The 72089-nt window shown below is 36.0% G+C and overlaps 1 non-coding gene and 1 pseudogene across 1 annotated transcript; one reads left to right on the top strand and one right to left on the bottom strand.

Moving 5' to 3' along the window:
- The first annotated feature begins 37036 nt into the window (after window positions 1–37036).
- Window positions 37037–37435, top strand: LOC113913225 (annotated as a pseudogene).
- A 30018-nt stretch (window positions 37436–67453) lies between these two features.
- On the bottom strand, window positions 67454–67597 carry LOC113913441. The gene has a single exon (XR_003517214.1). It is a non-coding gene; the product is annotated as a U4 spliceosomal RNA (small nuclear RNA).
- Window positions 67598–72089: the final 4492 nt, after the last annotated feature.

Raw genomic sequence — 72089 nt, 5'->3', positions numbered from 1 at the left:
TATTTCAGCCTGTCTAGTTTTTAGGTCCTTTATCTCTGCAATAAGGGATTCCCTGGTACCTTCTATGCTTTTCCCAAGACCAGCTAGTATCCTTATCATTGTTGCTTTAAATTCTGGATCAAGCATATTACTTTTATCTGTTTTGATTAGATCCCTGGCTGTGACCTTTTCTTGTTCTTTCTTTTGGGATAAATTCCTCCATCCTGGCATCTTGTCTGAGCTGCTGTCTTCTTCTGTGTATTAGGAAAGCCTGTTATGGTTCCTACTCCTGAGAGTAATGGCTTTATGAAGAAAAGGTCATATACTGTCCAGGACTTGGTGCTTCAGAAGTGTCTCTGGTATATGCTCTGTGCACTCTGCTGCTGTGTTTTGGCTGCTCTTTCCTTCAGGTCAGTCCTCTGCAGAATTTCTCCTTGCCTGCAGTGGGGAGTGTTTGGACCTTGTCCAGAGTATGGCAAATTTTAACTTGGTGTGTTCTGGTCTGCTTGTTAAAAGACACCTGCTACTATTTCCACTAGAACTGAAGCTGTGTAGAACTCTATGGTCAGTAGACATTGTATGCATAGGGGGTTTGTACTGGTCTTCTGGGGGAGGTGCCTGCTGCTCTGGTTCTCAGGCATGCTTGCCCTAGAAGAGCAGCACCTGCAGAGCACAGAGGGGTGGGGCTTGGTGTAAGTGGTTTAGGCTGCCACTGTTGGTGCTGTGCTGCTCACTGAAACCAGCTTATGCCAAGGAGCAGGGGAGAAAAATGATGCCAGCCCCTTCACACATCCCACAGTGGGAGTTTGCACCCACTGCTGTCTGGGAAACCCTCCCAGAAGAGTGAACAGTCTCCCCTCATGTGTTCCAGGCATCCCTCAGATTGGTGCCCTCATGCTATGTCTGGGCTGTCTGCCTGCCCAGCAGCACAGTACCCCTGTGTTCTATCCCAGGCAGGCCAGTTGAGTTTAAAAACTCCAAATCTTAGGGACCTGGCATGGTGAAGACCCATATTGGTCCTCTGACAGAGGGTCTCACTGCAGGGGGACTGATGCAGGTTTGTCCCAGAAGGGCAGTCATACCAAAGCACAAGGGGGTGGATTTTGGAGTAAAGTGCAGCAAAGAGCTGGTATCCAGTTAGCCACCCTCAGCAGGTGTCTCTGCATCTGTGTTGAGGGAAAGGGATGGGGTAATAGTGTCTGCTGGCTCTTTTGTCCCAGGAGAGGCAATGCCACCTCTTCCTGAGGCACTCCAGTAAGGGAGACCAACTTTCCCAGTGTGTCCCAAGGATGCTTAGATTGCACCTCCTCTACCAGGCTATCTGCCCTCCTTCTCCACAGGAGCACTATAGCACTGACCAAGCTCCACACAGGTCATGCCACCAACCTCTAAAACTTCAGTCTTTGAGCCCTGTTGGTTATAAAAACTCATGAAAATCAGCCCCTTCCTTTTCCCAGTCAATGTCTTCAGGAAAGTGTTTTCCTTGTGTGGTCCCCCATGTGTTTCTCACTCCTCTCTCTGTGACCAGGGCTTCCTCCCCTCTGCAGCACCCAGGATTCTTTTCTCCCCCAAATCATGTCTCCACACCTCCTGTCTTCCATGATATGGCTTCTTCTCTCCCTCTAGTTCTGCATTTTGTTCTGTCAATCCTCAGATTGATTTCTTGGGTATTCAGAATGATTTGATATTTATCCAGCTGTGTTGGAGAGACAAGGCAAGCCCAGGGTCCTCCTACTACACTGCCACCTTACCTCCCAACTTATATCTCTTTTGCTGCTACTTTTAAGATTATCTATGTTTAACTGTTGACACTTTGAGTATAATGTGTTTTAGTGTGGGTCTCTTTGGGGTCATCTTGTTGGGGACTCTCTCTACTCCCTAATCTTGGATGTCTGTTTCTTTCACCAAGTTAGGGAGGTTTTCAGCCATTATTACTTCAGATAGGTTTTCTATCCCTTTCTCTCTTTCTTCTCCTTCTGCAAACCTTATTATATGAATGTTAATATGTTTGAATTTGTCCGGAGTTCCCTAAAACTATCTTCATTTTTTAAAAATTCATTTTTCTTTTTATTGTTCCAACTGGGTAATTTCTATTACCCTGTCTTCCAGATCACTTATCTGTTTTTCTGCATAATCTAGTCCGCTGTTGATTCCCTGTAGTTCATTTTCATTTTAGTTATTTTTTTCATCTCTAATTGGTTAAGTGTTTTGTTGTTGAAGTTTTCACTGTGTTCATCCATTGTTCTCCCAAGTTTTGTGAGCCTTTTTATCACCATTACTTTGAACTCTTTATCAGGTAGATTGCTTATCTCATTTCATTTATTTATTTTTCTGAGGTATTGTCTTATTCTTTCATTTGGAACATACTCCTCTGTTTCCTCATTTTACCTAACTCTCTGTATTTGATGCTACATATTAGGAGGATCAGTTACATCTCTTGGTCTTAAAGTAGGAGCTCTAGGCAGAAAATGTCTGTGGGGTCTTCAGCTCAACGGGCCTTTGAATAACTTGGAATCACTGGGAATCTGTTTTTTGTTTTGGTTTGGTTTGGTTTTGGTTTATTTAATTTTTTATTTATTGTTTTTTCTTTCTACAGCTAATGTAGGCACTCTTCTTTTTCTAGGTTTGCTCTCCATAGAGTTAGGTAATGTCAACAATTCCTAACCTGTATCAAACAGCTTCCAATGATTAGGAAAGTCAGGGTTTAAAAACCTATCAGGGTGGATTCCATTACTGTGCTGATAGTAAGTATCAGACTAACAGCTTGACTCTGTATACCAGATCTTTTCTTCCTGTAGCTGATGGGTTTTATTACACTTGTGCTTCATTGCAATAAATACTGTTTTCTACAGTATTTAATTAGATCTTGATTTTATTTGGCTTGTGGATAGACAACTTATTTCAATCAACTTGTAAACTATTTTACATCTGTTAATAGACATCCACCTAGCTTGGTATTATTTTGTTTTGAGGCAGTACCTGTTGTTATATGCCTTTTTAGTGTACCAAGTAATTTTAAGGCTTCAAGTAAATACACTGATATTAAGAAAAACTACTTCAAGTGAAGTCTATTGCCCTTAGGGACATTTAGAGAGTCAAAATTGTAATTCCTTTTGGTAGTCATATTTGTTGTTTTTTCCTGAGATGGCAGCTATGATAATATTTAGCGTCAAGGACCAACTTGGATTTTGTTATAGGCATTTTTTCTAAATAAAATATTGAAAGAAGATTTAGGGAAAAATATGATTATAAAATAACTGATAACCAAATAACTTCCTTATTTATTATGTTACTTTTGTGTTTCTTAATCTACATTTCTTCTTTCATTCAGTGCTTCAGATTTTGTGTAGATATAAACATGTAGGTGATTAGAAATGTCACTTTTCTCAAAAAAGTGATGCAAGCTTACGATAGGCTTCGTTTTGTGGATATGGCTAGGATGGAAAAAATATTAGACAAAGTACAGAAAGTTTCTGAACAGACTCGTAAGTACTCAGATGGGACATATTATAAAAACTTTGTACCATCTATACATTCCAAATAATTTCCTTTTTCTAGGCTCTTGGAAAAGGAAGAACTTGGTTTTGCTCCTCTGCAAAGACCTTTCCCATTAGAGCAGTCAATAAAAGGCTCTCCAATGTGTCTCTTTATTATCTCAAGCAATGTGTGAGGATCTTTGAGTCTGTGTCTTTTTATTAAGTAGACTTTTGAGTGTCTCAGTCGGTTAAGTGTCTGCTTTCAGCTCAGGTCATGATCTCATGGTCCTGGGATGGCTCCTTCCTCAGTGGGGAGTCTGCTTCTCCCTCTGCCCCTCCCCCTGCTCATGCTCTCTCTCTTTCTCACGTGCTCTCTCTCTCTCTCTCTCAAATAAATAAAATGTCTTTTAAAAAGTAGGCTTTTTGATAATATATGGTAACAGGACATCCTTAGAAATAAAATGCATACAATGATAAAAATCTTGAATAGATTTTCAAGAAAGAAAAATACATGCGTCTGTGTTTGTAAATTTCCAAAATGAATACATCATGAGGACAGATTATTAGAAGTAATTGATTTTAAGATCAAAGAAATTGTGCTTTATTTTTAAGCAGTTTATTTTGAAAGGATAATTGCTTTTGTGCATTAAGGAATACGGTTTCAATTAATTGTTTAACAAAATGGATACATGTGAAAGAGACAATGGACTGTTTTCTCCCCTTGTTCTTTAGGACATGTTTGCTGCAAATGCTCTGAGATTTTACACTAAACATGGAAAAATCTTTTTAAATTATTTAAAAATTCTTGGGTGTGATGTTTTCAAATAGTAATAGCTTATAGTTATATAAGCTTATATTTATATTACTCAAAGGTTTCCAAACCTTTTTTTTCCACTTATTATATTTTACCATATTTGTATAAGGTGGGCAGACAAGAATTTGTATCATTTTACTTAAGAAAAATAAGCCTCAGAGAGATTAAGTAGGTAGTGGGACAACATCGAGAATTGTTCTTCTGAGTTTCTGTGCATGGGTTTGTCTCCTCTTCACAAAGTCATGTATCCTGGATTTCTAGGATAGCATTTGCACTACTTGCTGGTGGTTAAAGCATAGTGAAACCAACTGTAAATAACTTCAATTAAGTCAAGAGATCATTCTCAAATCTAGACCAGGCCTTGCCATCAAGACTATTTCATACTCTATTCTGTCATTTTGTTCTTCAAGAGACTTCTAATAAAGTAAAAAACTTTTGGAGTTAAGATAGTCCTTCAAATCAGTTAAATCTTCTTACATACTATAGAAAATAAGCTGGGGAAGTATTCTTGTAGAAATTGTCTTTAAAATAAAACAGAGTTTCTAGTTTCTAATAGAATAGATGGAGTAACTATACACGCACCTCACTTTGCCTTGTAGATTTTAGACCCAGGAGAAAATTGGGTCTCTGTTCCCTTTAAATTGTGAATGAGAGTGACCTCCAGTTTCTCAAATATTTCCCTTAATTGCTTGAGACAGAACCACATATTCTCAGTCTTTCCATCCATATATTAATACTTATATTTGGAATCCTATACCCTGGATAATCCATGTGTCTTGCAACACTGCAAGTACTTTGCTATGGGGGCCAGGTCCAGTTTGTTGACCACTGTATTGTCTGAACTTATCACTGAGCCTTAAATCCTTTGCTATGGTCTAAATGTTTGTGTCCCCCTAAAATTCACTTGTTCAAGTCCTAACACCCAATGTGATAGTGTCAAAGGTGGGACATTTGGAAAATGATTAGGTCATAAAAATGAAGTCTTTCTGCATGGGATTGTGCTCTTATAAAAGAGACCTCACTGAGCTCCCTAGCTCCTTCATCCGTGAGGCTACAACTCAAAGTTGGCAACTTTAGGAAGAGTGCCTTCACTTGCTCATGTTGGCACCCTCATCTCAGACTTCCACCCTCCAGAACTGTGAAAAAAGTATTTCTATTGTTTATAAGTCATTCAGTCTATGGCATTTTGTTACAGCACACTGAAAGGGCTAAGGCACTTGTATTGAGTGTATGACCCTCAACTAGGAGTCAGTGGGCTATTATATTTATTTCCTCCACATCCAGAAAGTTTGGTTTAGTTAAGATATGAATACAAGTTGTACTGAAACTTCTCATTAGCCAAGAGAGAAGATTGTCTATGAGTGTTTTCTAGATAGCTCCACAATAGTAAATTGTAAGATCACTGACATTTTTTAGAATCCACCCTCTCTGATTTATTGAAGTAGAGATAGATAACCTAGTTGTTCTTTCTAACTCCCTTAATTATTTCTAGGTACTACAGAATGGTACAAAAATAAACATTATCAAAGAGTTTTACAGCCCTAGGGCTGCTATTACTGTATTATAGTTAGCTGTAATCATTCTAATGGTCTAAGATGTTGCAACTAATTTACCCAAGGCCTGAGCACCAGAAGTACGGAAATTGTCTGAGAGTTTTATTCTGCATCCCACCATTACCATGAGAAGGATGTATTCTCATTTCTTTACAAGTGTCAGTGCAAATCCAACCATCAAACAAAAGTTGGACCTAAAAGCTTTTAGATTACAGTGATTATTACAGATTTTACATGAGATAAAAATGTAATTGCTCTATTTCTTTCATTCTTTTCATTCTCCTCCCCCCCGCCCCACACACACACTGCATATTTTAGAACTTTTTGTTTGACTGCCAGGTCAGATCCAGTGCACAAAAACACTGGTCATAAGACATTGGAGCTGGAGTCTCCTTTTCATAAGAAATGAAATGCTTGGAATTTCTCTTCTAAATATATCACAAAATTTCCATTGTCATTTCCATTTTAAACTCTTATGTCTATGTAAATTCATGCATTGCCTATGGAGGAATAATATTTCTGGCCATTTGAATAGTTACAGAGAATGGGCTGAAGACAGCAATCCTTCACAGGCAAAGTGGTGCACATGTACTTTTTTCACCTTGCTTCCTTTTCCCTCTTCCATCTCATTCACTCTTAAATTCTTTGAATCTCTCTTTTTTTTTGTCACTCCCTTTTTTTCTCCTACTTTACCTATCTTTGTCCTCACTAATTCTCTTTCTTCCTCCTCTCCAGAGTTGGATATTTTATTCATCTTTCCATCATTTTCTTTTACACAGATTCTCTCCCCTATTTCTGGGATGCTCATATTCTAAATTTAACTCTCTGCTTCACAGGACATGGTTATAAACTACCTGACTGAGGGGGAATATTGCCTCAGTTAGCAAGGATATCCTATTGGGAATATTAGTCTTTTATTCTTCCTCATGCTTGGAGAAGCAGAACTGTAGGGATTATGCCCTCAGTCCCTAGAATGTGGCAGACCCACATGTTAAACTCTTTTTTGCCCTTTGCTAAGTTTATGGTTTTGAACTAGATTTTAAACTTTTTCTTTAGTCCCTGGTTTATAAAGGGAGAATGGTTTTTAAGTTTTAGGATTATTGTGAAATAATATGTACAAAATATTTTGTACAGGGTTTGGCTGCATAATGAATACTTAATAAATGTTGATCTTTGTTATTCCTATGTAACGATATATGACAGAAATTAATTTCCTCTTAACATCTATTTTCTCCTGAATTTACCTAAGCACATTTTCCAGCTTACCTCGCAAAAATGTGGCCACATAACTGCATTTGTTTAATGAAAAGAAAATGGATAGGTTTTGTATAGATTCTGGGAAATTCCTTAAATAGAGGAAGAACACTGCGCTTTACCCCCTCCTCCATCTAGCTTCCTAAAATGCTTGTATGATGACTGAAGCCCCAGCAGTCATTTATGTCCATTAAGACAAGGGTTTTCTCCTAGGGAAGTTGAGATGAAATAAGCTGATAACTATCGATTTCCTTAGTAGTCCTGAATTGCCCTGTATTTGGTGAATGATACATTTTTTAATCATTTTTAAGCTACTTAAAAAAATATTGTATTATTTTTTTCTACGAAGTTTAATCTAATTCTAACTGATGAATTTAGCATATTCTAATTCCTGCATCCACCCCAGTTGCCCTGCCGCCTAATCTAAGTTTCTGGTTTTATTCATTTTGTTGATCAATTTCTATGTCCCTATTTCCTGCGGTATTTATTTTGGCTCTTGCCAATAGGAAAGCTTTTAGTGTTGGGATGTTACTGTTTCTTTCTGTTGGCCATCTTTTTCTTACCCAATTTATCCTGACTTCCCAGATTAACAATTTCAACATTTTTACTTATTGTACCTGGTTTTGATCCATGTCCTTTTCTCCCTGTAAAGTATGTCATAAAGTAATACACGTACCTTTGGCCCTTGGGTCCTGCTGGTTTATTTGAACACTCCACTGATATTTCTTATATGCAACTTCTAGCACTTAGTTTCTCATTTTTTTTTTTTTAGTTTAGTGTTGCCTCTCCCACATTTATATTTTCCTTTTTAAAATTTATCACTTCTTTCTCTCATCTCCTCTCTTGCCCTTCTTTTGCTATTAACATTTCTTTTCCTGTCACTGTGTCCTGTGCTGTACTCCTTGTTACATATTCAAAATAAAATGCTGAACATTTTCATTTACATCTATCATACAATATAACTTACATCTGACAGTTTCACCTTCCTCAATATTTCTGGTGCATGCCCTTTAGAATTAGAAAATTTCCACCTAATTATAGTACTTTACATTTGCAAATGTTATTAGACTTAATAATCATGTTTCCCTAGAAATAATGAACACCCACATGTATTTTAAGTAAATCATAAGTCTTGTTGATTAAGTTACTGTCCTGAGTCATTTACTGTAAAGCAATTATTGTCATTAGACTTCTAAGTGGCAGCTTAGCGTATTTCTAAAGCAGATATTACTGTGTTTAAAATGTGGGCATGGATCATCAGGTAGAGATCAATTCAGGGACACTTAAAGATAATAATCACTAATCAGATGCTCTTTGAATTCTTGGCATTTGTCTCTTTGGCCTAAATTTCACACTTCAATACTATGAACTCATTTACATGGAAAATAATTGTTAATATTAAAAAGGAATAAGAAAAGTGTAATACCTTCCATGTATAGGCTTGGGTTTGGAAGTAAGCAAAATAACTAAAGTAAGGGAAGACTTTAGTATATTACTTGTCTTGATGAAACAACTTGGCTTTCCATGCTCTCTACAGGAAAAGAAAGCCAGTCATATTAAACAGGGCAGTGGCAGTTAGGAGGAATGTCACACTAAAGGAAATCTAATAAATAAGAGAACAATGAGAGTTGAGTTCTCCAAGAAAAATTTCAGAAGTGGACTATTCAGTGTGAATTGAGACTCATTAATGATACATCATATTTATAGTGTATATTAGAGTTGAAATAATACATTCCACAGGTTCTCTCAATATAATCTATGCAAAAACCTAGGGAAAGATATAGCACATATACACTTACCTCCATTATACAGATTTGGAGCCTGAGGCTCAGAGAGACAGGTAATTTGACAACTGAGACCAGAGAATTGAACCCAGGTTTTCAGACTGAATCATAGTGCTACACCACCCCTTCACAGAGTAGTGAACTAAAGGAGTGAGTACGCCTGGGCAGAGGGCTATCATTTGAAGGGTTGATGGGAGTCAATTCATTCTGTATTGCTCTGGAAAGCAGGACAAGGATTATTGGGTGAAAATTATAGGGAGGTTGATTTTGCTCAATTTGAGGGAGAACTTTCCAACAATTAAAGCTATCTAACCAAGGAGCAATCTACCTTGTCAAATAAATGAGCAGCCTATCGCTAAAGGCATTTAAGCTGAAAGCTGAAGACCACTTCTCAGGAATGTTGGAGTAAAGATCACTGCATGGGTAGCATGAATAACATCCAAGACTTTTTCCAACTTAGATTCTGTGATGAGGCAGGATGACGTTGGGGAAGATGATCCACATCCTTGGATGTCATAGTCTTCAAGGTCAAATCTGAGCAACGCTGATGTGCTATGGAACCATGCAATTATAGTTCAAGCCTGGTATTCTTGCAGAAGTTCCTTTTTAAGAGATTTTCAGTCCAATTGGCACATAAGAGTGGTGCAACATGATGGCCTGGAGCTCTGCCTTCTAAAATGTTTAAGATCTACCACTGATGCTCCTAAAAATACTATCACTTCTGGAACCATTAGATGTGGATATTTCCTGTACAGAAATAGCACCTCAAATTGTCCTTTTTCATTTATTTTAGAGGCTTAAGATTTCTCATTATATATACTCAAATAACTAATAATAGAGGTGGGGGAAATGAGAATTGGGCAATTTCTTTAATCTGAAGTAAAATCAAATTTAAGTATTTTAGCATGGAATTATACATGGCTGAAGGGGAATCCAGATCTCTATATGCCCACACATCCATTTCTCACCTTTCTTTTCTACCACAGTGAAAGACAAAAATTCCCTTATTCATCTTGTGCATTTCCAAGAGAATGATTTTTACCCCCCCCCCCCCCCCCCCCCCCCGCCGCCGGGAGAATTTTACACTCTGAAATAAATTGTATTCCATGTGTAAGAGTCCAGAACTTTAAAGCTTTTCATAGAAGACCCCCTGGTGGTGTTTAAGGAACTTGTAGTCATCTAAAGTGCCAGTAGATTTTATCCTGAACCTCAAAAAGGTCAAGGTCATAAAATACCCAGAGACTCAAGTCAACAAAAACAACTTTAGATCATTCCCAGGGACTCATTCTCTACCTCATTCCCCCTGTTTGAGGAAAGGGGGAATTACAGTTACATCTGACTTTTGGCTGAGTATAAAGATATTATATAATAATGGCTAAATAACAATAGTTTTCACATACTGTTTCTAATCCCCTGAAGCATCTTTTAAAGTAGGTGTGGCAATCCTCATTTCATTAAGTAACTCTAAGTTTCCATTAATTACAAAAGATCAGGTCCAAACTTGTAGTAATAAGAATTTTTCTATTATTTTAAGTGGTAGGAACTTCACTTGGTACAACTTTTTAAAAAAGAGACCTAAAATATGGGAAAGGCTGCAGCTAAGCATCAGTTCAGGAGCTAGGGACTTAACTGCTGCCTGTGTGTCTCATTCCCTCTTCATCTCTCATCTCATCATCTGTTTATTCAAAACAGCCAAACTGCGTCTCTTACCGCCCCCTTTATTTTTTAAGATTTTATTCGACAGAGACCATGGAGAGTGGGGGAGGGGCAAGGGGAGAGGGAGAAGCAGGCTCCTTGCTGAGGCCGGAGCCTGATGCAGGGCTCAATGCAGGCTCCTTCCCAGGACCTGGAGGTCAAGACCTGAGCCAAAAGCAGACACTTAAACCATCTGAGCCACCCAGGTGCCCCAGGCTCTTATCCTCTTGCTAGACAATATGACTTTTAACTCCAAATACCAGCCTTTGGTCATGTTTCCATATACTTAAACAGGAATTTGTTATTATATTTTTCATTGGAAAATATTAAGTAGAATGTTCTTAATTCAAGGGCTGTGTGTGTAAGGGCTGTGTGTGTCTGTGTGTGTGTTGTAGCATGTCTACTATTTTTATTTGGCTAGAAAATAATTTATATTACTCTTTATTTCCCAAAGTAGTTTCTGCTGAATATGAAATTTTAGGTTGGCTTTTTATTCTAATTATTTCTTTTAATGTTTTGCTGTTTCCTGTATAGATAAGGTGCTTGGCTTTCTTTATTCCCGATAAATTATCTGATGCTGTTGGAATTAGAATGATCTTTATTTTATTTTCCAATTGTATGCTCTTAGTATATAAAACTACAATTGATACTGTGTATACAATTGATATACAAAGGTATATTGACCTTTTATGATGCAGCTAATAACAATACTTTTAGTGGATCTTTTGTATGCTATTTGGGATTTTCTACATTGACAATCATGCAAATAGGAACAATTTTACTTCTCAGTCTTTAAGTCTTTTACTTTCTTGATTTGTTACTCTGAGACTTACTGAGTTTACTGAATTTTATTAAGTGTTTTTTCTCAGTCTACTGAGATCATCTCATAAATTTTGATTCTGTAAATATGATAAAATACATAGATTTTTTAAAAAAATTATTGAAGTATAGTTGGTATACAATGTTATATTACTTTTAGATGTACAGCATGGTAATCAACAATTCTATACTCAATGCTCACCACAGTAAGTGTAGTTATTATCTGTCACTATACAACATAACTACAATATTATTGACTATATTCCCTACACCATACTTTTCATCTCTGTGACATAACTGGATGTTTGAACACCTTAATACCCTTCACCTATTTTGCCCATCCCTCCACACTCCTCCCCTCTGGCAACCACCAATTCTCTGTATTTATGGGTCTGTTACTTGGGGTTTTTTGTTCATTTGTTTTGTTTTCTAGATTCAACATAAATTATATGTTATGTGTCTTTCTCTGACTTATTTCACTTAACATAATACCCTTTAGGTTCATCCAGGTTGTCATGAATGGCAAGATCTCATTCTATTTTATGGCTGAGTAATAATCTTATTCTATAATATTCTATATTATATGTATGTGTGTGTATATATATATATATATGTATATATACATATGTATGCATGCACACACAGCCCCTACATCTTTGTCCACTTATCTATTGATACACACAGGTTGCTTTCATATCTTGGCTATTGTAAATAGTTCTGCAGTAAACATAGGGGTGCGTATATCTTTTCAAATTATTGTTTTCATTTTCTTTGGGTAAATCCTCCAGTAGTGAAATTACTGGATCATATAGTATTTCTATTTTTAATTTCTTGAGGAACCTCTGTAATGTTTTCAACAGTGGCTGTACAATTTACATTCCCAACAGCACATGAAGGTTCCCTTTTCTCCACATTCCTGCCAAAATTTGTTCTGTTTTTGACACTAGCCATTCTGACTCGTGTGAGAGGATACCTCATCATTTTGATTTGCATTTTCTTAATGATTAGTAATGTTGAACATATGTTCATGTGTCTTTTGGCCATCTGTATGTACTCTTTGGAAAATTATCTATTCAGGTCCTCTACCCATTTTTTAATTGGATATTTTTGGTGTTGAGTTGTAGGAGTTCTTTATGTATTTTAGATATTAACCCTTTAGTGGATATATCAATAACAAATATTTTCTTCCAATCAATGGGTGCATTTTTTATTGTTGTCATTGATGGTTTCCTCTGCTGTGCAAAAGCTTTTTATTTTGATGTAGTACCAATAGTTTACTTTGGCTTTTGTTACCCTTGCCCAAGGAGACATATCCATAAATGTGTTGCTAAGGCCAATGTTGAAGAAATTATTACCTATGTTTTCTATTAGGAGTTTTATGATTTCAGGTCTCACATTTAGGTCTTTAATCCATTTTGGGTATATTTTTGTGTATGTTGTAAGAAAGTGGTTCTGTTTCATTCTTTAGCATGTAGCTGTCCAGTTTTCCTGGCACCATTTATTGAAAAGACCATCTTTTTCTCATTTTGTATTCCTGTCTCTTTTGTCATAGACTAATTGACCATATAAGTATAAGCTCATTTCTGGGCCCTCTGTCCTATTCTATTGATCTATTTTTGTGTCTGTTTCATACTGTTTTGATTACTATAGCTTTGTAGTATATCTTGACATCTGGGATTGGGATACCACTAGCTTCATTCTTCTTTCTCAAAAATGTCTTGGGCTATATGGGGTCTTTCGTGGTTCTATACAAATTTTAGGATTATTTGTTCTGTGAAAAAAATGCTGGTGTATTGATAGAGATTGCATAAAATTTGCAGATTGCTTTGGGTAGTATGGACGTTTTAACAATATCAATTTATCCATTCCATGAGCATGGAATATATTTCCTTTTATGTCATCTTCAATTTCTTTCATCAATGTCTTATAGTTCTTAGAGTATAGGTCTTTTACCACATTGGTTAAGTGGTACCATTAAAGCTAGGTAGCTTTTTCTTTTTGGTGCTGTTTCCTATTGATTTTTATACAGATGATCTATCCATTGTGGAGTATTAAAGTCCCCTACTAATATTGTATTGCTGTCAATTTCTCTCTTTATCTGTTAATATTTGTTTTATATATTTATGTGGTCTTATGTCACATACATAAACACTTACAAATGTAATATTCTTTTCTTGAATTGATCCTTTATCATTATGTAATGACTTTCTTACAATCTTTGTTTTAAAGTCTGTTTTGTCTGATATAAACATTAGCATGGAATATCTTTTTCCATCCCTTCACTTTTTTTTTCTGCCTATGCCTTTAAATCTTATGTGAGTCTCTTCCAGGCAGTATACGGAAGGGTTTTTTTTTTTTTTTAATCCATTAGCTACGCTAGGTCTTTTGATTGGAAAAGTCTATTTACATTTAGATGAATTACTGATAGGTATGTACTTACTGCCAATTGTTTTCTGGTTATTTTTGTCTTCTCTGTTCCTTTCTTTTCTAGCTCTCTCCTCTTGTAGTTTGATGATTTTCTTTAGTGTTATATTTAGATTCCTTTCTCTCACTCTACTAAATGTATCTATATAGGTTTTTTGGTTTGTGGCTACCATGATGTTCATTATTATCATAATATTGTAATAATCTGTATTTTAAGTTGATAGTCATTTATGTTTTTGGTATCATTTTACCTCTTTTTATTTTGTGTATCCCCTTACCTAATTATCGTAATTGATTTTACTACTTTTTGTCTTCTAACCTTCATATTAGCATTATAAGTGATCTACTATCTTTACTATACATTTGGTGGTACTCAAGGTGTGCCTCCTGTATGGGCTGAGCAGGCCCATTGACTATTGTGGGATGGTGCAGTGGGGTAGGGCTGCTTACTGGTTGCCCCAGGCTATTCTGTGAGGATGGAGAGTGGGGGCACAAGGAAAGTTTTAAAGGGTAATAAATGGAAAGAAATAATAAATAAATAAATAAATAAATAAATAAATAAATAAATAAATAAGAGCTTCATAAGTTAAATTCATTGTTTTCAGAGAACACTGTAATATTACAGTCTCTTAAAATTGAGAGAGTTGTTCTATAGCCCAGCATATCATTTTTCAGTTGTTACATAAGCTCTTAAAAAGAATATATAATCTGTACCTGCAGGTTGTTCTGTTCTATAAGTATCAATTTTGTCAGAGGAGTTGCTTGTGTTATTCAGATTGTCTTAATCTGATTTTTTTTGTCTAGGTTTTATATAAATAGCTCTGAGAGCCATATTAAAGTCTTCAGCTATGATTATGGATTTGTCTATTCTCTTTTATATTTGTCTGTTTTACTTTACGTATTTTGAATCTCTGTTATTAGACACATACCTATTTATAATCATTATGGATTTTTGGTTGGTTGATTTTTTTTAAATTTTATTTAATTCCAGTATAATTAACATACAGTATTATATTAGTTTCAGGTGTACAATACAGTGATTCAACAATTGTATATATTACTCAGTGCTCATCATGATAAGTATACTCTTAAATCCCTTCACCTATTTCACCCACCTCCTCTCTGGTAACCAACAGTGTATTCTCTATATTTGAATGAAATAATATACTTGTCTTTATCTGACTGATTTATTTCGTTAGGATTATACCCTCTAGATCCATTGATTGATTGATTCTAACATTAAGAAATACTTTTCATCTTCGTTCATACACTTGCTTATATTTTCTGTTAGAAATATAGACACTCCACTTAGGTTTTTATTTGCATAGCATATAATTTGCCTACTTTTAAAAGTAATCTCTACACCTGACATGGGTCTCAAACTTACAACCTCAAGTTCAAGAGTCACATGCTCTAGTGACTGAGCCAGCCGGCAACCCTTAATTTGTCTGTTTTAATTTCTTGTTTGGCCTTTGTCCATATTATTTTGCTTTCTGTATACTTTACTATACCTGTAACCTATTTCTTGAAGTGTAATATGCATATAGAAATAATTATAATTCTCCAAATTGAACAAACTCCTAATAACTAACTCCCAGATCAACAAAGTATTACCAGTACCCTACAACCTCCTTGAGCTTGTTTCAAGTTATTATCTTAGTGTAACCATTATCCTGACTTCTTATACCACAAGTTAGTTCTTTTTATTTGTTGTATTTCATGTAAAATGAATCATACCATACATACCATTTATGGTTCGAGTCCTTCGTTAAACATGTTTGTGAGATTCATTTATGTAGTTCTTTGCATTTGTACATATTTATTTATTCTAGGATATTATTACATTGTGTAAATATGCCAAAATAGACATATCCATTTTGCTGCTGAAGGGCATTTGGTAATTTATAGTTTTTGTTGTTGTTATACACAGCACTGCTATGAACATTATTTTACATATCTTTTGTTGAACAAATGTTCATTTTTCTTTTAAACATATACCTGGAAGTTAAATTGTAGCATCACAGAAAATGTGTGTATTTAGATGCTATCAATGAGTTTTCTAAGGTGGTTGTACCAATTTACCCTCCCACTAGCAGTGCATGAGATTTCTGGTGCTCCTTCTCTTCAGCAATACTGAGAATTGCCTTTTTCACTTCAATTATTCTGTGCATGTATAGGGGTATTTCATTGTACTTTTGATTTGCATTTTCCTGAAGACTAATGGAATTCAGCAACTTTTAATTTGTTGTTGGACAATTAAATGTTCTCTTTTGTGGAGAATCTGTTTAAGAAATTTTCCCCATTAGTTTATTTGGTTATCTTTTTTCTTATTGATAAGTAGAATCTCTATGTACTCTAAATCCAAATCCTTTGTTGAATATACATTTGAGTATTTTCTCCCACTCTGTAGCTTCTTCTGTTGCAATCATGTATTTTAATAAGTAAAAGTTTAAAATTTTGATATAGCACATTTTTTATTTTTCATTATTGAGAGCATATCATGTGTTCAGGGAAAACTTCTTAATCTAACATTAAAATGTTTTCCTATGCTTTCTTCTAAAAACCTCTTGATTTAACTCATAATTTAAAATTGAACTACAAGAAATTTTTAGGTATAGGTAGAGATCAAGTTATAGTTTTCTCCCTATACTCAATGAAACCAACATTGTTTGTTAGAAGACCAATACTACTTTGTTGGTTGGTATAGTTTTATAATAGATCTTGCTATGTATTGGTATTTAATTCATCCAGTTTTGTTTTTAAAGATTGCTTCCTCATTGTGTATAGTGTTAGAGAATGGTCAAGTTTCATTCTTCTGTATATAACTGTCCAATTTTCCCAGCACCATTTATTGAAGAGATGGTCTTTTTTCCATTATATATTTTTTCCTGCTTTGTTGAAGATTATTTGACCATAGAGTTGAGGGTCCATTGGTCTATATGTCTGTTTTTGTGCCAGTACCATGCTGTCTTGGTGATCACGGCTTTGTAATATAGCTTGAAATCAGGCAGCATGATGCCCCCAGCTTTTTCTTTTTCAACATTTCCTTGGCTATTTGTGGTCTTTTCTGATTCCATAAAAATTTTAGGATTGTTTGTTCCAGCACTTTGAAAAATGTCATTGGAATTTTGATCGGGATGGCATTGAAGGTATAGATTGCTCTGGGCAGCATAGACATTTTAACAATGTTTATTCTTCCAATCCATGAGCATGGAATGTTTTTCCATCTTTTTGTGTCTTCTTCAATTTCTTTCATGAGTATTCTGTAGTTCCTAGAGTATAGATATTTTACCTCTTTGGTTAGGTTTATTCCGAGGTATCTTATGGTTTTTGGTGCTATTGTAAATGGAATCAATTCTCTAATTTCTCTTTCTACAGTTGCATTGTTAGTGTATGAGAAAGCAACTGATTTCTGTGCATTGATTTTGTATCCTGCCACATTACTGAATTGCTGTATGAGTTCTAGTAATTTGGGGGTGGAGTCTTTTGGATTTTCCACATAAAGTATCATGTCATCTGTGAAGAGAGTTTGACTTCTTCTTTGCCAATTTGAATACTTTTATTTCTTTTTGTTGTCTGATTGCTGTTGCTGGGACTTCTAGTACTATGTTGAACAATAGTGGCAAGAGTGGGCATCATTGTGTTCCCGATCTTAAGGGAAAGGCTCTCAGCTTTTCCCCATTGAAGATGATATTCACTGTGGGTTTTTCATAAATGGATTTTATGAAATTGAGGAATTTTCCCTCTATCCCTATACTCGGAAGAGTTTTAATCAGGAAAGGATGCTGTATTTTGTCAAATGCTTTAGCCCGGTGATGGGTATTAAGAAGGGCACATATTGCATAGAGCACTGGGTGTTATATGAAAACAGTGAATCATGGAACACTACATCCAAAACTAACGATGTACTGTATGGTGACTAACATAACAATAAAATTAAATTAAAAAAATAAAGATTGCTTCATCACATATTTGCCTTTGCATTTCCATATGAATTTTTAAAGCACATTGTTAATGTCCCTCCAAGTTTTCTCTCTCTTTCTCTGTATATTGAGATTGTGCTAAAACTATAGATAAATTGGCTGAGACTGACAACTTTACCATACTGAGTCTCTGATAAGTGAACATAGTATTCATCTAAGTCTTCTTTGATTTACTTATTAATATTATAGCCTTCAGAATAGGAATGTTGATTTTTCTGTGATTATAAATTGTATCATTTTTATTTAATTTGGTTTTCTTTTGTTACTAATATAGAAAAATACAATTCTTTGAATTTATCAAGGTTGCTAGATACAATAATCAATTCTAATAGTATTTTGTAGATTCTTGAATATTTTACATATGCAATTACCTTGTCCAAATTGTTGACTTTTTTCTTTCCAATCATTATGACTTTCATTTGTTTTTATCACTCTGTTAGAAAGTCTTAAAATATTGAGAAGGGATGATTTGCATTCATATCTTATTTCCAATCTCAGGAGGAAAGCTATTAATATTTTATCATTAAATATGTCTACCATAAATTTTTGTATTCTTCACCAGTTAATTAAATTCCCTCTCTTTTTAGTTTGGTAAAGTTTTTAAAATCATGAAGAGGTATTTTAACTAAACATCTTATTTATGAGTCTACAGAGATAATCCTAATTATTCTCTATTTTTATATTAATGTCTGAATTACTTTAATTTTGAATTCTACAATACCCTTGCATTTTTTGAATAAAGCTTAATTGATGTTTAATATAGTTCTGAATTTGTTTTGTTTATATTATTTTTAGAGTGTTTGAATCTATGATGATAGGAGACTGTTCTGTAATTTTCCTTTCTTTTGGTGTTTCTGTCTGGGTTTGATATCAAGGCTATGTTTGTGTCATAAAAATTAATGATGTAGTCCTCTACACTCTGGAAGAATCTATGAGTGTTAGTTTTTCTTAAAATGTTTAGAATTCATTATTAAAAAAAAGTTATCTGAGCCTGGGATTTTTTTTTTTTTGGAAGTTTTAAATAAGGGTTTTGACCTTTGATGGATATTGGGCTATTCAGATTTTCTATTTTTTTTCCTCTATGATCATTAAGTGGCTATTTAACTGAGAAATTTATTGATTTCATCCAAATTATCAAATTTATTGGCATAAGGCTGTTCATCATAACCTCTTATTTAAGGTGTGTAGAATCAGTGGTTTGTTTTTTTTTCTGATCAGTCCTAACAGTTTTTCAATTTTATCATTTCAAAAAGCCAATATTTGACTCTTGATTCTCTGTATTATACATCTGATTTCTATTTCATTGATTTATTGATTCAATTCCTTTCTATTTTTCTTCCTTCTAATATCTTTTTTTTTAATTTGCTGCTACTTCACATTGATATTCAGCCTTCTTTCTCTTCTCTTATTTCCCAGCATTTGCATTTAAAACAGCGTTTCTCAACCCTGGCACTATTACTATTTTGGCATAAATAATTTTTGATGGAGGGAGCTGTCCTGTACATTGTAGTATGTTTAACAGCACCCCTATTCTCAACCCATACATGCTAGTATTACCCTCCAGTTGAGCCAACTAAAAATCACTCCTAGTTGAGAATCACTGAATTAAGGCAACACATTTTGTTCTAAACATAAGTGTTGATATATCTTCATGAATTTTGCAATTAATGTTTTATAATTTCTAGTTTGATATTTTTGCCTTCATTCTATGTATTATTTAGACATGTATGCCATTCATTTTCAAGTTGCTGGGAAATTTCTTTTTGTCATTCATTTTCAACTTGATTGAAATCTTTTGAAATTTCTGAGGCTTTCTTCATGGTACAGCATGTAGTTGAGTTTGGTAAAAATTTCATGTGTGCGAAAAAGAATATAGACTCTTTTTGTTATGTGCAGTATTTTAACATGACAGTGAGATCAAATTTATTGTGCTTTTCAAGTCTTGTATTTTTTTGGTATATGCAACTCTGAGTCCCTTTTAATGTGTTCCTATAGATTTGAAATTGTCATATCTTCCTACACTGATCTCTAGAATTAAGACATGTCCCTCTATTTCTAACACTCTTGCATTAAAAAGTTCACTTTGTCTGATATTGTAAATATTTAATGTCCCATTTTTCTCAACATTTCACCAACTTTTCTGTCAATGTATTTAAAGTCTAATTTTTATAGTCTTTAATCAGTATTTAATTGGAATATTCAGTTGATTTATAGAGTTACTGATAAAAATGGTTATATCTACCATTTAACATGTGTTTTAAATTTAACTTTTCCTTCTCCCTGGGATTTTTTTGTTTGTTGGGATTATTCAGAGTTTTATTCCCTTGCAACCTATCAATTATACATTTTCCTCTTATGTTGATTAACCCCAAAATTAAGACATGTACTTATAACTTTTTATGCCTAGTAATTATTTTACTGTTTAAGTAATGCTAAAATTTATGAAAGTTTTAATCTCACATACTCAAATTTATTTGAATTTAGTTTTATGCAGTTAATATTTTTACCTATGTATTTAATTTTGTGTTTTCCATTTTGCTCATCCATGTTTCTGCCTGGTATCCTTTGCCTTCTGTTTGATAAACCCATTTTAGTATTACCTTTATTTCTGGTCTACTATTAAAATTTTTCATTTGTTTATCTTTATTATTTTTAAGTATATTTTTCCTAAATATAGAAGTATAAGTTAGCAGGTTTTATTCCCCCCCACCCTTTTAAAGACGCTAATCCATGGTCGTCTGCTTTCAATGATTCTTTTAGTAAGGTAACTCTCTTATTGCAGCTTAACAGTTTTATTGCAGTTCCATGAAGGTTAGTGTTTTTTTTCTCTAGATGCTTTTGTGATTCTTTTTGTTTGGGTTTCATCAGTTTTACTAAGGAGTGTGTATGTGTGTACACCCATGCTTATTTATATTCTGTTTGCGGGGGTGGGATTTCAACAAGACTTAAAAAAATATGAGGGGGGCGGAGCAAGATGGCGGAGGAGTAGGAGACCTAGATTTTGTCTGGTCTCAGGAATTCAGCTGAATAGGGATCAAACCATTCTGAACACCTACGAACTCAACAGGAGATCGAACAGGAGAGTAGCAACAACTCTCTGAACAGAGAAGCGACCACTTACTGGAAGGTAGGGCGTGCGGAGAAATGAATCCGAGGCGATATTCGGGAGGATAGATGGTGGGGGAGGGGCCTCCGCCGGCCGCTTCTGGCAAGTGCTAGAGCCGCGGAGCACAAAATCGGACCTTTTAGAAGTTGGCTCGGTGGAGGGACGTCACTGCAGTGGCTAAGCGGGGGGTGGAATCCTCCCGGGACAGTGTGGTCTCAGGACCCTTGGGGTCACAGAGAGACCGGGGGTGCCTGAGTGCGCCAGAGCTCCCAGGTATCAGAGCAGGGAAGCCGGCTGCAGAGACGGAGCAGAGTCGCGGGCTCTCAGCTCTGGGTTGCCATAAACTGTGATCTGCGGCCCAGTCGGGGCACGGCTCCCCCAGCAGGGACCCAACAAGCAGCAGATCCGGGGAGACTCCCCTTCCTTCCCGGGGAGGAGCAGTGCGGGAACGCACTGCAGGGATCTGCTGGGTTTGGAGACTCCGAGCGGGGTCGGGTGCCAGAGATAGCAATGCTCGATCACAGGCCGGGTGAGCACGGAGTGCGGCCGGAGACCGGGGACACGGAAGTGACTGCTTTTCTCTGGGGCCACACTGAGGAGCGGGGCCCCGAGTTCTCAGCTCCTCCGAGTGGAGATTGGGAGGCCACCATTTCTGCCCTGGTCCTCCAAAGCTGTACCGAGATCTTGCAGGGAACAAAAGCTCCTGAGAGCAAACCGGAGCAGCTTCCTTAGCCCGGACCGACAAGGGCGGGGCAATTCCGCCTCCGGCAAAGATATTTGGAAACCACAGCAACAGGCCCCTCCCCCAGAAGATCAGCACAAACAGCCAGCAAGCCAAGACCAAGTTGATCGATCAAGGAGAATAGGAGAACTCCAGCGCTAGGGGAATACTGCACATAGATTCATGGCTTTTTTTTTTTTTTTTTTACCATGATTCATTATTTCATCCAAGTTAATTTTTGTTGACTTTTTTTTATTTTTCTTTTTCCCTTTTTCAACCAACATCTTATAAATCCCTTTTTGTTAAAAAAAAAAACATTTTTTATTTTTTTTTTCATTTTTAGAGTCATATTTTATCCCTTCATAGTAGTTACCCTTGTTTTTAGCATATATATATAAGTTGTTCTCTCTTTAAAATTTTGAGGTACAGTTTCTTCTAACAGATCAAAATATACCCTAAATCACTAGTGTATGGCTTTGTCCTAGTCTCCTGCCTGATCACATTCTCTCCCTTTTTCCTTTTTTTTTCCTTAAATCTTCTTTCTTTTTTCAAACAACTTATCTTACCAAGTCCTTTTATAAAATCTTTTATAATTTTCATCTTTACAGTCATCTTCCATCCCTTCATAGTATCAACCCTTATTTTGTACATATATGTCTTTCTTCCTTTAAAATTTTAGGAGGCACTTTTTTCTAACAGACCAAAATACGCCCAAAATCTAGTGTGTGGCACTGATCTATGCACTAGCCTGATCATATTTGATCATATTCTGCCTTTTTTGAATTGTTTTGTTTTTGTTTTTATCTTTTTTTCTTTTTTTTTTTCTTTTTCTCTTTCTTTTTTCTTTCTTTCCCTTTCTTTTCCCCTGGTTTCAGGTCTTTTCTGATTTGTATACAGTATATTTGCTGGGGACGTTGTAAACCTGTTAGCCTTTTGTTCTCTCATTCATCTATTCTCCTCTGGACAAAATGACAAGACGAAAGAAATCACCTCAGCAAAAACAACAAGAGGTAGTACCGTCAGCCAGGGACCTACTCAATATGGACATTAGTACGATGTTGGACCTAGAGTTCAGAATCATGACTTTAAAGATACTAGCTGGGCTTGAAAAAACCGTGGAAGTTATTAGAGAAACCCTTTCTGGAGAAATAAAAGAACTAAAATCTAACCAAATCGAAATCAAAAAGGCTATTGATGAGGTGCAATAAAAAATGGGGGCACTAAATGCTAGGATAAATGAGGCAGAAGAGAGAATCAGCGATATAGAAGACCAAATGATGGAAAATAAAGAGGCTGAGAAAAAGAGAGAGAAACAACTACAGGATCACGAGGGCAGAATTCGAGAGATAAGTGATACGATAAGACAAAACAACATTAGAATAATTGGGATCCCAGAAGAAGAAGAGAGAGAGAGAGGGGCAGAAGGTATATTGGAGCAAATTATAGCAGAGAACTTCCCTAATGTGAGGAAGGAAACAGGCATTAAAATCCAGGAGGCACAGAGAACCCCTCTCAAAATCAATAAAAATAGGTCAACACCCCAACATCTAATAGTAAAACTTACGAGTCTCAGAGACAAAGAGAAAATCCTGAAAGCAGCTCGGAAGAAGAGATATGTAACCTACAATGGTAGAAACATTAGATTGGCAACAGACCTATCCACAGAGACCTGGCAGGCCAGAAAGGACTGGCAAGATATCTTCAGAGCACTAAACGAGAAAAATATGCAGCCAAGAATACTATATCCAGCTAGGCTATCATTGAAAATAGAAGGAGAGATCAAAAGCTTCCAGAACAAACAAAAACTAAAGGAATTTGCAAACACGAAACCAGCCCTCCAAGAAATATTGAGAGGGGTCCTCTAAGCAAAGAGAGAACCTAAAAGCAGCAAAGAGCAGAAACGAACACAGACAACAGACAGTTAACAGTCACCTTACAGGTAATACAATGGCACTAAATTCATACCTTTCAATAGTTACCCTGAATGTAAATGGGCTAAATGCCCCAATCAAAAGACACAGGCTATCAGATTGGATTAAAAAACAAGACCCATCAATATGCTGTCTGCAAGAGACTCATTTTACACCCAAAGACACCCCCAGATTGAAAGTGAGGGGGTGGAAAACCATTTACCATGCTAATGGACACCAAAAGAAAGCTGGGGTGGCAATCCTTATATCAGACAAACTAGATTTTAAAACAAAGACTGTAATAAGAGATGAGGAAGGACACTATATCCTACTGAAAGGGTCTATCCAACAAAAAGATCTAACAATTGTAAATATCTATGCCCCTAACATGGGAGCAGCCAATTATATAAGGCAATTAATAACAAAAGCAAAGAAACACATTGACAACAATACAATAATAGTGGGGGACTTTAACACCCCCCTGACTGAAATGGACAGATCATCTAAGCAAAAGATCAACAAGGAAATAAAGACTTTAAATGACAAACTGGACCAAATGGACTTCACAGACATATTCAGAACATTCCATCCCAAAGCAACGGAATACACATTCTTCTCTAGTGCCCATGGAACATTCTCCAGAATTGATCACATCCTAGGTCACAAATCAGGTCTCAATCGGTACCAAAAGATTGGGATCATTCCCTGCATATTTTCAGACTACAATGCTTTGAAACTAGAACTCAACCACAAGAGGAAAGTCGGAAAGAACTCAAATACATGGAGGCTAAAGAGCATCCTACTAAAGAATGCATGGGTCAACCAGGAAATTAAAGAAGAATTAAAAAAATTCATGGAAACCAATGAAAATGAAAACACAACTGTTCAAAATCTTTGGGATACAGCAAAGGCAGTCCTGAGAGGAAAGTATATAGCAATACAAGCCTTTCTCAAGAAACAAGAAAGGTCTCAAATACACAACCTAACCCTACACCTAAAGGAGCTGGAGAAAGAACAGCAAATAAAGCCTAAACCCAGCAGGAGAAGAGAAATCATAAAGATCAGAGCAGAAATCAATGAACTAGAAACCAAAAGAACAGTAGAACAGAACAACGGAACTAGGAGCTGGTTCTTTGAAAGAATTAACAAGATTGATAAACCCCTGGCCAGACTGATCAAAAAGAAAAGAGAAATGACCCAAATCAACAAAATCATGAATGAAAGAGGAGAGATCACAAGCAACACCAAAGAAATACAAACAATTATAAGAACATATTATGAGCAACTCTATGCCAGCAAATTAGATAACCTGGAAGAAATGGGTGCATTCCTAGAGATGTATCAACTACCAAAATTGAACCAGGAAGAAACAGAAAACCTCAACAGACCTATAACCACTAAGGAAATTGAAACAGTCATCAAAAATCTCCCAAGAAACAAAAGCCCAGGGCCAGATGGCTTCCCAGGGGAATTCTATCAGACATTTCAAGAAGAATTAATACCTATTCTCCTGAAACTGTTCCAAAAAATAGAAATGGAAGGGAAACTTCCAAACTCATTTTATGAGGCCAGCATTACCTTGATCCCAAAACCAGACAAAGACCCCATCAAAAAAGAGAATTACAGACCAATATCCTTGATGAACATGGATGCAAAAATTCTCACCAAAATACTAGCCAATAGGATCCAACAGTCCATTAAAAGGATTATTCACCACGACCAAGTGGGATTTATTCCTGGGCTGCAAGGCTGGTTCAACATCCGCAAATCAATCAACGTGATACAATACATTAACAAAAGAAAGAACAAGAATCATATGATCCTCTCAATAGATGCAGAAAAAGCATTTGACAAAGTACAACATCCTTTCTTGATCAAAACTCTTCAGAGTATAGGGATAGAGGGTACATACCTCAATATCATAAAAGCCATCTATGAAAAACCTACAGCGAATATCATTCTCAATGGGGAAAGGCTGAGAGCTTTTCCCCTAAGGTCAGGAACGCGGCAGGGATGTCCACTCTCACCACTGCTATTCAACATAATATTAGAAGTCCTAGCCACAGCAATCAGACAACAAAAAGAAATCAAAGGCATCCAAATCGGCAAAGAGGAAGTCATACTCTCACTCTTTGCAGATGATATGATACTGTATGTGGAAAACCCAAAAGACTCCACCCCAAAACTGCTAGAACTCATACAGGAATTCAGTAAAGTAGCAGGATATAAAATCAATGCACAGAAATCCGTGGCATTCCTATACACCAACAACAAGACAGAAGAGAGACAAATCAAGGAGTCGATCCCATTTACAATTGCACCCAAAACCATTAGATACCTAGGAATAAATCTAACCAAAGAGGCAAAGGATCTGTACTCAGAAAACTATAAAATACTCATGAAAGCAATTGAAGAAGACACAAAGAAATGGAAAAACGTTCCATACGCATGGATTGGGAGAATCAACATTGTGAAGATGTCAATGCTACCTAGAGCAATCTACACATTCAATGCAATCCCCATCAAAATACCATCCACTTTTTTCAAAGAAATGGAACAAATAATCCTAAAATTTGTATGGAACCAGAAAAGACCCAGAATAGCCAGAGGAATACTGAAAAAGAAAAGCAAAGCTGGTGGCATCACAATTCCGGACTTCCAGCTCTATTACAAAGCTGTCATCATCAAGACAGTATGGTACTGGCACAAAAACAGACACATAGATCAATGGAACAGAATCAAGAGCCCAGAAATGGACCCTCAACTCTATGGTCAACTTATTTTTGACAAAGCAGGAAAGAATGTCCAATGGCAAAAAGACAGTCTCTTCAACAAATGGTGTTGGGAAAATTGGACAGCCACATGCAGAAGAATGAAACTGGACCATTTCCTTACACCACACACAAAAATAGACTCCAAATGGTTGAAAGACCTAAACGTGAGACAGGAGTCCATCCAAATCCTAAAGGAGAACACAGGTAGCAACCTTTTCGACCTTAGCCGCAGCAACTTCTTCCTAGAAACATCGCCAAAGGCACGGGAAGCCAGGGCAAAAATGAACTATTGGGATTTCATCAAGATAAAAAGCTTCTGCATAGCAAAAGAAACAGTCCACAAAACCAAAAGACAACCGACAGAATGGGAGAAAATATTTGCAAATGACATATCAGATAAAGGGCTAGTATCCAAAATCTATAAAGAACTTATCAAACTCAACACCCAAAGAACAAATAATCCAATCAAGAAATGGGCAGAAGACATGAACAGACATTTCTCCAAAGAAGACATCCAAATGGCCAACAGGCACACGAAAAAGTGCTCAACATCGCTTGGCATCAGGGAAATCCAAATCAAAACCTCAATGAGATACCACCTCACACCCGTCAGAATGGCTAAAATTAACAAGTCAGGGAACGACAGATGTTGGCGGGGATGTGGAGAAAGGGGAACCCTCCTACACTGTTGGTGGGAATGCAAGCTGATGCAACCACTCTGGAAAACAGTATGGAGGTTCCTCAAACAGTTGAAATTAGAGCTACCGTTCGATCCAGCAATTGCACTACTGGGTATTTACCACAAAGATACAAATGTAGGGACCCGAAGGGGTACGTGTACCCCAATGTTTATAGCAGCAATGTCCACCATAGCCAAACTGTGGAAAGAGCCAAGATGCCCATCGACAGATGAATGGATAAAGAAGAGGTGGTATATATACACAATGGAATATTATGCAGCCATCAAAAGGAATGAGATCTTGCCATTTGCAACGATGTGGATGGAACTGGAGGGTGTTATGCTGAGTGAAATAAGTCAATCAGAGAAAGATATGTATCACATGACCTCACTGATATGAGGAATTCTTAATCTCAGGAAAGAAACTGAGTGTTACTGGAGTGGTTGGGGGTGGGAGGGATGGGGTGGCTGGGTGATAGACATTGGGGAGGGTATGTGCTACGGTGAGCGCTGTGAATTGTGCAAGACTGTTGAATTACAGATCTGTACTTCTGAAACAAATAACGCAACATATTTTAAGAAAAAAGAAAAAGAAGAAGATAACAGGAGAGAGAGAAAAGGGGAGTATGTCAGAGGGGGAGACGAACCATGAGAGATGATGGACTCTGAAAAACAAACTGAGGGTTCTAGAGGGGAGGGGGTTAGGGGGATGGGTTAGCCTGGTGATGGGTATTGAGGAGGGCACGTTCTGCATGGAGCACTGGGTGTTATGAACAAACAATGAATCATGGAACACTGCACCAAAAACTAATGATGTAATATATGGTGATTAACATAACAATAAAAAAATTAAAAAAAATATGAAATTTATCAGCATTGGAAAATTCCATCATTTTCTGTTTTGATTACCACTTCTGCATATTTTCCCCTCTCTTCTAGCACTCCAACTTTACATATGATTTACCTTTTGAATATTTTTAATACACCTTTTTTTTTTTTTCCTCCCTTTCTGTTTTCCTGTCTGTTCTTCAGTTTAGGTGTTTTTAACTGGCCTACCTTTCAGATGCCTACTGTGTCCAATATGCCATGAGACCCATTTGTAGAGTTTTTATATCATATATTATTCACTTATAAAATATACATTCTATTTTATATATTCATTACTATTGAAAGTATTTCTTTTAATGCATTTGGTTCTATATTTTGAACATATTAAAATCCTTTTCTGCTGATAAACATTAAGGTTTTGTGTCGGTTTGCTAACCTAGGCTATCTTGACTATTACACAGTTAATCATTTCCTTACATACTTTTTAAGTTTGGTTTGGGGATGTTTTCGCTTTTGTAACATATCATGAGACTCATTTATTCATGGAGTTTTTGTTTTAATATTTAATAAACTTTACATCTTATATTTTTAGTTTATATTAATAGACTTTGTGCAATAGTTTTGCAACTTTTCTGCAAATCTAAGACCGTTTCCATATACCCCATAGCCAGGCTAATAGTTAACATTTTAAAAAAATGTTTGAAGATGAAATGATTCTGTAGAAGTCTATGAGGAAAATATATTTATGACATCCACAGTACTGAGAGAAGTGTCTGGCATAAATTAGATCCTCAATAAATATTTCCTATATTAACAGATGAAATGCAGATTGTTCTCAAATATTACAAGGTCTTTGATGCAGGTAAACTAAGATGGTTGCAACAAACTCTGTAGGCAAGGGGAAACTATCTTTTTAAAGATTATTTGATACCCTGAAGAAAACTATAATTTAAAAAAAATTAAAGAGATTATCCAAATTTATCTTGGAAAACAACAAAAATAAACTCAAAAATTCAATACTAAGTTCATGTCCTGAGATTTAAAATGACAAAAATTCTACTTCTGTTTCATGAATCAATGTCATAATGTCTAAAATCACAGATGTCAAACCCAGTTAATCTCAAACAGGGATGAAATGTGATTGGAACTTATTTTCAATTGGTTTCATAGTTTGGATGAGAAATAGATTTCCTCCAGTTTGTTTTCAGGTCATTAATGAAGTGGCCATTTGAAATTCGTGTTGGTCTTCCTAAGCAAAAAAGGTAGTATTCTACAGAGTATAGTTTTAGGGTCATTCAAAGATCTTCCTAGCCATCAAATTTCCTCCCAATCAATGTATGAAGTTACACCACAGGTGTGGTTTTCATAAAGGTGAGAAACTTATCCTTTCATTACTTGTCCACATTTTAGGTACTGACCTAGCTAGTGGGTATAAAGAACTTTGTAGGGCCTATTGATAGTGAGTTGATTAGGTCCTTCCACATGGAAACAGGAAGCAAGAAACCTGCGTCTAAGAGCTGGATTATATTAGGCTCCCCTTTGCTGGTGAAAAAAATGAGACTGGTTAGCTCCCAGAACTATTTTCCTTCATGGTTCCCAAGAAAGATGTACACAAAAAAGAAAAGGCCAGGCAAATCCTATACCATTTGTTGCTATAAGGCTTTCCCCCAAATCAATGTAGGCTCCTGGTGAGAGGTGCTTGGCCATGTGGAACTTGCAAGAATTCCTCTAATGAGACTAAGGCACTTCCTTTCCCATGGGAGTTGGCCTGGTTTCTGATGGCAGTGGCCGTCTACATCTTCCAAGAAGTTAAGCATTATGCCAGAACAAAGCAGGTCAGGCAGCCTCTATGGTTGCAGATCTATCTAATCAAACACCTCTATGGAAGAACAAAAAGGGAAATCCTAAAAGAGAAATTTTCCATCCAATATTCTACCCCTAGTACCATGGCCCAAACCTAATTCACCAGTGCTTATCCTCTACCTACACAGGCTTCCAGTAAACTCCTCTCACTTCCCCTCCTCCTATTAATGACACCCTAATCAGTGTTTTGTGTAATATTGGCTCTTTTGCTTTCATGTTCAATCAGGCACAATTTCTTCAACATTTATTAATCTCTTTTTATTTATGTAACAATCATGTTAGTCTGGCATTTGATGTAATGACTTCCTCACCCCATCATTTCAAAAGTATCCCTAGAGCCTAGAATTGTGCCTTACATATAGTATATTCCCAATTAATATTTATTGCATAACTGAATGAATGGATATCCCTCTTCCCATCTTAATCAAGATTCTTTTCCCCTGTCTGTAAAATATACTAAAAGCATAGCTTTGATCCCCCAAACTCAGAAACATTTTGTTTCTCATCCTATTTTCTCTCCTTTAATCACATTTTTGAAACTATATCTCATTGTATTTTCCCAAATATCCTATATAATTCCACTATATTGACAAGCCCTAAATTCTCCTACTCTTCTTTTTCCTTCTGAAGTCCAACCTCTTCCTGTGAAAATTCTTCTCCTACATTTAAAACCTGCATCTGGGGACACTTGGGTGGTTCAGTTGGTTGGAAGTCTTCCTTCAGCTCAGGTCACGATCCCAGGGTCCTGGGATTGAGCCCCACATTGGGCTCCCTGCTCAGAGGGGAGCCTGCTTCTCCCTCTCCCTCTTCCTGCTGCTCCCTCTGCTTGTGCTCCCTGTCAAATAAATAAAATCTTAAAAAAATAAAAAGATAAAACATGCATCTATAAAACAAATACAGGAAAATCTTTTTTATTCTTATTTGTATTTCTCTTAACAGCATGGTACCTTACACATTTATTAGCTACATAGTAAATAGTATATAGTGAATCTATTCATTTAATCAACATCAATTTTAAAGACCTCAATAGAAATCTTGGTGTACACATAGAACAATTAAGGACAAATCAAGGCGTATTTCCAGTGATTTACAGGGGTTGATAGAAAAGAGTGACATTGTTAGGGACAAAAGTCACACACAAGTTTCCTAAAAGAGGTGGCTCTTGAAATGACCCTTGAAGGTAACACTCTAAGTAATATACCAGATAATATAATATCACTATTCTTCCTCATAAATTAGTATGTTTGTGCAGCGTACAAAATTCAAAACTGAGAAGATCCATAGGTATTTTTGAGAATATGAGAGGAAAATGGAGGAGAGAAGTCAGCACTACGGCAAAATCCAGGCAGGTAGAATTCTAGGTGTCCACAGAGAAAGAATCCTGGACAGGAATTTGAGACTGTGCCACTTCATTAAATCATACCATCACCTGGGCTTTGCTTGTCTCACCTATGCAACAAATCCATTTAACTATGTGATCCTTAGGTCTTTCTGCTATAAGATTGTTGGGATTTCCCAATGCCGACACAGGCAAATAGAGAGCTTAAGAGAAAACCAACCAGGTTTCTTCTACAAGGGCCTATTAGAGACAAATCATTTGAGTTGTAGAAAACCTTTCACCCTTTCTGAAGTACTCTGAACATTTCCACACTCTTGAGACTCTTGATGTATACAGTATGGAAGTGAGTGAAGGTTTAAACTGTTATTTGCTGTTAACACATACTGCCTAAGAAATAAAACGATCCCTAAGTATGATTTCTGTGTATAAACTCCTTGTAGCTATTATTGAGCTTGCAATAGGCTCTCCAAACTTCTATTAAAATATCAATAGTATTTTTCAGAGCTTAAATTGAGCAGTGATTTTATTTCAGGCTGATCCTATAAACCACTTTTCTTTGAAGATTCTCTTGTTGTTGCTAAAAATGAAAGCCATTCAAACGAGCAGTGATTGAAACAGTGAGAAAGGAGGGGAAAAAATCAATATCGTATTTTCCAGGGCACTATCTCTGCTTTTGAAAGGAGACCATTAATAACGTGCTTACAGGAGAGGCAGCCAGTTGCTCAAAGTGCATTCAGGGGTGAGCTGAATGGATGGATTTCTGGGAAGCCTCTCATGAGAGAGATTGCTGAGAAGTCAAAGCTCACTGGTGGAATCTACAGCAAGCTGACCAAGGCTCTCTCAGGACCTGGAGCGAAATGGACTGCTTTGCAACCTTGAAGGCATTCTCTTCTATACCTCATCTGAGCTCTGAGACGAAATGGAATGGGGCAAAGAGGGAAGAATAACCATCAATTCCTAGTTATTTATGGGCTTGTTTTGTTTCCCAATCTGATCCATTTAATCAAGACCAAATTCATCAGCTGAGAACACAAACTTAGTGGTGGAGTAATGGCCTTGTCTACATTTGACTTCCATGTCTCACCAGTGTTCCATCTTTGCTCCAGGCTGTTTTCTAGGCACAAGAAAAGAAATTTCTAAGGCAGAAAAAAATCTATGGTAATACTTGAAATCTAAGAGATTTAGGAATAAAACATGTTTGTAACTGCCAAATGATAGCTCCCCTCAAGTGAAGAAACTTGAGACCTAATTTTTAATATTCTGGCTTATTAAGGAGAATGAAGGATTCTAATATATAAAAGAAGATGTCAACAAGAATGCTAAAAGAGGAGTATTTTGAGAGAGGGAGAACCAAGTCAAGATGAAAAAGGATGAAAACCCATCATGGGAGAATGAGTAGTACAAATTCAGTCATAGGAGGTATAACACAGACCTAAGGCTGAAGAGAATGCAGTGTTCTATGTCCTAAGGAATAATAGAATTTAAAGATGTCAAAGAATATCAGAGTTATTGTTACTGACCCAGAAGGAGGAGATGTGTGATGTGTGTGGTCATTTCCTCCTCAGATTTAGAAATGCTTCTGATATGGGTAACTGAGAGGTAAGTGCACTATCAAGCCCACCAATCACTATATATCTCCTAGTTTAGACAAATAAATAGTAGGCATTATTACAGACAAGTAATTTTGTGAGTTCTTTACCTGGGATTGAGAAGTGTTCGTGAGTGCCGTTCAATACTTGTTTAGCCAATTGAGGGCCACATATCAATTTTGTGACCTATTTAGGTCTTAATTTTTTCAAATGCAAAATGGGTTTAATATTAGCACCTATCTGTCAGTTGTTGAGGGAAATAAATGAATTGAAATAATTGGTGGTTACATATATGATCCTACATGAACATGTTTATAAACAGTGCTCTTGGGAGGTTGTCCAAGATGTTAGCATAGGAAGATTCTGAAATCACCTCTTTCCACAGACACACTGAATCTATGCTTTGTATACAGCAATTTCTTCTGAAGAACTAATCACTGAATATCTAGCTTTAGCACAACAAACAATAGAGGGACCACATAGAGAAAGGTAGGAGAGACAAAAACAGAGATGATGGGAACATCACCAGGGATGTGACAACTTGCCCATCCTAGGGCATACCCAGGAAAAAAAATAGTTTAGTGAAGGAAATCCATCCACCATGTAGGAAACTGTCTCAACTCTCTAAAGGCACAGAGAATGGGCATTTTTTAAAATAAAATTTATTTTCCACCCCCATTTTGATAATGTGGATAGGAGCAGGATCTCAGTGCTGTAGTTGGACTACTAGGTCCACCCCAGTGAACCCCAAGCCCCTAGACCACACCTCTAGCCAATCTGCTGGGGCCACCATAGTACTCCATGGGACCACTCCTGGCCCATACTGAGTCCAGGTCCAGCCAGCCAGTCAAATATTCCAGACACACACAGTTTACACAGAGGATTCCCCTAAGTCCACTTGTTAAAGATTAGGAGAGGTAGATGTTCTTCCTAATTCATAGAAACATAGAAATTTGAAGAAAATTAGGATACAGAGGAATATGTTCCAAATGAAAGAATAACATAAAACCATGGCGGGTTGGGGGGGGTGGAACCAAACAGAGGTAATTAATTTACCTAATAGAGTCTGAAGTAATGGTTATACCTATACCATAAAACCATAAAAATCCAAGAAAACACAGGCAGTAATTTCTCTGACATCAGCCATAGCAACCTTATTCTAGATACATCTCCTAAGGCAAGGGAAACAAAAGCAAAAATAAACCTATTGGAACTCGATCAAAATAGAAAGCCTCTAAGGAAACTATCAACAAAATAAAAAGCCAACCTACTAAATAAAAGAAGATATATGCAAAAGATATATCCAATAAGGGGTTAATACCCAAAATATATAAAGAATACCTCCCAATACCAAAAAAATCTGATTAGAAAATGGGCAGAAAACCTGATTAGACATTTTTTCAAAGAAGATATACAGATGAACGCCTCATTCATTGTTGGGAATGTAAATTGGTACAGCTACTGTAGAGAACAGTGTGGAGGTTCCTCAAAAAATTAAAAATAGAAATAGCATATGATACAATAATTCCACTATTGGGTGTATACCCAAGAAAAAAAACACTAACTCAAAAAGATATACGCACCTCTATGTTTATTGCAGCAATATTTATAATAGCTGAGAAGTGAAAGCAACTTGTGTCCATCAACAGATGGACAAAAAAGAAAAATGGTATATATATATATATATATATATATATATATATATATATATATATAATGTAATATTACACAGCCATAAAAAGGATGGCATCATGCCATTTGAGACAACATGGATGGACCAAGAGAGTATTATGCTAAGTGAAACAAATCCAACTGAGAAAGACAAATACCATAGGATTCCACTCATAAATGGAATCTCAAAAAAAAAAAAAAATGAACAGAAAGCAGAATCAACTATAAATACCGAGAACAAACTGTTGCCAGAGGGGAAGGGGTTGGGGGTTAGGCAAAATGAGTGAAGGGGAGAGAGACACAGGCCTCCAGTTACTAAGTCATGAGAATAAAAAAGGAACATAAGGAATACAGTCAATGATATTGTAATAAGGATGTAACGGGGACAGATGGTAGCTGTATTTGTGGGGAGCAGAGCATAATGTATAAATTTGTCAAATCACTAAGTTGTACACCTGAAATTAATGTAACATAGTGTGTCAATTATACTCAAATGAAAAAAAATAATGGTCATAAAGATGCTTACTGAACTTGGGAGAAAAATGGACAAACCCACTGAGAACTTCAACAAAGAGTTAAAAAATGTAAGAAAGAACCAATCAGAGTTGAAGAATACAATAAATGGAATGAAAATACACTGGAGGGAATCAACAAAATAGAAAGATATATGACAACAAATTAGGGGGAGTAAGAATGTAGTGCTTTTAGAATACAGTCAGACTTAAGCAACTGTCAGCTTAAAATATACTGCTACATATAAAGGTCAATATATATGAAGCTAATGATAACCACAGCCAAATCTACAATACCTAAAAAATAAAAAGCAAATATAACATCAAAGAAAAACATCAAATCACAAGGGAAGAGTCCAAGAGAAAAAAGGACAATAGAAGAACTATAAAAACAACTGGAAAATGACAAAATGTCAATAAGTACATATCTGTTAATAATTACTTTAAATGTAAATGGACTAAATGTTCCAATCAAAAGACAGAGTGGCTAAATGGATAAAAACAAGACCCATCCATTTGCTACTTAACAGAGACTTCAGATTTAAAAAACAGACTGAAAGTGAAAAGATAGAAAAAAAATATTCCATGCAAATTGAAACAAAAAGAAAACTGGGGTAAAAATACTTCTATCAGAAAAAATAGACTATAAAACAAAACTTCATAAAAAAATAGGAAATGACATAATGAAAAAAGGGGTCCAAGAAGAGGACAAAACATGTGTAAATATTTATGTACCCAAAATAAAACCTAATTATAATAGAACAAATGTTAATAAAGGGAGAAATGGATGGTAATACAGTAGTAGTAAGAGATGGACTATAATACCCCACTTAAATCAATGGGATAGACCGTCCACACCAAAAATCACTAAGGATACCATAGCCTTAAATGACACATTAGACCAGATAGACTTAATCTATAGAACATTTCATCCCCAAACTGCAAAATACACATTCTTTTCAATGCATATGGAACATTCTGCAAGATTGATCACACGTTAGCATGCAAAACAAGTCTCAATAAATTCAAGAAGACTGAAATCATATCAAGCATCTTTTCCAAAAACAGTATGAAATAATCAATTATAAGAAAACTGGGAAAAACACAAGAACATGTAAATAACATATTACTAAACAACCAATAGTTTGATGAAGAAATCAAAGAAGGAAATTAAAAAATGTCTTGAGACGAATGAAAATGGAAAGACTCTATGGGATGCAGCAAAAGCAGTTCTAAGAAGGAATTGCACAGCAATACAAGCCTAATTGAAGAAATAAGAAATATCTGGAAAAAAACACTCCAACTTTATACCTAAAGGAATTAGTAAAAGAAAAAGGCCAATGTTAGGAGGAGGAGAAAATGAAAAGATTAGAGCAGAAACAAATGAAATACAGACTAACAGAGCAATAGAAAAGATCCATGAAACTAAAAGCTAGTTCTTTGAAAGAAGAAATTTGACAAACCTTTAGCCAGATACATCAAGGGGGAAAAAAAGAACCCAAATGAATAAAATTTGGAAAAAGTTCCAACTTATATCACAGAAATACAAAGAATCATAAGAGACTACTATAATTATAAGCCAACAAATTGGTAAATCTAGAAGAAATGGACAAATTACTAGAAACACACAACCTTCTAAGACTGAATTACATAAATAGAAAATTTGAATAAATTACAAGTAATGAAATTAAATCAGTAATTTAAAAACTCTGTCCAAAAAGTCCAAATTGAAATCATATATCAGGACCTTTTCTGACCACAATGATAAGAAACCAGAAATAAAGTATAAGAAAAAAATCTAGAAATAACACACATACATGAAACCTAAGCAACATGTTACTCAACAATGAAAGGGTCAACCAAAAAATCAAAGAGAAAATTTAAAATGCATGCAGACAAATGAAAATGAAAACACAATGGTACAACATCTTCAGGATGCAGCAAAAGCAATTCTAAGAGATAAGTTTATAGCAATACAGGCCTACCTCAAAAAACAAGAAAATTTTGAGATAACCTAACTTGCACCTAAAACAGCTAGAAAAAAAAAAAAAGAATGAATAAAGCCTAAAGCTAGTAGAAGGAAGAAAATAATAAAAATTAGAGCAGAAATAAATGAAAGAGACTAAAAAAAGAGAGAGAGAGAGAAGGTCAATAAGACCAGGAGCTGGTTCTTTAAAATGATCAACAAAACTGGTAAGACTTTAGCCAGACACAAGAAAAAATAGGACCCAAATAAATGAAATCAGAAGTAAAGGAGGGAAGAATGCAGGCGGGTGGCAACAGGGAGCTGGAGGCCAAGAATTATTTGGAAAAACATCGGATTATGGAGTTGCTGAACTATCTCACCAGTGCCCTGCTCTTTTTCCAGCCAGGAAAGCCAAGAGAGTATTTAATGTCTATATTGGAATGACTGAGAATTGCCAAAATAACAGGCGTGGCTTTTCCTTTCATTATGGATCACTCTAACATTGTGTCTATGTTTGAGATGATGGACACTTCAAATAAAGGCACTATATCATTTGTGCAGTACAAAGAAGGCCTAAAAACCCTGGGTCTGTTGAATGAAGATGAAGTTTTAAAAGATGATGGACATGTAATAACTTTGGAAAAATTCAGATCTGAAGTGAACAAGAGGACAGAGAAAATATGGTCAGCATTTTAATAACACCATAAGTCCAAGCTAATAAATGATTCTATAAAGTTAAAAAAAGTAAAGTAGGGGAAAAAAACTGATGTCACAGAAATAAAAGGATTATAAGAGAATCTTATGAAAAATTATATGACAACAAATTGGAAAATCTAGAAGAAATGGACAAATTCCTAGAAATATATAACCTACCAAAACTGAAGCAGAAAGAAATATAAAATGTGAACAGACCAGTTGCTAGCAATGAAGTTTAATTGGTAGTCAAAAAACTCCCAACAAATAAGGGTCTGCGACCAGATGCCTGCAAAGGTGAATTCCACCCCACACATTTAAAGAAGAGCTAATATGTATTCTTTTCTATTTATTTCAAAAGAAAAAAATAGAAGAGGAAGGAAAGCTTTCAAATTCATTCTGTGAGAGCAGGATTACCCTGATAACAAAACCAGATAAAGACAACACTACAAAAAAAGGAAACTGCAGGTCAAAATCTGATAAACATAGATACAAAAATCTTCAACAAAATATCAACAAACTGAATGCAATAATACATTTTAAAAAATCATTCACCATGATCAAGTGGGATTTATTCCCAGGATGCAAGTGTGGTTTAATATTTGCAAATCAATCAACATGATAAATTATATTAACAGAGAGGATAAAAACAAAAACCACATGATCATCTCAATAGATTCAGGAAAGAGCATTTGACAAAGCACAATATCCATTCAGGATAAACACTCTCAACACAGTAGGTTTAGAAGGAACATACCTCAACATAATAAAGGTCATGTATGAAAAATCCACAGCTAACATTATACTCAATAGTGAAAAACAGCTTTTCCCCTCAGATGAGGAAAAAGACAAGGATGTGCACTCTCACCACATTTATTCAACAGAATATTGGAAGTCCTGGCCATAACAGACAAGAAAAATAAAAGTTATCCAAATTGGTAAAGAAGAGGTAAAACTGGCGCTATTTGCAAATAACATGATACTAAAATCCTAAAGGCACCACCAAAAAGTTTTCAGAACTGATAAATGAATGTAGTAAAGTTGCAGTATACAGAATCAATGTACATAAATCTGTTGCATTTCTATACATAAATAATAAAGTAGCAGAAAGAGAAATGAAAAGCCCTTACAATTGCACCAAAAACAATAAAATAGCTGGGAATAAACTCAACCAAGGTGAAAGGCCTATACTCTGAAAACATTAAGACATCATTGAAAGAAACTGAAGATGACACAAATGGAAAGCTATACTATGCTCATGGATTGGAATTCATATTGTCAAATGTTCATACAATCCAAAGTAATGTATAGATTCAGTGCAGCCCCTATCAAAATACCAATGGTATTATTCACAGAATTGGAACATATAATCCTAAAATTTATACAGAACCATAAAAGACCCCAGATAGGAGAATCAACCTTGGGAAAAAAGGGAAAAAAGCTGGAGTTACCATGTTTGATTTCACATTATTCTACAAAGATATAGTAATCAAAACAGTATGATTCTTATATGAAACTCAACACACAGATAAATGGAACAGAACAAAAACCTAGAAAGAAACCCACACATATATGATCAATCAACATTTGGCAAATCAGGCAAGAATATACAATGGGGAAAAGACAGTCTCTTCATCAAATTCTATTGAGAAAACTGGACAGTTACATGTAAAAGAATATAAGTGGGTTACTATCTTACACCACATGTAAAAATAAGTTCAAAATTATTTAAACACCTAAATGTAAGACTTGAAACCATAAAGGCAAAAGCTAAAATAAATAAATGGGATTACATCAAACTAAAAAGCTTTGCAGTGAAGGAAACCGTAACAAAACAAAAAGACAACATCCTGAATGGGGGAAGATATTTGCAACTCATACATCAGATGAGTTGATATCCAAAATAAAGAACTTATACAACTTAATACAAAAAAAAAAAACTGATTAGAAATGGGCAGAGGATTTGAATAGACATTTTTCCAAATAAGACAAGAGGCATATAAAAAGATGCTCAAAATCACTAGTCATCAGAGAAATACAAATCAAAACCATAAAGAGATGTCACCTGACACATACATGTCAGATTAGCTTTTATTAAAAAGGCAAAATATAACTGTTGGCTAGGTGTAGAGAAAAGGAAAACCTCATGCACTGTTGGTGGGAATATAAATTGGTGAAACCATTATGGAAAACAATATGGAGATTCCCCCCCCCCAAATTAAAAATAGAACTACCATACAATCTAGCAATTCCACTTCTGGGCATTTATCTGAAGAACACAAAAATACCTATTCAAATAGATATGTGCACCTTTTATTCATTGTAGCCTTATTTACAATAGCTAAGTGTCTATTGATAGATTATTGAATAAAGATGTTGTGTTTATATAAAATAGAATATTACTCAGCCATAAAATAGAATGAAATCTTATTATTTGTGACAACATGGATGGACCCAGGTGATATTATGCTAAGTGAAATAAGACAAATACTGGATAATTTCACTTATATGTAGAATCTAAAAAGCAAAACAAAACAGAAAATGACTCATAGATATTGGAAACTGTTGGTTTACCAGAAGGGGAAGGGATTAGAGAGTGGTTGAAATAGGTAAAGGGGATTATGAGGTATAAACTTCCAGTTATAAAATAATTAAGTCATGGGGATGTAACAAAGTATAAGAAATAGAGTCAATAATATTGTAATAACTTTGTATGGTTACATATGATAAGCAGGCTTATCTTAGGAATTTTTTGTAACATATAAAAATAACAAATCACTATGATGTACACTTGAAACTCATAAGATGTTTTATGTCAATTAGCCTTCAATAAAAACATAAAAACTAGAAAGTAAAAAATTTGCTCCTGATATCCTCTATCCCTGCCTCAGGGAACCAGCTTCTTCTATAGTCTTGGTTGTCACTGTTGGTGGGCTATCAACTCCTCTCCTTGTTGTTCAGGAGAAGGCACACAAAATTAGCAGCAGCAACCACCACCCCAACAAAACAAAAATACCTTCAAAATACATCTAGAATTTAACCAGTGGTATGGTTCTGATCCAAACCATTATCATAATCTTTTCCCAGTTTTTCTGTAAATCTCCATATTTCCCTGCTTATGCTTTTGCCTGCATGACATTTGACCTCAATGGAGCAGCCAAAATGATTCTGTTAAAAGGTGTTAAATCATGTCACTGTATTCAGCCATCTCGGTGGTTTGCCATATTTAATTCAATAAAGGGTAAGGTTTTGTTGCCACTCCACCTTTTTTTCCTGGTATTCTCCTTTCTATCTTTTCTTCCCCAGCCACTCTGGCCTTCTTTGCTGTTCACTGAATAAGCTGGGCAGCTTGTCTCAAGGCCTTTAATACACAAGCCCCCCGCCTAGAATTTCCTTCCCCATATACCTGTAAGGCTAATTCCCTCACTACCTTTAGGTAGTTACTCAGTAGTTACTTTCTAGATGAGGTTTCCTGGTCTACCTATCTAAAATTTAAAGCTTGCTCCCCCATTATTAAATGCTATAAATCCTGTTCTTGATTAACTTTCCCTCTTTATTACTTATAATACTAACAATAACACTGCATTTAACTTATTGTCTCTTCCCTACAAAAATGAAGGCAGGTACTTTTATTTTCTGTTTCCATTACTATATCCTCTGACAAGAAGGGTGCTGACAAATATTAAATGCTCAATAAATATTTGTTGAGTTGGCTGGGAAGATGGCAGAGTAGGAGGACCCTAAGCTCACCTCATCCCATGGATCCAACTAGATAACACTCACATTGGAGTAATTATCCAGAAAATGACCTAAAAACTGACAGAAGAAACTCCACAACTAAAAGTAGAAAAGAGGTCACAGAAGAGGACAGGAAGGGTGGAGACATGGTGGACAGCTAAATGCTCCCATGAGCCATCCACAGGAGGGAGGAAGCTATGAGCATGGAGAGGGGCAAGAAATAGATTATCACACTGGGGAACCTACATGGGGAAGAGGAAACCCCATAACATCGGGTTTTGAAAACCAGAGGCACCAAATTTTGTGAGTTCTTACAACAGGAGGAATTTAAAACCTGGATTTTAAAAATCAGCAGGCTTAGCTCTGGGAGAGCCCAGAGGGCAATAAGAAGCTGAGTCCCCACCCTTAAATAGCACAACAAATAGCCCACAGACATACAGCATAGAAGCAGCCCTTTGAAAATGCTTAGGACATATGGAGAGAGAGAGTTATTTACTTATCTCAGAGAGTGTCACAGATGGACAGAGTTCACAGGGAGACTCTTCCAGGAACAAAGGAGCTATAAGGTGCCATTTGCTCTCCTGCCCCAGCATAAACACAGGGCCACTTGCAGGAACCAACACAGTGCCAGTGTTCACTACCTAACTTGTTACACCAAGCTCTGCTCCAGCTCTGCTTTTTGGTGGATCCACCATTTCCAGCCATTCTTGCCTCAGTCCTCACAATGGAATTTCACCCACCACCAGAAGACCAGCACAAACCTTGCCCAAACCACCTCTCCCCACCTGCATGCTTTAAGGGGTTTGGGTCCTGTTAGCAACTGCAGGCCAAATCCTGCAGAAGACCAGCACATACCTTGTTAAAATTACACACCCCACCCCACACACTTTGCAGATCCACTCCTGGCCCCAGTCAAGGCAGCAGCACTGGCAGCTCTCATTTTGCAAGCTGATTAGCGCACCTTGTTAAAACTCCACACCCAACCCTGGCAGGCATGGTCTAGCAATGGAGGTACATCTCCTCCAATACACTCTTGGCCAGAGCCCATTCAAACCAGGGCCACAAGCTTGGCAATGTGCAAGCAGCCCCAATAGGAGCCAGCATTACTCCAATGTGACTCCTGCCCTGGGGTTAGGGGAAGATAACTACATATGAGAGAAGGCTGCCCCAGTGGGGGGCTGGGGGCACACCATGGGTCTGACTGCAGGCCTCACCCACCAATGAAAACTTCTCAGGGGACAACATGGAAAGTGCCCTGCAATTTGGTGCTACTGCATCTCTGGCAAATGCCTGGTCTGACTCAACTCAAGCCTAAGGCTGCCCCAGACAGGTCCATTAACACCTTAGGGACCAAACACTACCCACAAAAGGTAAAAAGACACTGTAGATGACTGGACTGAAGGAAAAAGCAGCCAAAACACAACACCAGGACTCATGCAACACACATATGGGTTACACCTAAAGCACCAGGTTCTGGTGAAAAGGTGACACTGCACTGCAGGGCATTACAGAACCTCTTCTTCATAAAACCATTAATTTCGAGAGCAGAAGACATAGCTGACTTTCCTAACATAGAGAACAGATTCAAAGAGTTAGACTAAAGGAAGAGAGATGAATATGTCCCAAATGAAAGAACAGGACACAAACATAGCAAGAGATCTAAGAGAAATGGATTTAAATATGCCTAATAGAGAATCTAAAGTGATGATCATAAAGATACTTACTGGACTTGAGAAAAGAACGGAGGACATCAGTGAGGCTCTTAAAAAGAGATAAAAAAGAACCAATCAGAGATGAAGAACAATAAATGAAATTAAAATACAGTAAATAGAATAAATTACAGGCTAGAGGAAGCAGAGAAATGAATTAGTGACCTGGAGGACAGAGTAATGGAAAGTAATCATGCTGAGCAGGTGAGAGAAAAAAAAAAGTATGAAAATGAGAACAGACTTAGGGAACTCAGTGACTCCATCAAGTGAAATAATATTTGCATTATAGGGATCCTAGAAGAAGAAGAGAGAAAAGGGGGCAGAAAATTTATTGAAGAAATAATACTTGAAAACTTCTCTAATCTGGGGAAGGAAATGGATATCCAGATTCAGGAGGCACAGAAATCCCCCAAGAAAATCAACCCAAGGAGGTCCACACCAAGATACATAGTAATTAAAATGGAAAAATTAGTGATAGAGAAATTTAAAAGCAGCAAAAGAAGACAGTTACATACAAGGGAAACCCCATAAAGCTTACAGCGAATTTTTCAGCAGAGACTTTGTAGGCCAGAAGGGAGTGGCATGATATATTCAAAGTACTGAAAGGAAAATATATCTGCAGCCATGAATACTCTATCCAGCAAGGCTATCATTCCGAATAGGAGAAATAGTTTTTTAAAAGCTAAAGGAATTCACGACCACTTAACAAGCTCTACAAGAAATGTTAAAGGACACTCTTTGAGTGGAAGTAAAGACCATGTATAAGAGTATGAAAAGTAGGAAGCACAAAAACAGTAAAAATAAGTATATCTGTAAAAATTAGTCAAGGGACTCATAAAATGATGTAAAGTATGAATCATATACCTAAAATGTGGGGGGTGGGGATGAGGAGTAAAGAATGGGTTCAAACTTATTTGGTCATCAACTTAATACAGACTACTGTATGCAGAAAATGTTATATACAAATCTAATGTTAACAATAAATTAAAAACCAATAATAGTTACAGAGAAAAATAAAGAGAAAGGAATCCAAGTATATCACTAAAGAAAACCAGCAAACCGTTAGAGAAGAGAGCAAGAGAGAAAGGATCAGAGATCTACAAAAATAACCACAAAACAAGTAACAAAATTGCAATTAATACTTACCTATCAATCACTTTGAATGTAAATGTATTAAACAATCAAAAGACATAGGGTGACAAAATGGATTAAAAAAAAAAAAAAACAAGACCCATCTATACATTGCCTACAAGAGACTCATTTCAGACCTAAAGACACATGCAGATGGAAAGTTAGGGGATAGAAATATTTATCATGCAAATAAATGTCAAAAGAAAGCCAGGTAGCAATACTAATATCAGACAAAACAGACTTTAAAATGAAAACTGTAACAAGAGACAAAGGATACTACATAATAATAAGGGGGACAATCCAACAAGAAGATATAACAATTGTAAATATTTATGCACCCACCATGGAAGCACCCAAATACATAAACTAGTTAATAACAAACTAAAGGAACTAATAGAGAATAATACAATAATAGCAGGTGGATTTAACACCCCACTTAAATCAATGGATAGATCATCCAAACAAGAAAATCAACAAGGAAACAGTGACATTGAATGACACACTGAACCAAATGGATTTAACAAATATATTCAGAACATTCCATCCTAAAACAGCAGAATACACATTCTTTTCAAGTGCACATGGAATATTTTTTAAGGTTAGATCACACAGTAGGCCACAAAACAAATCTCAGCAAAATCAAAAATATCAGAGTCATACCATGCATCTTTTCTGGTCACAACATTATGAAACTAGAAATCAATCACAAGAAAAAATCGGGGAAGAGCACAAATACATGGACATTAAATTACATGCTACTAAACAATGAATGGGTCAAACAAGAAATCAAAGAGGAAATAAAAAATTATATGGAGAGAATGAAAATGAAAACACAATGATGCAAAATCTTGGGATGCAGCAAAAGCTGTTTTAAGAGGAAACTTTATAGCAATACAGGCCTACCTCCAAAAGCAAGAAAAATCACAAATAAACAAATAACCTTACACCTAAGAGAGATAGAAAAATAAGAACAAAACACAAAACCAGCAGAAAGAAGGAAATAATAAAGATTAGAGCAAAATAAATGATAAACTAAAAACAAACACAAAAAATAAAATAGATCAGTGAAACCAGGAGCTGGTTCTTTGAAAAGATCAACAAAATCTATCAACCTCTAACCAGATTCATCAAAGGGGGAGGGCAATGCAAAGAAAATCACAAATGAAAGAGGAGAAATAACAATGGACACCACAGGATTGTACAAAGGATTGTAAGAGAATATTATAAAAAATTATATGCCAACAAACTGGACAACTTAGAAGAAATGTATAAATTCCTAGAAACAAATAACCTACCCAAACTGAAGCAGGAAGAAATTCTAAAAATATGAACAGACCAATTACCAGCAATGAAATTCAATCAATAATCAAAAAATTCCCAACAAACAAAAGTCCAGGACCAGATGGCTTCACAGGTGAATTCTACCACATATTTAAAGAAGAATTAAGCCTATTCTTCTCAAACTATTGCAAAAAAATAGAAGAGAATGGAAAACTTTCAAATTCATTCTATGAGGCCATTATTACCCTGATAACAAAACCAGATAAAGACACCCCCCCCACACACCCACACACAGAGAAAAGAACTACAGGCAAATATCGCTGATGAACATAGATGCAAAAATCCTCAATGAAATATTAGTGAACTGAACCCAAAAACACATTTAAAAATTATTCACCACGATCAAGAGGGATTCATTCGGAGGATGCCATGATGGTTCGATATTTGCAAATCAATCAATATGATATAGCACATCAATAAGAGAAAGGATAAAAACCACATGATCATTTCAATAGATGCAGAAAAAGCATCCAACAAACAAATGCATTCAACATCCATTCATGATAAAAACCCTTAATAAAGTAGGTTTAGAGGGAACATACCTCAACATAATAAAGGCCTTATTGAAAAATCAACATCTAACATCATACTCAAAGGGGAAAAATTAAGAGCTTTTCCTCTAAGGTCAGGAATAAGACAAGGATGTTTACTCTCACCACTTTTATTCAACATACTACTGGAAGTCCTAGCCACAGCAATCAGACAACAAAAAGAAATAAAAGCCATCTGAATTGGAAAGGAAGAAGTAAAACTTTCACTATTTGCAGATGACATGATACTATATTCAGAAAACTCGACTCCACAAAAAAAGTACTCGAATTGATCAATGAATTCAGTAAACTTGTAGGATACAAAAATCAATGTACAAAAATCCATTGCATTTCTATACACTAAAATTAATAATCAGAAAGAGAAATTAAAACAATCACATTTCTAATTATACCAAAAATAATAAGATAACTAGGAATAAATCTAACCAAATAGGTGGAAGACTCATACTCTGAAAACTGTAAAACACTGATGAAAGAAATTGAAGATGACACAAAGGAATGGAAAGACATTCCATGCTCATGGGTTGGAACAACAAATACTGTTAAAATGTCTGTACTACTCAAAGCAGTCTACAGGTTTAATGCCATCCCTGTCAGGATAGCAACAGCATTTTTCACAGGACTAGAACAAACAATCCTAAAATTTGTATGGAACCACAAAAGTCCCTGAATAATGCAAACAATCTTAATAAAGAAAAACAAAACTGGAGGTATCACTTCAATTTATATTACAAGGTAGTAGTAATTACAACAGTATGGTAGTGGCATAAAAACAGGCACACTGATCAATAGAATGGAATAGAAAACCCAGAATTAAACCCATAATTATATGGTCAATTAATCTTCAGCAAAGTAGGAATTAATATACAATGGGAAAAAGACAATTTCTTCAACAAATGGTATTGGGAAAACTGGACAGCTACATGCAAAAGAATGAAACTGAGACACTTTCTTTCACCATATTCAAAAATAAATGCAAAATGCATTAAAGACTTACATGCGAGTCCTGAAACCATGAAAATCCTTGAAGGGAGCACAAGCAGTAATTTCTCTGACATGGGCCATAGCAACATTTTTCTAGATATGTCTCCTGAGGTAGGGAGAATAAATGCACAAATGAACTACTGGGACTACATCAAAATAAAAAGTTTCTTTCTGCATGATGAAGAAAACAATCAACAAAACTAAAAGACAACCTACAGAATGGGAGGAGATATTGGCAAATGATATATCTGATAAAGGTTTAGTATCCAAAATATATAACTTATACAATTCAACCCCCCTAAAACAAATAATCCAATTAAAAATGGGCAGAAGACATAAACAGACATTTCTCCAAAGACATCCAGATGGACAACACACATGGAAAGATGCTCAGCATCACTCAACTTCAGGGAAATGCAAATGAAAACTACAATGAGATATCACCTCACACCTGTTAGAATGGCTAAAGTCAAAAACAAGAAACAGTTGTTTGCAAGGATGGGGAGAAAATGAACCCTCATGCACTGTTGGTGGGAATGTAAACTGGTGTAGCCACCATGGAAGACAGTATGGAGATTCCTCAAAAAATTTAAAATGGAATAACTCTATAATCCAGGAAATACACTACTGGTTATCTACTGAGAGATTATGAAAACACTGATTCTAAGGGATATAGGCACCCCTATGTTTATTGCAGCATAATTTACAGTAGTCAAATTATGGAAGCAACCCAAGTGTCCATTGATTGGTGAATGGATAAAGAAGATTTCATAAAAAAATAAATATTGTCATTTGCAATGACATGGGTGGATCTAGAAAGCATAATGTTAAGCAGAATAAGCCAGAGAAAGACAAATACTGTAAGAGTTCACTCATATGCGGAATTTAAGAAAAGAAATGAACAAAGAAAAAAAAAGAGACAAACCAAAAAACCAGACTCAACTATAGAGTACAAACAAATGGTTACCAGACGGAAGGTGGGTAGGAGGATGGGCAAAATAGGTGAAGGAGATTAAGAGTATACTTATCAGGATGAACACTGAGTAATATATAGAATTTTTGAATCACAATATTGTACACCTTAAACTAATAGAACATCGTGTGTTAACTACACTGGAATTAAAATTTCTTTTAAATGTAAAAAAAAATATTGCATAGGACCTAATTTTACTAAAAATTATTTTTTAATCCGAAATTTAAATTTAACTGAGTGCCCTTTATTTTGTGACAACCCTATCACAGGGGATTCATGAAATTTTATAAATTACCTAGAACAGTGCAGGTACATGTAAATGCTCACTAAATGTTAGTCTTTATTAAAAAATAATAATGAATGGGGATGCCTGGGCGACTCAGTTGGTTAAGCATCTGCCTTCGGCTCAGGTCATGATTCCAGGGTCCTGGGATTGAGTCCCACATTGGGCTCCCTGCTCAGCGGGGAGCCTGCTTCTCCCTCTCCCTCTGCCTGCTGCTCCCCCTGCTTGTGTTCTCTATCTGTGTGTGTGTGTGTGTGTCAAATAAATAAATAAAATCTTAAAAAAAATAATTTGTTGAATTTATATTTTCCTTAACATAATTTCTTATATATAGTAAGCATTCAATACATTTCATGTATTATACTAAATAAAATATGCCTCTTAGTCTGTTAATAGATATTTCATGATAAAGAGATTTCCAAATATATTGGAAATGCTAGGTTAAAATTACACTTTTTTTATTTTTGTACTGAATGAAGGATACCTCTGCATTTTTATTTTGGGCATACAAATCTACAAAATGGGGATATATTGTTCATTGTTTCTCTCAGCTTCTGTAGCCACAGAAACATTTTTGAGTACTGCTTTTCATGATATTTGTGATCCACTGATTATACTCTGAAATGCTATTCTAGCAACTTTGGAATTATAAGTAGGAAATGGAAATACAGATTTTTTTTTTCCATTGGTAGGTCATTGTTTAAAAAGAGAAGGAACTTAGGGTAAATAAGCAATTGACCACAAAGAAATAATTCTGGATTATTTATGAAATTAGAAAAATGGACATATGACAAAGAATAGAGGGAAATATCTGAAGATTAAGAAGGTGAGTTTGGCAGAAATTCAACTTTTTTTTTGTTAATCAACAACTGAAGTTGAAGTTTGAAGGGGAGGAAGAAAATGCAGAGATATATTAAAATGGATACTATATGTTCTCACTGATATGAGGAATTCTTAATCTCAGGAAACAAACTGAGGGTTGCTGGAGTGGTGGGGGGTGGGAGGGATGGGGTGGCTGGGTGATAGACATTGGGTAGGGTATGTGCTATGGTGAGTGCTGTGAATTGTGTAAGACTGATGAATCACAGACCTGTACCTCTGAAACAAATAATACATTATATGTTAAAAAAAAAAAAAGAAGATAGCAGGAAGGGAAAAATGAAGGGGGGGAATCGGAGGGGGAGACAAGCCATGAGAGACTATGGACCCTGAGAAACAAACTGAGGGTTCTAGAGGGGAAGGGGGTGGGGGGATGGGTAGCCTGGTGATAGGTATTAAAGAGGGCACGTACTGAATTGAGCACTGGGTGTTATATGCAAAAAATGAATCATGGAACACTACATCAAAAACTAATGATGTAATGTATGGTGATTAACATAACATAATAAAATTTTTAAAAAATGGATACTATATAGAGGAACAGGAATTACCAAGAATAACAAACATAATGTTTGAGATGATCAGTAGTATTAAAAATAGAGATTAAGTAGATGCAACTCTTTCCATAAATGTAGACAGAGTGTGGTATTGTAACAAATTAATGTGGAAATAATATATTTATAAGCCTCTTAGCAAAAGGAAAAAAAGTCAATCTCCTGAACTTTAAGTTAGGTAGTATTTGTGGGTGGGCCTAAAATACCACAAAGAAACAAGCTTAACACAAATAGAAGGATATACTTAAGATGAATGTGTAAATAAAAATTTAACAACTTGAGTGTTTTCTTAGAGGAGAGGATCAGGAGAGTGTGAAAGAAGAGAATACAAATAACTACACTCAAGAATTTGACTCTAAGCCATTAAAGCAGTAGGTCATCAGTTCTGAAAGGTGTGTGATGGAGGAGAGACATACCCTGTGCCCAGACTACAGTAGTGAATGGCAGTAGGGGACTTATTTATCCCAAGGACTGTTGGTAGTCTCTGGTAAAAGAAAAATCTGATAAATTCTAGACTTCCCTTCCTGACAATTTCAGCAATCAAAAAGCTAAAGAGTCAATGGAAACAACTGCTACTCTGAAATTAATTTTCACTAACAAGGAAGAACTGCTTGGTGAAATGGAAGTGACAGGCACCAAGGGAGAAAGTGCCCATGTCATCTCAGAGTTTATAATAATGTCAGAAGTAAAGTCTGGGTGTAGAAAACCTAAATCATAGACACTAGTCAAAGAGATTTCCAAATACTTCAGAAAGCATGGTCTCTGAAAGAGAAAGTAAATGGCTACCAATATAAAGGTGTGAAAGGGGAAAAACTGACAACATAATTTCAATTTAATAATTAGTATATTAAGTATATAAACTATTCTTATAAAGTATATATACATTATATATTATACACACTATATGTTGTATTAGCATATATAGTGTATGATGGTTTGCATTACGTATAGATTTGTTCATTAAATGTTGCTGATATATATGTAATTATCAAATATTTGTCAAATATATATATTTTTCACATATACATAAAAAATTTACTACTAATAAATGAAGTAACTGATTCTCAAAGAAATTAAGGGATTAAATCAAGGTCATTGGGTAGCAAAGCCAACTCTCACAACTATACCTCTTGCTCTTGAAAAAGCTATTTTCTTTTTATAAACACTGTTGTCTCTCACGTACAATTTTATGATCACCTAGAGGTATCTTAGAAATAAAAGCAACATATACAAAAGACACAAAAGAATGATATAAAATGGTAGTAAATTATCATAAAGACAAAAAACTGAAATGAATTTGGGCTTCTGAAAATACCAAGGGTAATTTTTTTTAAAAGCACTCAAATTTCTAAATAGAATAAAGAACACATAAAAGAAAGTCTACTGCTTAGCAATAGATGGTGCCATGTTAATAAACACCAGAATAAGTATCATCTTTCAATTTTATCTGCTTCTGTACTCTCACTTGAGGAAGAGGCTCCTTTAATTAGATAAAGTAAAATAAATATAACTACTGACAAAAAAATCAAGGAGGGAGAAGTTATTTAGTAACTTTAAATAAATTCAATTTTCCAGAACAAATAAGTTATGTCTTAAAGTACAAAAATAATTTGCAATTGCAATTATAAAAATATGATTGAAAATTCCTAATTAATGATAGAGATCAAAATTGGTATCAGGAAACTGATATAGGGCTAAAATATCCATATACCAAAAATGTGGGCAGGACAAGTTACTGAATTCTGTGAAATACAAACTACTAGAATAGGGTGGAAGAAGAATAAGTAAAAGTCCTGGCATAACCTATTTTCTGAACAGATTCATATAGTTAGTTAGGAAAGGAGTGGTGATTAGTATGAGTTTTGCTAGATTCTGGAAAAACACAATTATCCCAAACTTGTTTCATTACTTGTTAAAATAGCTGGATAGAATTTTTTGATTGGTAGATCAGGTAAGGCTATAACTGTATGAATTCAAATTTCTGGATATTTAATAGAGGTGGAAGAAAAAAAATCACACACATGAGCAGAGGGAGAGAGAGATATGATCAATAATACAGCAAATTGATTAAATGATAAAAAATTAATTTCTTTAAAATTCTATATAAATGATTTTCCTAGGCCATCCCGTTCAATGTATATGAGTTCATGTTCTGTAATCATGAACACTTGTTCTTCCTCAATCATACTCTCAACTTTTTTTTAAATAATTTTTTATTGTTATGTTAATCACCATACATTACATCATTAGTTTTTGATGTGTTCCATGATTCATTGTTTGGGCATAATACCCAGTGCTCCACGCAGAATGTGCCCTCTTTAATATCCATCACCAGGCTAACCCATCCCCCCACCTCCTTCCCCTCTAGAACCCTCAGTTTGTTTTTCAGAGTCCATCGTCTCTCATGGTTCGTCTCCCCCTCCGACTTACTCCACTTCATCCTGCTATCTTCTTCTTTTTTTTTTTCTTAACATATATATTGCATTATTTGTTTCAGAAGTACAGATCCGTGATTCATCAGTCTTGTACAATTCACAGTGCTCACCATAGCACATACCTTCTCCAATGTCTGTCCCCCAGCCACCCAATCCCTCCCACCCCCCCCACAGTGAGGGGGGGGGTCATATGATACATGTCTTTCTCTGATTGACTTATTTCACTCAGCATAACACCCTCCAGTTCCATCCACGTTGTTGCAAATGGCAAGATCTCATTTCTTTTGATGGCTGCATAATATTCCATTGTGTATATATACCACTTCTTCTTTATCCATTCATCTGTCGATAGACATCTTGGCTCTTTCCACAGTTTGGCTATTGTGGACATTGCTGCTATAAACATTGGGGTGCACGTACCCCTTCGGATCCCTACATTTGTATCTTTGTGGTAAATACCCAGTAGTTCAATTGCTGGATCATATGGTAGCTCTATTTTCAACTGTTTGAGGAACCTCCATACTGTTTTCCAGAGTGGTTGCACCAGCTTGCATTCCCACCAACAGTGTAGGAGGGTTCCCCTTTCTCCACATCCCCGCCAACATCAGTCGTTTCCTGACTTGTTAATTTTAGCCATTCTGACTGGTGTGAGGTGGTATCTCATTGAGGTTTTGATTTGGATTTCCCTGATGCCGAGCGATGTTGAGCACTGTTTCATGTATCTGTTGGCCATTTGGATGTCTTCTTTGGAAAAATGTCTGTTCATGTCTTCTGCCCATTTCTTGATTGGATCATTTGTTCTTTGGGTGTTGAGTTTGATAAGTTCTTTATAGATTTTGGATACTAGCCCTTTATCTGATATATCATTTGCAAATATTTTCTCCCATTCTGTCGGTTGTCAGAATTTTCCAAACACCATTTGTTGAAGAGACTGTCTTTTTTCCATTGGACATTCTTTCCTGCTTTGCCAAAGATTTGTTGACCATAGAGTTGAGGGTCCATTTCTGGGCTCTCTATTCTGTTCCATTGATCTATGTGTCTGTTTTTGTGCCAGTACCATACTGTTTTAATGATGACAGCTTTGTAATAGAGCTGGAAGTCCAGAATTCTGATCCTGCCAGCTTTGCTTTTCTTTTTCAATATTCCTCTGGCTATTCGGGGTCTCTTCTGGTTCCATACAAATTTTAGGATTATTTGTTCCATTTCTTTGAAAAAGGTGGATGGTATTTTGATGGGGATTGCATTGAATGTGTAGATTGCTCTAGGTAGCATTGACATCTTTACAATGTTGGTTCTCCCAATCCATGAGCATGGAGCATTTTTCCATTTCTTTGTGTCTTCTTCAATTGCTTTCATGAGTATTTTATAGTTTTCTGAGTACAGATCCTTTGCCTCTTTGGTTAGACTTATTCCTAGGTATCTTATGGTTTTGGGTGCAATTGTAAATGGGATCGACTCCTTGATTTGTCTCTCTTCTGTCTTGTTGTTGGTGTATAGGAATGCCACTGATTTCTGTGCATTGATTTTATATCCTGCTACTTTACTGAATTCCTGTATGAGTTCTAGCAGTTTTGGGGTGGAGTCTTTTGGGTTTTCCACATACAGTTATCATATCGTCTGCAAAGAGTGAGAGTTTGACTTCCTCTTTGCCAATTTGGATGCCTTTGATTTCTTTTTCTTGTCTGATTGCTGTGGCTAGGACTTCTAATATTATGTTGAATAGCAGTGGTGAGAGTGGACATCCCTGCCGCGTTCCTGACCATTAGGGGAAAAGCTCTCAGCCTTTCCCCATTGAGAATGATATTCGCTGTAGGTTTTTCATAGATGGCTTTTATGATATTGAGGTATGTACCCTCTATCCCTATACTCTGAAGAGTTTGGATCAAGAAAGGAGGCTGTACTTTGTCAAATGCTTTTTCTGCATCTATTGAGAGGATCATATGATTCTTGTTCTTTCTTTTGTTAATGTATTGTATCACGTTGATTGATTTGCGGATGTTGAACCAGCCTTGCAGCCCAGGGATAAATCCCACTTGGTGGTGTTGAATAATCCTTTTAATGGACTGTTGGATCCTATTGGCTAGTATTTTGGTGAGAATTTTTGTATCCATGTTCATCAAGGATATTGGTCTGTAATTCTCCTTTTGGATGGGGTCTTTGTCTGGTTTTGGGATCTAGGTAATGCTGGCCTCATAAAATGAGTTTGGAAGTTTTCCTTCCATTTCTATTATTTGGAACAGTTTCAGGAGAATAGGTATTAATTCTTCTTTAAATATCTGATAGAATTCCCCTGGGAAGCCAACTGGCCCTGGGCTTTTTTTTTTTGGGAGATTTTTGATGACTGCTTCAATTTCCTTAGTGGTTATAGGTCTGTTCAGGTTTTCTGTTTCTTCCTGGTTCAATTTTGGTAGTTGATACATCTCTAGGAATGCACCCATTTCTTCCAGATTCTCTAATTTGCTGGCATAGAGTTGCTCATAATATGTTCTTATAATTGTTTGTATGTCTTTGGTGTTGGTTGTGATCTCTCCTCTTTCATTCATGATTTTGTTGATTTGTTTGGGTCATTTCTCTTTTCTTTTTGATAAGTCTGGCCAGGGGTTTATCAATCTTGTTAATTCTTTCAAAGAACCAGCTCCTAGTTTCGTTGATCTGTTCTACTGTTCTTTTGGTTTCTAGTTCATTGATTTCTGCTCTGATCTTTATGATTTCTCTTCTCCTGCTGGGTTTAGGCTTTATTTGCTGTTCTTTCTCCAGCTCCTTTAGGTGTCGGGTTAGGTTGTGTATTTGAGACCTTTCTTGTTTCTTGAGAAAGGCTTGTATTGCTATATACTTTCCTCTCAAGACTGCCTTTGCTGTATCCTAAAGATTTTGAACAGTTGTGTTTTCATTTTCATTTGTTTCCATGAATTTTTTTTAATTCTTCTTTAGTTTCCTGGTTGACCCGTTCATTCTTTAGTAGGATGCTCTTTAGCCTCCATGTATTTGAGTTCTTCCCGACTTTCCTCTTGTGATTGAGTTCTAGTTTCAAAGCATTGCGGTCTGTAAATATGCAGGGAATAATCCCAATCTTTTGGTACCGGTTGAGACCTGACTTATGACCTAGGATGTGATCAATTCTGGAGAATGTTCCATGGGCACTGGAGAAGAATGTGTATTCCGTTGCTTTGGGATGGAATGTTCTGAATATGTCTGTGAAGTCCATTTGGTCCAGTGTGTCATTTAAAGTCTTTATTTCCTTGCTGATCTTTTGCTTAGATGATCTGTCCATTTAAGTGAGGGGGGTATTATAGTCCCCCCCTATTATTGTATTGTTGTCAATGTGTTTCTTAGCTTTTGTTATTAATTGCCTTCTATAATTGGCTGCTCCCATGTTAGGGGCATAGATATTTACAATTGTTAGATCTTCTTGTTGGATAGACCCTTTAAGTAGGATATAGTGTCCTTCATCTCTCATTACAGTCTTTGTTTTAAAATCTAATTTGTCTGATATAAGGATTGCCACCCCAGCTTTCTTTTGGTGTCCATTAGCATGGTAAATGGTTTTCCACCCCCTCACTTTCAATCTGGGGGTATCTTTGGGTCTAAAATGAGTCTCTTGCAGACAGCATATTGATGGGTCTTGTTTTTTAATCCAATCTGATAGCCTATGTCTTTTGACTGGGGCATTGAGCCCATTTACATTCAGGGTAACTATTGAAAGGTATGAATTTAGTGCCATTGTATTGCCTGTAAGGTGACTGTTACTGTATATTGTCTGTGTTCCTTTCTGATCTATGCTGCTTTTAGGCTCTCTTTTTGCTTAGAGGACCTATTTCAATATTTCTTGTAGGGCTGGTTTTGTGTTTGCAAATTTCTTTAGTTTTTGTTTGTCCTGGAAGCTTTTAATCTCTCCTTCTATTTTCAGTGAGAGCCTATCTGGATATAGTATTCTTGGCTGCATATTTTTCTTGTTTAGTGTTCTGAAGATCTCATGCCAGTCCTTTCTGGCCTGCCAGGTCTCTGTGGATAGGTCTGTTGCCAATCTAATGTTTCTACCATTGTAGTTTACATATCTCTTCTCCCGAGCTGCTTTCAGGATTTTCTCTTTGTCTCTGAGACTTGTACGTTTTACTATTAGATGTTGGGATGTTGACCTATTTTTATTGATTTTGAGAGGGGTTCTCTGTGCCTCCTGGATTTTGATGCCTGTTTCCTTCCCCACATTAGGGAAGTTCTCTGCTATTATTTGCTCCAATATGCTTTCTGCCCCTCTCTCTCTTTCTTCTTCTTCTGGGATCCCAGTTATTCTAATGTTGTTTCATCTTATCGTATCACTTATCTCTCGAATTCTGCCCTCGTGATCCTGTAGTTGTTTATCTCTCTTTTTCTCAGCCTCTTTATTTTCCATCATTTGGTCTTCTATATCGCTGATTCTCTTTTCTGCCTCATTTATCCTAGCAGTTAGTGCCCCCATTTTTTATTGCACCTCATTAATAGCCTTTTTGATTTCGACTTGGTTAGATTTTAGTTCTTTTATTTCTCCCGAAAGGGTTTCTCTAATAACTTCCACGCTTTTCTCAAGCCCAGCTAGTATTTTTAAAGTCACGATTGTGAACTCTAGGTCCGACATCGTACCAATGTCAGTATTGAGTAGGTCCCTGGCAGACGGTACTACCTCTTGTTCTTTTTGCTGAGGTGATTTTTTTCGTCTTGTCATTTGGTCCAGAGGAGAATAGATGAATGAGACAACAGAATACTAACAGGTTAACAACGTCTCCAGCAAGTATACTCTATATAATCAGAAAAGACCTGAAACCAGGGGACAAGAAAGGGAAAGAAAGAAGAGAAAAAAAAAAAAGGGAAAAGAAAAAGATAAAAACAAACAAAAACAGAACAAATCAAAACAAAACAGAATATGATCAAATATGATCAGGCTAGTGCATAGATCAGTGGCACACACTAGCTTTTGGGCATATTTTGGTCTGTTAGAAGAAAGTGCCTGCTAAAATTTTAAAGGAAGAAAGACATATATGTACAAAATAAGGGCTGATACAATGAAGGGATGGAAGATGAATGTAAAGATGAAAATTATAAAAGATTTTATAAAAGGAATTGATAAGAAGTTGTTTTTTTAAAAAGAAAGAAGATTGAAAAAGAAAAAGAAAAAAGAAAAAGAAAGGGAGAGAATGCGATCAGGCAGGAGACTAGAACAAAGCCATACACTAGTGATTTAGGGTATAGTTTGATCTGTTAGAAGAAATTGTTTCTCAAAATTTTAAAGAGAGAAAAACTTATTTATATATGCCAAAAATAAGGGTAACTACTATGAAGGGATAAAAATATGACTCTAAAAATGAAAAATAAAAAGTTTTTTTTTAAAAAGGGATTGATAAGGTGTTGTTTGAAAAAGGGAAAAAGAAAAATTCAAAAAAAAAGTTAAAAAAATTAACTTTGAAAAACTAATGAATTATGGTAGAAAAGCCATGAATTCTATGTGCAATATTCCCCTAGCGCTGGAGTTCTCCCCTTCTCCTTCATCGGTAAACTTGGTCTTGGCTTGCTGGCTATTCGTGCCGATCTTCTGGGGGAGGGGCCTGTTGCTGTGGTTCCCAAACGTCTTTGCCGGAGGCGGAATTGCCCAGCCCTTGTATGTCCGGGCTAAGCAAGCTGCTCGGGTTTGCTCTCAGGAGCTTTTGTTCCCTGCAAGCTCTTGGTACAGCTTTGGAGGACCAGGGTGAAAATGGTGGCCTCCCAATCTCTGCCCGTAGGAGCTGAGAACTTGGGGCCCCACTCCTCAGTGTGTCCCCAAAGAAAAGCAGTCAGTCCCGTCTCCCCGGTCTCTGGCCGCACTCCATGCTCACCCAGCCTGTGATCGAGCGTTTGTATCTCTGGCACCCCACCCCGTGTGGAGTCTCCAAACCCAGCAGATCTCTGCGGTGCGCTTCCATGCCGCTCCTCCCAGGGGAGGAAGGGGAGTCTCCCCAGCTCTTCCACTTGTTGGGTTCCTGCTGGAGGAGCAGTAGCCCGACTGGGCGGCGGATCACAGTTTATGGCCACCCCGAGCTGAGAGCCTGTGCCTCGGCTCCATCTCTGCAGCTGGCTTTCCCGCTCTGATACCTGGGAGCTCTGCTGCACTCAGGCACCCCCGGTCTTTCTGTGACCCCGAGGGTCCTGAGACCACACTGTCCCGCGAGGTTTCCACCCCCCGCTTAGCCACTGGAGTGACGTCCCTCAGTGGAGCTGGCTTCTAAAATTTCCGATTTTGTGCTCCGCGGCTCTATCACTTGCCAGAAGCAGACGACAGAAGCCCCCTCCCCCGCCGTCTATCCTCCCGAATATTGCCTCGGATTCACTTCTCTGCACGTCCTACCTTCCAGAAAGTGGTCGCTTTTCTGTTCAGAGTGTTGTTACTATTCTTACCTTCGATCTCCTGTTGAGTTCGTAGGTGTTCAGAATGGTTTGATCCCTATTCAGCTGAATTCCTGAGACCAGACGAAATCCAAGTCTCCTACTCCTCCACCATCTTGCTCTGCCCATAGTCTCAACTTTTATTCAGTAACTTTTTGGGATGCCTGAAGGGTATCTCATACACATGGAAAGAAGCTTTTTAAAAAATATATTTTACAATTATTAAGAATTAAAGTATATAGTGGAGTTTCTCAAAGTATAATTGTACAATTCAATGATTTTCAAAAAATTGAGCACATTTCTATAACCAGAAAACAGATCAAGAAATATATTACTAGATTCTAGAAGTATTTTTCATGCCCTTTCACAGTCACTTCCTTCCCCAGAAAAATAATATCCTGATATTTAATGATATAAATTAGTGTTGTCAGTTTTAAATAATATAAATAGAATAATGCAGATATGCTGTTCTGTGTTTGTCTTTTATTCAATGTTATGCTTGGGATATTCAGACATGTTGCTTTTATGGCAATAGCATATTTGTCCTCCCTATCATACGTTATCCCTTCATATGATTATGGCACAATTTATATATCCATTGTACTACTGATGGATATTTCAGTTTTCTTTAGTTTTTGGACTATTACAAACTGTGCCACTATGAAAATATTTGTACAAACAGTCAATGCTCACACAGGATGAAATATATAACCTCAACAATCTGATATCTAATAAGAAAATTGAATTCATAGTTTAAAACTTTCAAAAAACTTTATTGAAAACACTCAAACTCTTCTAAATGGCCACTGAGTCAACAAAGAAATCAAAGAAGAAATTAAAAAGAAAAAACATGGAGACAAATACAAATGTAAACATAATGGTCCAGAATCTTTGGGACATAGCAAAAGCAGTTCTAAGAGGGAAATTTATAGCAATATAGAAATTAGAAACAAGAAAAATCTCAAATAGTCTAACCTTACACCTAAAGGAACTAGAGAAAAGAAGAACAAAGAAAGCCCAAGGTGAGTAGAAGGAAGGAAATAAATAAGTAATAATTATATTAAATGAAATAGAAACAAAAAATAGAAAAGATCAGTGAAATCAAGAGCTGTTCTTTGAAAAGATAAACAAAATTAATAACACTTTAGCTAGACTCATCAAGAAAATAAGAGGACTAAAAATCAGAAATAACAGAGAAAAAGTTAACAACTGACAGAGCAGAAGTACATAGGATTATAAGACACAATTCTGAAAAATTAGATGCCAACAAATTGGAAAACCTAAAAGAAATGGATGATATCCTAGAAACACACCATCTTCTAAAACAGAATCAGAAAGAAATTCTGAACAGATCAATTACTAACAAAATCGAATTATTAATAAAAAAAACTTCCAACAAACAAAAGCCCAGAACCAGATGGCTTCACAGATAATTTTAACAAACATTTAAAGAAGACTCAATACCTGTTCTTCTCAAATTATTCTAAAAAATAGAAGAAAATCTTGGAAATACATTCTAAGAGGCTAGCATTACCCTGATATCAAAACCAGATAATGGCACCACAAAAAAAGAGAACTACAGACCAATTTCTCTGATGAACATAGACATAAAAATCCTCAACAAATTTTTAGCAGACCTAATCCAACAATACATTAAAAGAATCATTCCATGAGCAAGTGGGACTTATTCCAGGGATGGGAGGATGGTTTAATATTTGAAAATCAGTCCATGTGATATACCACATTAACAGAGGGAAGGATAAAAGTTATATGATCATCTCAATAGATGCAGAAAAAGCATCTGACAAAATTCAAAATTTGTTCATGATAAAAACTCTCAACATAGTGGGTTTAGAAGGAACATACTTCAACATAATAAAGGCCATATATGAAAAACCCACAGCTAACATAATAGCTGAAATGGTGAAAAGCTGAAAGCTTTTCCTCTAAAATCAGGAAAAGACAAGCATGTCTACTCTCCCCACTTGTATTCAACATAGTACTGGAAGTTCTAGCTACAGCAATTAGACAAGAAAAAGAAAAACGTCATCCATATTGGTAAGGAAAAACAACTGTCACTATTTGTAGATATACACTATATATATAAAACCCCAGAGATGCCATAAAAAATATTAAAATGAATTCAGTAAAGTTGGATGATACAAAATTAATACACAGAAGTTGATTGTGTTTCCATACAGTAATACCAAATTAGCAGAAAGAGAAATTAAGAAAAATAATTCTATTTACATTTGCACCAAAAAGGAACTAGAATGTATTATGCTAAGTGAAATAAGTCAGAGAAAGACAAATATATGATTTCACTCATATGTGGAATTTAAGGAACAAAGTCCACAAACATAGGGGAAGGGAAGGAAAAATAAGATAAAAACAGAGAGGAAGGCAAACCATAAGAGACTCTTAACTATAGAGAACAAACTGAGGGTTGCTGGAGGGAAAGTGGTTGGGGGGATGGACTAAAATAATGGGTGATGGGCATTAAAGAGGGCACTTGTTGGAATGAGCACTGGGTGTTACTTGTAAGTGATGAATCACTAAATTCTACTACTGAAACCAATACTACCCTATATGTTAACAAACTTGAATTTAAAGGAAAAAAAAATGAAAAAGAAAATCAATTCCATTTACAATTGCACCAAAAAGAATAAAATACTCAGGAATAAACCAGGGAGGTTAAAGATCTATATAGTAAAAACTATGAAACACTGATGAAAGAAATTGAAGATGACACAAACAAATGGAAAGATATTCTATGCTCATGGATTGGATGAATCAATATATATATTTTAAATATCCATACTACCCAAAGCAATCTACATATTCCATGTAATCCATATCAAAATGCCAACATAATTTTCCCAGAATTAGAACACATCTTAAAATTTGTATGAAACCACAAAAGACCCTGAATAGTCAAAGCAATCTTAAAAAAGAACAAAACTGGAACTATCACAATTCCAGATTTCAAGTTATATTACAAAGCTGTAGTAGCCAAACAGTATAGTTCTGACACAAAAATATACACATAGATAAATAGAACAAGATAAAGAGCCCAGCAATAAAGCCATGATGTATGGTCAATTAATCTATAACAAAGAAGACTAGAATATACAATATACATTAGGGAAGAGACCGTATTTTCAGTAAATGATGCTGGGAAAACTGACAGCTACATGAAAAAGAATGAAATTGGACCATCTTCTTACACCATACACAAAATAAACTCAAAATGGGTTGAAGACCTAAATATGAGACCTGAAATTGTAAAACTCATAGAAGAAAATGTAGGCAGTAATTTTTTTTTACTTCAACTTTAGTAACATTTTTTCTAGATATATCTCCTCGTGCAAGGGAAACAAAAGCAAAAATAAATTATTGGGACTACAGAAAAATAAAAACCTTTTGCACAGCAAAGGAAACCATCAATAAAATGAAAAGGCAACCTGAATGGGAGAAGATATTTTCAAATGACATACCCAATAAGGGGTTAATACCCAAAATATATAAAGAATGCCTACAACTCAACACCAAGAAAACACAACTAATCGAAATTCGAAATTAAAAATGGTCAGAGGACCTGTATCAGCACTTTTTTTCTGAAGATGACATACAGATGCCTAATATACACATGAAAAGATACTCATCAGGGGAATGCAAGTCAAAACCACAGTGAAATTTCACCTTACACCAGTCAAATGACTAGAATAAAAAAGACAAGGAGTAACAATTGTTGGCGTGCATGTGGAGAAAAAGGAGCCCTCATGCACTGTAGATGGAGATGTAAATTGGTGCAGCCATTGTGGAAAATAGTATGGAGGTACATCTGAAAATAATATTACACTGTATATTAGCTAACTGTAATTTAAATAAAAGCTTAAAAAATTAAAAATTGAAATAACATATGATCCAGTAATTCCTCTACTGGGTATTTACCCAAAGAAAATGAAAACACTAATTTGAGAAGATATATGCTCCTCTATGTTTATTGTAGCATTATTTATAGTAGCCAAGGTATGGAAACAACCCAAGTGTCCACTGATAGATAATTGGATAAAGAAGATGGGATACACACACACACACCACGGAATATTACTCAGCTATAAACAGATTGAGTTCTTGCCACTTAATAATAACATGGAAGAACCTAGAGGGTATTATGCTAAATGAAATAAATCAGAGAAAGACAAATACCACATGATTTCACTTATGTGGAATCTAAAAAAAAGTAAAAAAAAAAAAAGCAAAATGCAGAAACAGAACCATAAAGACAGAGAACTAACTGGTGGCTGTCAGAGGGGAGGGGGTATGAGGATGGGGGAATGGGTTCAGGGGAGTGGGAGATACTGGCTTCTAGTTGTGGAATGAATAAGTCAGGGATAAAAGACACAGAATAGGGAATATAGTTACTGGTATTATAAAAGCATCATAATGGGACAGATGATAGCTACACTCATGGTGAGCATGACATATAAACTTCTTGAGTCACTGTATTGCATACCTGAACTAATGTAACCTTGTATGTCAACTATACTTCAATTTAAAGAAAGAGAGAGAGAGGAAGGAGGAGAAGGAGGAAGAGGAAGAGGAAGAAGGACAGGAAAAAGGAGAAGGAGAAATGAAAAGAACACTCAAGGCCCAGATGGCTTTATTGGTGAACTCAACTAGATAAAGATGAAACAATGCTAATTCTACAAAAACTCTTCCACAGATTAGAAGAGGAGGGAACACATGCCAACTCATCTTAAGAGGACAGTATTACATTGTTACCAAAACTATAAAAAATACATTAATTAGAATTCAATATTCCTTGAGAACATAGATTCCAATACTTCAACTTGATATTATTATATAAATTATTCCATACATAAAAATAAAAATATATGACTCAGTGGAATTTGACCTGGGAATTTAAGGTTGAACCAATATTTAAAAAACAATTCACCTATCAGTAAACTAAAGAAGACCACATGATTATCTCAATAGAAGCAGAATAAAACTTCTGACAAAATTCAACATCTATTCATCATAAAAACCCTCAGAATACTAGGAATTGAAAAATTCTGAAGTGAATAGAAGTCATCCATCAAAAATTTACAGCTAATTTCAAACTTGATGAGGGAGGACTAAATACATTCTCACTAAGTCTGGGTAAAAGACAAGGCATTTTATCCTAACTACTTCTATTGAGAATTGCACTAGAAACCTTAGCCAGTGTAATAAAACAAAAGTCAAAAGCATACATATTACAAAGGAAAAAACAAAATTATATGTACAGATTAATAAGAAATGTGAAAATAAAAAAAAAAAAAAAACCTCATTTAAAATGGAGTCAGAATGCCCTGAAGGGGCATTTAGAATGCTCTCACACACTACCATGTGCCTCCATTTGCAGACCCTAGCAGGAAAAAGTATAGCTTGCATTTCCCAATAGGAAGAAACTTTTTTTTTTTCTTTTTAACTCCAGTAGGAAGAGGGAAGATTATCTCCCTGCCCAGCAACAACCCAGGCAATGAGAACTGCCCCAAGTCACCAATGAGAAGTTGCCAAAACCCAGAACTGTGGCTCTCTTTCAATGGACTTTCATTCTAAAAAGGCTGTTTAACTTTCTCCTTTCCTCTATAGAAGCAAGCCCCCTCCTCTCTTTTGTACTCTAGACTTGCCTATGGTTCACCATAGTTTGCATGTCCTGAATTTCAATCCCTCTATTGTTCCTAAATAAAATCATTTTCTGGTAAGCTAACTGAATATCTTTAAGCTTGCTATTACATGGTGTCAGAAATGGGATCCAAAGGCCCAAACCCCTTGAGAACCTACCCACTCCTGGAATCCTGTGAGGTACCCACGTCAGCCCCTTGTGTTCTCTGCTTCTTTGAGTTGTCTTTTTCCTTTCAGTTTGGTAAATCTCCTCTCAGATTCAAGCTCCCTTCCTTTGGTTGAAATCTCCGATTTTATTTGGGATCTGTTTTTATTTTTTTGTGAAGGCATCATCCTTTTGGCAAGTAGTCATTTGTTTTTCTGAGCTTTAAGCTAAGATTATAGAATCCTAATCCTCTAAATTCTCTCAGGAGTGCCCTCCTTCCAGAATTCTAGCTAGCTTTGTTTTTAAAAATTATGTTCCCTCCTCATGCATATTTTTAACTAAAAGGACCAACTCAACCAAAAATAATTTAGAACTCTGATTGCTATTATGGGGAATTTTGATCTCACTTGTCTTTCTCAGAACTAAACTAGAAATCTTCTGCTCTAAAATTTGTTTAATTCTAAAGTTCCCTCTTAGCAAATGCCATTTCTAAATTAACCAAAGTAAACAAACAATCGAAAGAAAATAAAAGTGTCTAAGGCCTCTTTCTTCTCTTTTCTACCCTCTTTGTCTCAGGTGCCATCTTGCTTGTTTGTTCTGTCTGCCTTGTCTTCATTGTCTCTAGGTGTGTGGCAGCCATCTTGTGCCAGTGCTTCACCCTGGTACCATCTTCCTCTTTGCCTTCTGTGCTGATCCAGTTCCTCTATACCCTCTGCTTCCTCATTCTAACCTTCACTAAACCCCCCTTTTCTCTGAATTTCTCCCTACTTTCTCTTCCCTTGAACCTCTTAAAATCTGCCCCTTTAAAGTCTAACCTTTTGAGGATCCAAATGTTAATCCCCAATTTTTTATATACCCTGGACTAAAGCTGAACGAGGAGCCATAGATAAATATTTTCCCAAAAAATCAAAGATTCCTACAGATTTGCTGAGAAATTTAATATAGTCATTCATACTTAACCTGGTTTCTCTGACATATGACCTAGTTCACATACTTGTCAGTGAAGATCATCAGGTCCAGCACTGAATGAAGGCTGCCAATTGGGATAATCCTGAAAAATCTCTAGAGCTATGTTTAGACCCAGATAAGCTCCATGACATTCCAAACTTCTCCAAACCCAAAACTAAATGTCAATTACAAGGTTTTTTCAGGCTAGCATCTACTGCTAAATTGGATTCCAAACTTCTCTTACGGCCCAACCCCTATATATTTACTTAAAAAACAACAAACCTGACTTTACATTTGGGAACACCAGGATGACTTAGCCTTTAAGTCCTTAAAGTAATGCTTAAGAACTCCCCCTGCCCTAGGAAATCCCAATTATCAATTTCCCATTTTCCTTTTTGTATATGAAAAAGAAGGAAATGCCCCTGAAGTACTCATCCAAAAACACTGGAACTACTATTAACCGATAGGGCATTATAGCCAACAGTTAGACCCTGTGGTACAAGGATACCCCCCCTTCCTGTCAAAGCCCTTCTTTCCACTGTCCTTTTAGTTAAGGTCACCAAAAAAGTAGTTATGGGATCTCCTTTAACCATTTTTGTTCCCTGTGAATAAGCCCTACTGAATTCTTATACTCAACACCTTTTAGCCAGCCACCTTACCTCCTATGAGATCCTCCTGCTAACTGCCCTACATATAACTCTTTCTCACTGTGATAATACTAACCCTGCCTTCCTTCTTCCCTCCTCTGTGGATGATACTCCTTATACCTGTTAACTTCTACAATTCACTTTTTTAAAATTATTTTTATTTATTTTTAATTATGTTATGTTAATCACCATACATTACATCATTAGTTTTTGATGTAGTGTTCCATGATTCATTGTTTGCGTATAACACCCAGGGCTCCATACAGTACGTGCCCTCTTTAATACCCATCACCAGGCTAACCTATCCCCCCATCCCCCTCCCCTCTAGAACCCTCAGTTTGTTTCTCAGAGTCCATAGTCTCTCATGGTTCATCTCCCCCTCCGACAGTTCACTTTTTGACTGACTCCTCCTGACTTATAGGAAATTCATTTGAATAACACTGACTCTTCATGGCTTACTAATGGTTCTTATTTAAGCGGTGCAAGTGGCAAATACTATGATGGGTATGCTATTGTAACTCCTTATGACATTATTGAGGTTGCACCTTTGCCTTTGGCTACCTCATCCCAATAGGCTGTTATATTTTCTCACTCAGGCTTGTACTCCAGCTAAGGACAAAATCATAAACATTTATACTGATAGTAAGACTTTGAAGTAGCTCATGATTTTGGAATGCTATGTAAATAGCAAGACTTCCTTACTTCCAGCGGCAGGGCGGGGGGTTAGGGACTAAAAATGGCTCTTATGTCCAAAATTTATTAGATGCTATACGCCTACCAGCCACTTTGGCTATTATTAAGGTCCCTGGACATTCCAAGCTTGACTCCCTGACTAAAGTTATCCAAACTTAGTGATATTTCTGCCAAGAATGATGCTTTGAAAGGAACCAAGATCAAATCTCTGTCATGGTCCAAAGGGATGTTGCCTCAAATGATATTCTAGAAAACCTGACTAGAGATGCCCAACACTTGCCTCCAGAAAAGGAAAAACAACAATTAAAAATCCATCAATTGTCAGTTTGATCAAAAGAGAGAACTCTGGTTTGGGCCAAATAACAATCCAGCCCTGCCAGAGATTTTGAAATTCCCATTAATGATCACTTTAAATTCATTGAATCATTGGTCTACTCATAAAATAATCTTTATGAATCAACAATGGTGGGGGAAATATCAATAAGACCACAAAAAGTGTCTACTTTTCTTGCTGTATCTGCCCAAAATAAAATTCAGGAAAACTTGTCTGCACTGCTCCAAGTCACTTTAAATTGCCTGATGGACCATTTGAGATTTGAGAAATGGATTCCCCCATCTCTCAATGGAGATTTATGGATATAAATGTTTTGGTGATGGTTTAGGTTTTAAGGTTTCCACATTGGACTAAAGCTTTCCCTTATAGGCAAGGTACTGCCTCTTCTGTGGAAAAAATTCCATTAGAAAAAATAATCCCTCAAACTTTATAGTGACCAGGAAATTCACTTCCAAGAGTTGAAGCAGGCAACAGCTGGAGGAAACAACTTTCCCAGGATGACTGGACCAGATCTATATGCCTTTTTCTTGCTGTTGATCCTTACCTTATTTTCTCCCTCTTTTTCTTGGAAAGACAGTGCTCTTATCCACATTTTATAATTTATTGCAAACAGGGGAAGCCTTTCTGACTGCTGGGCCTGTCACCAGAAATTCTGATCTGTTCACAATGTTGGAAATCTCTTGGTTTTATCTGTTAGTAATAATCGCGCCTCGGATAAACCTCATTGGCTACGATACTGCCACTGCGCAAAGCTTTGGTTTTATCTGTAACCAATTTCTCCTTAATCCCAAATGCCACTGTTGATTATACCTGTAAGTTGATGGACATTACCTACTGTGTTAGGATATTATGGCCAGATGTCCCCCTACCTTGTTTTAACCTTTCCTCAATCATAACTGTATCAAAATCAGCTAAATATTTCCAACTTTGCTAATCATACAATTTTTGCTACTCTATTTTTTTTTCCTTCTCTAAGTGTGATCTGTCTTCCTGCACTCAAGGACAACACAGGCTAACTCCTCTCTGCAAGACTTTTAGGCAAGACCCCTTTAGAATGATGGTCTCTCACAGAATGTCACCCCAACTCCTCTGATCCCTGGTTTGAAAGGGTCAATTGGGAAATTCCAACTAATCAATCTATCAATAACCAGACTTTAGCTGGAATCCTCTGCTCTCCATCTGGTTTCATTTTCATCTGCAGTAGACAGCATTTCCCATGGGCATATGAATGCTAAAATAACTGATGAATTGGAGGTTAATGTTTACTGGGACATTTAACGGTCGCTGTTAACATCCATCACAAATCAGAAGCCTCCCATTGGTCCACACTATTAAAGTTCCATGGTCACCTTAAATAGGAACTTGCAGACATGTACATGACTTCAGGTATGCCTCCACAGAGAGAGACTTTCTCCTTTGGGTTGGAGTGAGTGACAATAAACATATGATCAGAAATTTCTCCCAGCTGATTCCACAGTCAACCCAACAACAATCATTTGACTCATTGACTACAGTAGTTTTGAACAATTTCATAGTCCTTGATTACCTACTTGCTGAGTAAGGAGGAATTTATGCAATAGACCATGCCATCTTTTGCACATGGATAAATTCCTCTAGGGAAGTAGAAACCAATTACATAAGATTAGGGAACAAGCACATTGGCTACAACAAATTGCATTTAACAATTCATGGTCCTTTGAGGTCAGCTGGTTACCTTCAGGTGTGGGCTCTTGGTTTAGAACCACTGTACAAGCAGTATTTGTCATATTGCTTTTGATTCTGCTTTGCATAATCATTTTTAAGTGTTGTTGCTATTCCTGCATAAGTGATATGCCCAATAAAGTGATGCTAACTCATTGCTTCAGAATCTCCAATGCTTACAACTTTGATAAGATATGGACTGTAGGTAGGAAATGCCTGAAAAGTCTCCCTCCTACATTTCCTTGTTACTCAAATGGCCTCCATCATTTCCAATCTGTGCATTTTCCCCTTGACCTGGGACATGACAACCAGGAAAAGTCCTTCCTACCATCAAGGGATGAAACCACTAAATGTAGAAAACTTGACTTTTGATCAGTGGTGCTTTTGAGTAAAGACCTTGATCAAAAGGGGGAAGTGTGAAAATGAATAAAAGAAACCTCATTTAAAATGGAGTCAGGCATTAAGAAGAGCACTTGATGTAATGAGCACTGGGTGTTATATGCAACTGATGAATCACTAAGTTCTACTACCGAAACTAATAATAATTTAAAAAGTAAATAATAAATAAAATTAGATTATAGTGATGGTTGCACAACACTGTGAAGATGATAGTTTAATTGTATATATTTTTTGCTTGTATACCTTAAATGGATGAACTGCGTGATACATGAATTATATATCATAAATCTGTTTAAAAATAAAAATAAAAATTAATAAAATGGAGTCAGGAAGCTCTGAAGGGGGAGCTCTCACACACAACCACTCACAGATGCTAGTAGGAAGAATTGTATCATGCATTTCCCAACAGGAAGAAGCTTAATTTGGGGGTTTTGTTTTGTGTTTTCACCCCAGCAGGAAGAAGAGTTGTTTTTTTTTTTCCTTATCTAGTAACATAGACAATGAGAACCACTGTAACTAAGGCATGAGAAGTTGCCACAACGCTGAACTCTTGCTCTCCTCCAGTGGACTTTCATTTCTAACAGTCACCCCCAATTTATTCCTTTCCTCTTTCACCATAGTTTGCATATCCCAAATTGCAATTCCTCTGTTATTCTCAAATAAACTCATTTTGCTGGCAAACTAACTGGCTATTTTATTTTTAAGGTTGACAGAAACTTTGAAGGTTGTGGGATACAAGGTAAATACACAAAAACCAATATTGTTTTTATATATTAGTTTGAACGATTGGAAATTGAAATTAAGCAAACAGCACCACTTATAACAACACAACACTACTTGAAATGCTTAGGTATAAATATAACAAAATATGTCAAGTTCTCTATATTGAAAACCATAAAATAGTGAGAAAACAAAGAAGGTAAAAATGGAAAGATATACCGTGTTTGTATTTTGGAAGACTCAGTATTATTATCAATTGTCCCAGTTTTTCTATAGATTCAATGCAATCCTAATCAAAATCTCAGCATTCTTTTTAGATATTAATAAGCTAATTCTAAAATTTATATGGGGAAATAAAACTAATAGCCAAAACAATTCTGAAGAAGCAAAATGCTGGAGAAGATACAGTGCCATTTTCAAGAATTACTATAAATTTACAATAATCAAGATGGTATGGGAATGCTGAAAAGTTAGACACATAGAACAATAGAGAGTTGTAGAAATGACCCATGCAAATGTGTTTAATTTTTGATAAAGAAGAGGCAATATAGAAACAGTCTCTTTTCAATATGGTGCTAAAACAATTGCATATCTATAGGTAAGAACAAAACATCTTCATAAAAAAAAACTGAAATTAAAAGATCTAACTGTAAAATTTATTTTTTAAGTTTTAAATTTTAATTCCAGTATAGTTAAAATTGTGTTACATTAGTTCAGGTGTACAACAATAGTGATTCAACAATTCTTTACATTACTCAGTGCTCATCATGACAAGCATACTCTTTAATACCATCACCTATTTCACCCATCCCCCCACCCACCTCCCCTCTGGTAACTATCAGTTTGTTCTCTATAGTTAAGAGTCTGTTTCTCAGAACAAACAGGGTTCTAGAGGGGGCTGGGGGGATGGGTTAGCCTGGTGATGGGTATTAAGGAGGGCACGTTCTGCATGGAGTACTGGGTGTTATACACAAACAATGAATCATGGAACACTACATCAAAAACTAATGATGTAATGTATGGTGATTGACATAACATAATAAAAAAATTGTAACAGCTGATCAATTTTTAGAATAAATTGTGTGTGATAAAATAAAACTGCTATAAAAAAAAGAGTCTGTTTCATGGTTTGTCTCTTTTTCCCTTCATTCGTTTTGTTTCTTAAATTCCACATGTGAGTGAAATCATAGGACATACGTCTTTTTCTGAATGACTTCTTTCACTTAGTATTATATTCTCTGGCTCCATTCATGTTGCAAATGGAAATATTTCATTATTTTTTATGGCTGAATAATATTCCACACACACACTACATCTTTATTTATTCATCTGTTGATGGACACTTGAGCTGCTTCCATAATTTGGCTATTGTAAATAATGCTGCTATAAACATAGGGGTGCATGTATCCCTTTGAATTGCTGTTTTTGTATTCCTTGTAAATACTTAGTAGTATGATTCCTGGATTATAAGGTAGGTCTATTTTTAATTTTTTAAGGAACCTTCATACTGTGTTCCATGCTGGTTGCACCAGTTTGCATTCCTACCAACAGTGTACAAGGGTTCTTTAATTTAAAGTCATAAAACTTCTGGAAGAAAATAAAAGACAAATCTGTATGACTTGGAGCTTGGCAATGAATTTTTAAATATGACATCAAAACAATTGATAAAGTAAAAAATGATAATAATTATAGATTGAACTTTTCAAAATTAAAAGGTTCTGTTCTGCAAAACACACTGTTCAGAGAATAAAAAACAAGCCACACTCTGGGGAAAATATTAAGGACTTGTCTTTGGGATGCATAAGGAATAATCAAATTTCAATAATAAAATTTAAAAAGGGAGAAAAATCTGAGCAGATACTTCAAGAAATATATATGGATGGGAAAGAAACATAAAAAGATGCTCAGTAAATACCCAGTACTGCAATTGCTGGGTCATAGGGTAGCTCTATTTTTAATTTTTTGAGGCACCTCCACACTGTTTTCCAAAGTGGCTGTACCAACTTGCATTCCCACCAACAGTGTGAGAGGGTTTCTCTACAACCTCTCCAACATTTGTTGTTTCTTGCTTTGTCAATTTTTGCCATTCTAACTGGTGTAAGGTGGTATCTCAATGTGGTTTTGATTTGAATTTCCCTGATGGCTAATGATGAACATTTTGTCATGTGTCTGTTAGCCATTTGTATGTCTTCTTTGGAGAAGTGTCTGTTCATGTCTTCTGCCCGTTTTTTGACTTATTTGTTTTTTGCGTGTTAAGTTTGAGAAGTTCTTTATAGATCTTGGATACCAGCCCTTTATCTGTAGTGTCATTTGCAAATATCTTCTCCCATTCTGTGGGTTGCCTCTTTGTTTTGTTGACTGTTTCCTTTGCTGTGCAGAAGTTTTTTATCTTTTTTTAATTTAATTTTATTATGTTATATTAATCA

Source organism: Zalophus californianus, chromosome 14 (assembly GCF_009762305.2).
Source record: "Zalophus californianus isolate mZalCal1 chromosome 14, mZalCal1.pri.v2, whole genome shotgun sequence".
Classification (NCBI taxonomy): Eukaryota; Metazoa; Chordata; class Mammalia; order Carnivora; family Otariidae; genus Zalophus; species Zalophus californianus.
Note: the sequence above shows the minus strand (reverse complement) of the source record. Positions and strands in the feature narration are given on the sequence as shown.